The sequence below is a fragment of the Cannabis sativa genome, chromosome 9, assembly GCF_029168945.1.
Source record: "Cannabis sativa cultivar Pink pepper isolate KNU-18-1 chromosome 9, ASM2916894v1, whole genome shotgun sequence".
Taxonomy (NCBI): Eukaryota; Viridiplantae; Streptophyta; class Magnoliopsida; order Rosales; family Cannabaceae; genus Cannabis; species Cannabis sativa.
The window spans coordinates 25,911,411-25,983,499 of NC_083609.1; the positions used below are offsets into that span (position 1 = coordinate 25,911,411).

The 72,089-nt window shown below is 32.6% G+C and overlaps 4 protein-coding genes and 1 pseudogene across 5 annotated transcripts in view; 3 read left to right on the forward strand and 2 right to left on the reverse strand.

Annotated features, from left to right (window-relative positions):
• Nucleotides 1-2,466, forward strand: part of LOC115721777 (uncharacterized) — an 8,079-nt gene extending 5,613 nt beyond the window's left edge. Inside the window, exon 2 of the transcript XR_004012693.2 lies at nt 2,176-2,466. The gene's annotated coding sequence lies outside the window, so the exon portion shown is untranslated. The remainder of the gene's footprint in view (nt 1-2,175) is intronic.
• A 4,043-nt stretch (nt 2,467-6,509) lies between these two features.
• On the forward strand, nt 6,510-10,795 carry LOC115722756 (probable hydroxyacylglutathione hydrolase 2, chloroplastic). Its single transcript, XM_030652060.2, has 8 exons — nt 6,510-6,806; nt 7,567-7,749; nt 8,013-8,216; nt 8,824-8,947; nt 9,458-9,558; nt 9,839-9,913; nt 9,999-10,097; nt 10,382-10,795. Exons 1-8 carry the CDS (start codon nt 6,747-6,749, stop codon nt 10,526-10,528), a joined length of 993 nt encoding a protein of 330 aa, XP_030507920.2. The 5' UTR covers nt 6,510-6,746; the 3' UTR covers nt 10,529-10,795.
• Nucleotides 10,796-15,863: 5,068 nt separating this feature from the next.
• On the reverse strand, nt 15,864-26,146 carry LOC115722256 (flowering time control protein FPA). Its single transcript, XM_030651417.2, has 6 exons — nt 25,658-26,146; nt 22,566-22,811; nt 22,042-22,128; nt 20,831-21,813; nt 19,317-20,655; nt 15,864-16,172 (listed from the first exon to the last, which is right to left on the reverse strand). Exons 1-5 carry the CDS (start codon nt 25,925-25,927, stop codon nt 19,332-19,334), a joined length of 2,910 nt encoding a protein of 969 aa, XP_030507277.2. The 5' UTR covers nt 25,928-26,146; the 3' UTR covers nt 15,864-16,172; nt 19,317-19,331.
• A 287-nt stretch (nt 26,147-26,433) lies between these two features.
• Nucleotides 26,434-28,310, reverse strand: LOC115723896 (protein ALP1-like; annotated as a pseudogene).
• An 88-nt stretch (nt 28,311-28,398) lies between these two features.
• Nucleotides 28,399-29,877, forward strand: LOC115700146 (glutathione S-transferase T3). Of its 2 annotated transcripts, XM_030627705.2 has the most exons (3): nt 28,399-28,796; nt 28,885-29,095; nt 29,342-29,877. In XM_030627705.2, the coding sequence occupies exons 1-3, from the start codon at nt 28,506-28,508 to the stop codon at nt 29,656-29,658; spliced, it is 819 nt and encodes a 272-aa protein (XP_030483565.2). In that variant the 5' UTR covers nt 28,399-28,505; the 3' UTR covers nt 29,659-29,877. The 2 variants fall into 2 exon arrangements, with proteins under 2 accessions (XP_030483565.2, XP_060961102.1); XM_061105119.1 differs by having other exon boundaries at nt 28,885-29,877.
• The last annotated feature ends 42,212 nt before the right edge of the window (nt 29,878-72,089 follow it).

Genomic DNA, 72,089 nt, shown 5'->3' on the forward strand with positions numbered 1-72,089 from the left:
CAGTATCTGCGCCACATTAATTGTTAAATTATTTTGACAATTAATTAGGAAATCAAATCGGGTAATAAATATCAAAATCTAATCATATATAGGATATCACGTAATTAATTTTGTCCAGATTCAATGAATATAAAATATTCATTTATCTCAAAATAAATTACTTTTATTTTATTCCATAAGACTAAAACATTCAAATCCAACGTTCCTCATTATATAATAAACATATGAATCATAGCGATATGTCCTCATTATATGTCGAGTATTATCTTCGGTGTATTACAATATATTTACTATATAATAATGTACTTAAGCGAATAAACTCTAAATCTTATGTTTATTTAGGTCCTCTAAAATTTTTTCAAATGTAAAATTAAGATGCGCATAAATATGAGAAAATATAAAAATAAGAGTTTGATTAATAATAACTTTATTTGTACAAATTACATAAGGGAACCAAGTCCCATGTTTTCTATATGATCCTTGAATTAATGAGGTGGCAAGCCTTTTGTTATAGGATCGACAATCATCAATTCAATGTTGATGTGTTGAATGACCACTTGATTTTTTTAACACGTTCTCTAATAGTTAAGTACTTAATGTCGATGTGCTTGTTTTGACTTCCACATTTGTTGTTCTTAGCCATAAAAACAGTAGCTTGAATTGTCACAGAATATTTATAACGGCCTTGCTATAGAATCAACAACTCTAAGGCCTGAAATGAAATACTTTATCCATACACCATGAGATATAGCCTCAAAACAAGAAACGAACTCGACCTCCATAGTAGAAGTAGCAGTCAAAGTTTGTTTGTTACTCCTCCAAGACACATCTCCACCAGAAAACATAAACACTTAACTAGAGGTCGATTTACATGGATCAGTACAACCAATGAAATATGAATCTGAGTAGCCAACTACTTCTAGATTGTCAGTTCGTTTGAACATCAGTTTGTAATCCTTAGTATCCTGAAGATACCTCATTACCTTCTTTGCAGCTTTCCAGTGGTCTATCCTTAGACCTCGAGTTACTCTAAAATCAGGCCCGGCCCTGGGCATAGGCGGGCTAGGCCTGTGCCTAGGGCCCACCCAGTCCAGGGGCCCAAATTTTTTTTTCCTCTTTTAAAATTATATATATATATTTTTTTTTACTGATTTTGAAAAATACCACATTTTTTCTAACATAATGGCCCAAATATTTTTTTCCCTGTGGCCCAGTTTGTTTCAGGGCCGCCCCTGTCTAAAATCTTCCTACCACTCCGACAGAATAAGCAATGTTGGGTCTTGTGCACCTGAACATACATTAAGCTTCCGATAATAGAAGCATAAGGAATGTTCTTCGTTTCTTCTCTTTCTATATTATTCTTTGGACACTAGCTCAAATTCAATTTATCACCCTTCACAATTGGAGCAACGCTCGGTGAACAATCTTTCATCCAAAATCTTTCTAAAACTCTGTTGATATAGGCTTCTTGAGATAAACCTAAGATACATCGGTATCTATCTCTATGAATCTTAATGCCTATGACATAGGATGCTTCACCCATGTCTTTCATCTCAAAGTTCTTTTAACGAAATTATTTTACTTCACGTAGCAATCCTTTATCATTAGATGCAAGAAGAATATCGTCCACATATAAAACAAGAAAAAAAATCTTACTCCCACTTTTCTTTAGGTATATGCATTTATCCTTAATTTAATTAAATAAATCAAAACATATAAACCTAATGAATCAGCCTAGAAAATCCATATAAGACAAAAATCTAAAACTCTATAGAATGACTATTTTACCCTTCTCTTCAATACTTAAACTAAATGTAACCTAGGGGTATTTTAGTCATTTCTAACTACTCTAACTAAACTAACAACTCGACTTTCTAAATTAGTTTGGTATATTTCTAATACAACTCATCATTTAACGTCGTGACATCTTTGACCAATCCATCGAGTTTCTACGATATTGAACCCGAAAATATTTTATTTTAAAAATGGTATACATAATACCCACATGTTGCGATAAAATCACCGTAATAAATAAATTACGCTTAATTAATCATTTACTCCACATTTACTAATTAACTCATAATTAGCTTAAATAAGATTATAATCTTACTCTAATATTCATATAATTACATATTTAATGAAATATGTTCAATTTAACATAATTATAATTTTTAGGATATTACAGTGGGGCTCTATGTCTGAAGGGTTCTGAGTCAGTTGAGGTCTGGACTGCATTGGATTGACTCTTCAATTACTCGCTTCCATATTACTTCTTGGAGAATGGTCTTGAGAGACTCTTTGTTTCTGGTCTAAATGACCTCTTTCGAATCAGGATGAGTCGGCCTTGGCAGTCCTAGCAAATTGTAGCTTATGCCTAGACTGAAGTTTTGTTTGACTTAGTTGTTGGGCCCAAGTTTGGGCCTTCCTTGATCGATACTGGACTTTAAAATTGTACACATCACGAGTTTGAAATAGGAATGGCAAATGGGGCGGGTCTGCCCCGCCCCGCTTCTGCCCCGCCCCGCCCCGACAAGCTATTGCCCCGCCCCGCCCCGCCCCGATTACCTTAAAAAATTAATTGGGTCTGACCCGACCCGACCCAACTGGGTCGGGTTTGACCCGACTTTTTTTTTTTTTTTTTTTTTTTTTTTTTTTTGGGGCAAATTTACTTCTTCAAATTTTATTTTATAAGAGACTTTATAAGTTAAGAGAAAAATATTTTCCTAAAATTTGATAAGAAGTTTTATTGAATCAATTAAAGTATTTAATTATATTTTATAATTATTTTAAAATTTATCAAATTTAACATTAGGAGTTTTTTTAATAAAAGTATCAAAAGTGTATAATTTAAATATTTTTATATATATATATATATATATTATGTACATGGTATTTGTCATACTTTACTGAATATTCAATTGAAGTACGCAAAGAATCCATTTATAAAAATAAATTAACAATAAATGTTAATATAATACTTATTGATTATTTAAAGGTAGTTGGAGTGATTTAATTATATATTTATATATAGAATACTAACGAGTATTATATACATAAGTTACTTTAAAAAATAATTAAAAAACATATCATTTTAAAAATATTAAACAATTACAGAATAAAATAAGTATTGGTTTTGTTTTTTTTTTTTTTTTTTTACTTTTTATGTGTTGTTAAAGTATATGTAATAATGTATCACTTGAATATTATATATACCATGTACATAATATTATATATTTTCTTCTATCATTAATATTTTTATTAATATTTTTTAAGAAGCCTTGGCCATGGATTAATTAACATTTGTGGGGAATCTAATCTCTAATAAAGCCATGATAGAAGAGAACAATATATACATATAAATATATACACACACTGTTAAGTAAATAATGATCCCCTAATTCAATATATATGTACATAATCTGCTAATTAATTAATATTTGCGTTTGGGTTGGGAACCAATGGATGAATGCAGAGTAGTAAATATTTTTTTATTTTTTTTTTAAGTTATTGCATTAGCGGATCGGGTCATCCCCGACCCGAAAAAAACCTAACCGGGGCGGGGCGGGGCGGGGCAAAGACCCGAATATCGATTCGATTCTACCGGGGCGGGACTGCCCCATCGGGTCGGGGCCCCGATCCGATCCGCGAAAAAACCCCAATTTGCCATTCCTGGTTTGAAAATCCAAATAACAGAAGTTACAAAAAATAATATAATAGTTAGTTATATTTATTTATGGTATTTTGTTGGAGATCTTAGTTTTTTAATTTTCTTTCTTACAATTAGCATATTTTACAGCATACGATTTATGTTTATGTAAATTCACTTATTTTTTTTCTGAAAATTTACGCAAACTATTATTTTTGATAATTTTTTTACACAGTTATGTTTAATTTTTTTTTCATATATATTTTTATGGTGTTTTTCAAAAGAACACCAAACACAACAAGAAAATCACATGCAAATAATAGTAAAACAACATTCAAATAACATAGAAAGATAATATACAGATAACAAGAAACCAACAACAAAATAACAAGAGTGCAACATAATAATACATTAAAAGACCATATTTTATGTAAATAAAATTTTAAAAACTGTAAAAATATTTAAAATTCTGAACAACCTTATTTTTATAATTAAACTTGGTTGTTTTTTGTGTTTTTCTATTTTTTTAAAATAATCCTTTTTTTTCTTCATAATCTATATAGGTCTAATGTTTAAGTTTTATTTTTTTACTAATTAATATTATCTTATTTTAGTCTTAATTATTAAATATTTTTAATCAAATGATGTAAAATTAGTATGAAAAATTGTGTAAAAATGTATGTTCATATAATCTATAGTATATATATTTATATAATAAAGATGAGTAAGTGTAGAATAATTTATAGTTTAGAGTGATGAAAATAATGGCTAAATAATTTTACTATAAAAATGAATGAAAGACAAACATTTTGAAACTACAATATAATTGTTGAGAAATTTTTTAAATGTGTAGTATGTCTAATATGTATATCATACAAAGAAAATTGAAATTTCTACTATAGTGCGCACAATAGCCCATTGAAATCTAGATACAATACAAATAAAGGCAATCTCACACTAACACTAGGTAAATACTAAATAGAATGTTTTTTTAATAATAAATTAACGATGTTTAGAAAATTAATAAGGTTTGAATTAGGGGTACACATGGATTGGGTTGGCTGGGATAAAGATATTTTAATAGGCCAACTCAATGATTGCGGTTTGAATAAGCTGTAAACTATTTAATTTTTTTTATTATACAACCCAACCCTACTTAGTACAATAATGTAGGGGTGGGTTGGGTTGGGTTCATTGGGTTGAGAGGAATATTTTAAACTTTAATATTTATGTTACAAACAGAATAAAATTATTCAACCTAGTGCATACAAAAAAAAAAAAAACGATGCATATTTATATGTGTGTGTAATATAGTGCTTTAAAAAAATTAAGATTGTAGTGGTATCATTGTGTGGGTAGCAAAGTTAATAATAGTAATTGATTCTCACACTAAGCTTGTTCGTAAAAGTAGTATGGTAACTATAGCCTACATGTTAATTATGTGTTTTGGTTAATTCACGTTCAAAGGTTATCACAATATAATTTATTTATGTATGAAAATGTAAAATTTATATTTGTATATATTTTGTGAATATAAAATATATTTTATGTATGTAAATTTAGAACATCTTTTAAGAAATGGGTTGGTTTGGGTTATATAGAGTTAAAATGTGTCTAACCCATAACCAACCCATAATTATATGACCTATCACTTTTCAACCCAATGAGTCATGACCTACTCTTAACATAATCCTTTACTACAAAAAATGAGTTGGGTTGGCTGGGTTGAATAGTTTGGTTCATATTTTGTGCACCCCTTTAAATTCGAGCGATATTTTCAATTGGGAAATTTGATTTTCTATACTTAGAAAATCAAAAAAAAATTTCCCTAAACCAAAAATTTAAAACCTAAAAAAACTATACCTTTTTTTTCAAAACCCCAAAAATACCCCCCTCACAATATTCTCTCTCTCTCTGCATCATCTCTCTCTCCCTCTATCTCACACCCGAACCCCAACCCCTCCGACCCCAACCCCAACCCGAAAGAGCAACCCCAGTCCGACCCCAACCCCTCCGACCCAACCCGAAACCCCACACCCACCGTCATCAACGCCGATCACCACCCATGCACGGCGTTCACCATGCACGCCGATCCACCACACACGGTGAACCACAAAAACCGGCCGAACACCACTGGAGATCCACGCCAAATCGAACCGCCCCCTCTCACTCTCTTCGTCTCTCTCTCTCGGACCGAACTGAAACCAAAAAAAAAAGAAAAAAGGCATATGGTCCGATGGTCGGACCACATGGTCCGATGCGGTCCGACCAATCGGACCCATCGGACCATGTGGTGCGACCATCGGACCATATGCCTTTTTTCTTTTTTTTTTTTTTTGTCTCTCTCAAATCATCGAATGAAGAAGGAAAAAAAAAAAAAAACCAGTTCGATGGTCGGACCATGGGGTCCGATGGGTCCGATTGGTCGGACCCCATCGGACCCCATGGTCCGACCATCGGACCTGGGGTGTGGGATTCGTGGACCGGCCGAGATAGAGAGAGAAAGAGAGATGTTGTGAGAGTTTGGGGGTATTTTTGGGGTTTTGAAAAAAAAAGTATAGTTTTTTTAGGGTTTAAATTATTGGTTTAGGAATCAAATTTTTTGATTTTCTAAGTATAGAAAATCAAATTTCCCTTTCAATTTTGATTTGACAAGAAAGAACCTTTTCTTTTAGGATAAAATTAAAATTAGTGTAACCACAAAATAAAAATGAGGTAGTAGTAATGTAGGTAAGCTAAACCACAACTAGAAAAGTGCACGTGTCCGTTGGTGGAGGGGACACTTTGGCGACCCGCAGGTGAGTCCTTGATGACCAAAATTAATGAAATTAATAAAGAAATGAAGGCGTTGATGTGTATATATGTGTGTCAGAGTAGAAAGTCTACCTTAATTAATAATTTCCAATTTTATTTTCTAAAAAGAAAAGAAAAAAAGGAAAGGAATCAAAATTAGGAAAGCTCAACTGCCAAAAGTGACAACCCACACACCATTTTTGTTTCTCTCTCTTTCTCTTCTTCTTCTTCTCTTCTCTGTTCCTCTGAGATTGTTGAAGAGGAAAAGAGAAAGCTGAGTCGAAGAAGCTGGTCCGAAGGGAAGGGGATGCAGATGATCTCCAGGGCATCCTCCTGTGCAATGGCCTCCTTACCTTGTTCTTCTAGGGTCTCTCTCTATTCCCATATCTTATATGATTTTCTCTGTTTGCAGAATTGTGGTTTACCCTAGTTTTCTTTTTCTTGGTTGAGAAATAATTGGATTTTGATTAAATGTAGGTTCAAATCTAAACTTTTATCGTTTAAAAGTAAAGTAGATTGCTTTCCTCAGCCATTTTGATCTTGTTTTTTCCTTACCCTGTGGATGTACCATATGATTTTCTGTCATATTCTGGTGTATAACATAATTTAATGGCTTTTCTCTTTCTTTATTATTATTATTATTTTAATGGGTTGAAAATTATTATAAGCGAGAGACATTGTGAAGGCTATCTAACTCTTATCACTTTGAAAAGGGTTTTTCTTTTGAAACCCTTTCTTGATATTTTTGTATTCTAGTATTAGTAGTCTAGTTTTTTAACTTTCACTGCTTTTTTCAAATTTTACTACTTTAGGTGAGGTGGATTGACTTTTGCTATGTAGTAAGTTAAGCTGGATTGATGCAGAAATAACGACTTTGTTATGACATCAATTGTGAATGTCAAAGTGTTGAAGTTGACTAGAGGGCTCATAATTTTTTCTATTTCTAAATCTTTTATATATCTTTGATACAAGATCTAATCTCATGCTAAGAATGTCTGCAATCTTGTCACCTTGTTGCTTGTTATGAAGTTGACTAGAGGGCTCATAATTTCTTCTATTTTTCAATTTTTCTTGCTATTGGAACCTAAATGATTTTGCCTGTTCTGTTTTTGAAAAACATGTTTTAGGTAAGGAGTGGGTTTTCTGTATGGCGAGGTATGAGACAACTTTGCCTCAGAAAGGGCTTGCTGTATGGGTTTATGAGGCTGTTCTCTTCTCCATTAAAGACCTTGCGTGGAGCTAGTAGAACCCTTCGGGTTGATCAGTTTTGTAGTGTTGTTAATATGTCATCCTCATTGCAAATTGAATTGGTGAGCTCTTCTTTTCAATTTCCCCAAAACTTTTTCATTTATTGATCATGATCTGCTCATTTAACTTAAGAAATATTTATTTTACCGATACATTTTTATTCCATGTTTGACATAACACAGACTTTTAATGACTTGAAATGCTTTGATACTAAGAATACAAGGGGAACAATGTATGACAAATATTTCACTTGGTACTCTTAGATGAGATCTGACATTGTGACTATAATTAATCCTATCACTTTTATGATACTTTTATCTTTCAGGTACCATGCCTTAGCGATAACTATGCGTATCTTCTGCATGATGTGGATACTGGCACAGTTGGTGTGGTTGATCCTTCTGAAGCTGTGCCTGTTATTGAAGCTTTGAGTAGGAAAAATAGAAATTTGACATACATTCTAAATACTCATCATCATCATGATCATACTGGTGGTAACGTGGAGTTGAAAGCAAGGTATGGTGCAAAGGTATGATGACATTAGCCTTTCAATAAGCTACTTTTCTTCTTATTTTATTTGTTAATAAGTTAATTTTCACACAAAATGAACACATTTGTATTACACGTTGATGCATAGGCACATGACGTTAGGATATAAGAAAAACTATCATTTATCGTTTGTGGTTGGACTTGGATTATTTTATCAGTTGATTTGACTCTCATCTTCATATCATCAACATGTTTAAACTTCAACAGCTTTTATTACAAGTGCAGTAGTGTGATTGTTGTCCCCAATTTTGCTTCTGTCTAATTTCGTCTTGCATAATTATTATTGGTACTGCTACTCCAAGAAAGTAGCATAAAAACTTGAATGAGTTATTGCATCCAGCAATAAATTGCTATATGGTACTGCTGTACTGGTATATTATTCAAATGGGAATGATTTATAATGATTATTGTGGAAAAGCGTGAAAGATGTAAAACTACGCTTACACTTGATAAAATAACCAATCTGTAAACTTGTTAGCATAAAACTGCAAACTCATTTTAGCAGCTTTTCTTTCCCATTCCAATCAGAATTCTCCAATTGTGCTGATAAGTTTTGTGGATCTATGTATCCTTTTTGTGTCCTTTAGGTGATTGGCTCAGCGATAGACAGGAACAGAATTCCAGGCATTGATATTGTTTTGGATGATGGGGATAAGTGGATGTTTGCAGGCCATGAGGTGCATGTTATGGAGACTCCTGGTCATACACGAGGTCATACTCCATAAATTGACTAGTCTGAATATCATTTGTAGCGTTTGGATTACTACTGAAGCCGAATCACCTTATTGCTATAACTGCATTGCTCATTAGCTGTTTTCTTGTTCCAGGGTGTGAATGGAATTCAATTTATTTTCATGAAGAACATATCCCCCATGCCCTTTGGTTCTATTTGGGCTCTTTTTCTTTAATCTTACCATTTTTTATCTTAGAACTTATTGTTTTGTTGTTTTGCTCTTCTAAACCTCTTAGGCATAATGTATGGAAAACTGTGTAAGCTGCTAAGTTGAAACTAATAACGGGGTTCTGGTTGTCATAAGTTGATTAGACCTCCTTTCTATTGTGGTTCAGGGCTTATTAGCAGTCATATACTTTAGTTATTTTTCTTTCCCCTGGGGTATTTCTAGTAAATGTTTTCAGCCATGTTCTCTTGTATCTCAAGTAGATTTATTGATATAGGAATATAGCCCCGGGTTTCTAATCTCTCTGTTGCTTTCTTACCAGGTCATATTAGCTTCTACTTTCCTGGATCTGGGGCAATTTTTACTGGAGATACATTGTTCAGTTTATCATGTGGCAAACTGTTTGAAGGAACCCCTGAACAGGTTGTTATTTCGTGGTTGTAGTTTATACGTTTATGTTGTCTAAGATGGTTTCTGATGAATTAGAGTGGGTCATTTCTCATATAGCTATGTAAATTAGTGTGAAATTGGTTTATAAGAAATATAGATTTTTAGTTCTGCAGTTATAACTTTTTCCTTTCTTATCAGGAAAAAAAAACTTGGCACTTTGTTATATACAAAATATGTGGATGTCCTAATAATCTGTTTTTTAAATTCTATTGTATTTCACTTGGAATTAAAATGGCTAGTGTCTTTGTTGCAGATGCTGTCATCCCTTAGAAAGATTACATCTTTGCCAGATGACACAAATGTATACTGTGGTCATGAATATACATTGGTAAGGGGTTTTGCTTTCCCTGATTCTTTCCGAAAAAACCCAAAAGAAATCACATTGTCCTGACTACAGATACTTGTTTTAACAGAGTAATTCAAAGTTTGCATTGTCTATAGAGCCTGAGAATGAGGCACTCCAATCCTATGCAGCACATGTAGCTCATCTTCGCAACAAGAGCTTGCCTACGGTACTTTCTTCCACTTGTACTCCAAAACCAACTTGCTTATGTTCCTCTTGAGCAAAAGGAAAAAACTTTATTGTGTTCCTGTTGAGGATGATATGATATATTTCTTAGTTCTTATCTGATTTTGTAATCTGCAAGTTTGTGCCTTGCAAGTTACATCAAGATAGTTAAATTAAAATGCACCTAACATTTTTTTCCTTGCAAGCAGAAATTTGTGTGTGTTTGCATGTTTTTCTTTTTTAAGTCATGTTCTTGCATTGAAAGTTTTATATTTGGTGATGTATTAGATTCCAACTACCCTCAAACTGGAGAAGGCATGTAATCCATTTCTTCGAACTTCGAGTAAAGAGATCAGGCAGATATTAAACATTCCTTCCACGGCAAATGATGCAGAAGCTTTGGGTGTCATACGCCAAGCAAAGGATAGTTTTTGAGAAGTTGTAGATAAATTCATCTGTTAAAGTCCCTAAGATCCTAATTGTTTATATATATTTCAAAGTCCTTTTTGGTTTTTGGATCTACTTCAAGCTGAGGCCTGAGATACAACATCTGTCTTTATAGGATAAAAGAATGATATTAGATTTATAATTTTGCTACCGACCCTTTGTTAAATTTTTGTTCCAATTTGGAAAGCCTTGAGATTCTATATGCAAGTATTTTTTTCATATGATATTTATAGTGAATAAATATATATTTATTTATATTGGTGTACGGTATGCAATTATTCATTGATGTGGTGCTTTTGGAGCTGTGCTCCCTTGTGGCTAAAGGAATATGGGAAACACGCAACTTTAATTTGGATAATTGTGCTTAGCTGGTTGGAAGGCAGTCGAAGGTGAAGATCTGGTTTTGTAATTAAACGTGTTCTGATGGGACTCTGTTGGGTTGGGACCCAAAGATTTGAACCCTGGTATCATCACTAATCTGGAAGTGGTGAATTTCTTGGCTGATAATGGGGTTTCTTGGGATGAGGCGTTGATCATGAGATCTTTTCGACCTGAGGCTGCTAAGAAGATATTGGCTTGTAATCTCGTAGAATGCCAAAGTGAAGACTCGCTGGTGTGGATGTCAAGTACGGATTGGGTGTTTTTCTCTTAAGGCTTCTTACCTCGATTTCCATAAGAGGACATTTATAACAGATGAGATATGTTCCTCTTTATGGAAGTCGCACATTCATGAAAGGTTGAAGTTGTTCTTGTGGAAACTATCTAAAGATTGTCTCCCTTTTGGCTCGAGGTTGTGGGGTATTTTTGGAAATTAAGTTGGCCAGTGCTTTTTCTGTGGCAATGCAGCTGGTGACACTGCTGCCCACTTCTTATGTTAATGTCCTATCACTATTAGTCTTTGGTTCTCAAGCAAATGGGGTATTCGAATTGAAGATTTCCCTCTATTCTCTGGTGCAGAGGTGGTTAAATCGATGTTCAAATCAATAGCCTTTTTTCAGCAACATGTCTCAGTTTGACGGAGCTGAATTCGTAACCTTTGCTGCTATTCATAACCTTTTTAAGCAAATGATCGGGGGCTGGGTCCGGGATCACGGCCAGGGTATGTTCGGGTTCCAAGGTTTAGGTTGGAGTTAGGTCCAAAATATTGATTAAGAAAAAAAAATATTTAAAAAAATATAAAAAATGATTTTTTATGTCTTCAAAATTTTTAAAATTTTGATTCTCAGTTAAAAAATTAAAGAGTGAAAATAGTTTTATAGAACATGATTTTAGAAAATATTTTCACTTTTTAAATTTTAAAAACAAAAAATTGATTAAAAAGTGTTACCAAATGCACCTTAAATGAACCTAAATTTTTCGAGAAAATGAAGGGAAACTTACAAAAATACTGGAATTTGGGTTAATTTTTACAAAAATACTGTCACATGAAAATCTTTTCAAAAATACTGTGTTTTTATAAAACACCAGTAGAACACAAAACAGAACAACTCAAAACAACAGTAGAACAACTAAAAAACACCAGTAGAACAATAGTGAAAACTTAACACAGTATACTGCAGTATGAAACTTATAAAAAAACACAGTAAAAAAGTAAAAAATACCGCTTGACAGTATTTTTGTAAAAAAAATAGCAAAAGTTAGTATACCATGTAAATTTCCCGAAATGAAAACCAGATTTTCCCACCAAATTGAATTTTTAATATATTTTTCTTATTTGCTTAATTTGTAAATAAAAAATACTTGATTTTTTTAAATCATTTAATTAAAAAAAAACGTTCAAAATAATAGATATATATATTAATATGTAAAATAATTTTTAAAATATTTTTTTTTAAAAGGATACAATTTTGTAGTAGTCAAATTTCAAGGGACAAAACAGGACAGTTTTTAAACATCCAAAAATAAATAAAACCAAATTTATTAAGAATTAAACGGTTTGTATATTTTAGGGGGTATTTGGTAGTGCCATAAGTTCGTAAAGGAAAAATACTAATTATTATTTTTTAAAAATAAAAAATGTATTTCAATTTTTATATAATTTAAAAGGTTTTATAGAATACAACCTAAATTATTAGATTTGTAACACTTAACTGCCTAAGGTTTTTTTTTTCTAGTATTTAAGTCTGTCTATATGGTTTAAAATCTACTTATACACTTGGTATTTTTGTTTAAAAAAAAAAATAAATAAAATAATAGCATGGGTACTTAAATGCTACATATGTAATAATTTAGGTACTTAGACAACTAAACAAAAAAAATTAAGTATTATACTATAGTGCTATAAACAAATTAAAATGTGTAGCTAGGAAAATAACTTAAGTAACTGCAAACGTAATAATTGGCCACGCTTTGCCAAAAATATCTCTAAGATTATCTCCAAGATATTTTTTTAGTCAAAATGTTAAAACAGATTTTTAAGGGAATTTTTATTTTAGGGTTTTTTTTTCGAACAATTATTCCGTGGGAAAAATTAAAGAAAAAAGTTAAAAATTTAGAGAAAATAGGTTAGGATAATCAATTACCCTTAAGGTAATCAGAGGGTAACTAGTAACCTCTTTAGGGTAACCAATTACCTTATAATATTTTTCTCATATTTTCTTTTTCTTTTTTTTTTTTTTTTGAATTTTTCCCGTAAAATAATTTATTTTTTTAAAAAAAAATCCATATTTTTACACAAATTGTATAAAAACCATAAAATGTGAAAATTCACTTGTTTTTTGATAATTGACTTTTTTTAATCTCAGGCTCCTTACTTTAGTTAGAATTGATTAGTTTAATAATATTTTAAAAATTTAAATTTATTAAATATAGATTGATTTAATGAAATGATAAAAACAAAAAAAGTAATATTCCTTTTTTATAAATAGTATTAAAAATGTTTTGGAAAAAAATGGGGGCTCTCTATCCATCTATTTGAGAGAGCTATTCTATGTTAGAGCTCATTTTTTTAGTGTGTTTAGTATGGTTAAAGGCACTCTAATAAAAATATTTTATTAGTTGAGTGCAACCTCGAAAAGGGGTGTGTAAATGCATTCTTTTCTTTTGTGTCTAAATAGTTATAATTCTAAGTTTTTATTGCAATTTTTTATTTGAATTTTTTTAAATAATTTACATAAAAAAAAAAAAAGAGTTTAAACAATTTATTTCACACACCATACACATCCAACAAATTGTTTGATTTTGCTACTATAAATCATTTTAAATATCTCAAAATTTTGCAAGATGTTATGAATATATAATGAATACTATTATAAAAACAATAATAGAATTATAACTACATGAATGCTGAAAATATAATAAAAGTGTATCAATACAACTATTTTTTAGAGGAATTACAAAATTTTCTTATTTTATTTGCTGTTAAATTTTTAAAATTGAAGAGAAAGATGGATTATTTCGACTCCGTTTAGCTAAATTTCTACTTTTTCTTATAGCTAGAAGTATAAGTATAAGCTTTGTTTTATTTTTACTGTTTCGATAACTATTATATGAAGATCTTTTTTAATAAAAATTGCTTTTCAAAGTGTTTGAATATTAAAAAAAAAAATCTTTTGTGAGTGAATTAAGAATTATGTAAGTTATTTTCATTTTTAAAATAGTTTCTCAAAAGTCCTTTTGAGAGAAGTTACAAATCTTAGCTTCTTCCAAAATGATTTTTAAATTAAAAAAGAACTTCTTATTTTTTATCTAAACACATATAGGACTATTTGAATTTTAAAAGCTAAAAAAAAGATTATAGAAGAACATGGATGCAATATCTTTTTTTTTTTTTTGATAACATGTAATATCATTTGGGAAATTTGAATATCTATACATTAATTGGGGGATAATTTTTTCCCTAATTGAATACATATGAAAATTGAAAATATGTGACAATTTTATCTAAAACCCAATACTACCCCTCCCATAACTCAACCCCATCTCTCTCTCTTCCCCATCTCTCTCTTCGTCTATCTCTCTCTCTCTCTCTCAACCAACCGAACCACAACCCCCAATCCCCCTCACCACCGCCCAAAGCGTCGGCCCCTCACCACCGCCCAAAACGCCAGCCCCTCACCACCGTCCACAACACCGTAAACACGCACCGACGGAGGCCTAAAGCACCATCCACCAACCGAACCCACGCCCACTCGACCGAACCCACGCACGCACGCACGCCATCTCGACCGAACCCACGCACGCACGCCGGGCGAACACCACCGGAGAAGAAGAAGGTCCGATGCCGCGCCAAAATTTCAATTTTTTTGGGTTTTTAAGGTCGGGTCCGATGGGCCCATCGGACCCCATCGGACGGGCATCGGGCCCATCGGACGGGGCATCAGGCCCATCGGGCCTCCGACTTCAAAAACCCAAAAAAACCCATCGGACCCCAAAAATTTGGCATCGGGGCCCATCAGACCCGACTTCAAAAATCCAAAAAAATTCCCATCGGACGGGCATCGGGCCCCATCGAACCCGATCCCTTAGAAGCCCAGAAAAATTGAAAAAAAAAAAAAAAAGAGTTTTTGAGAGGGGTATTTTTGGGATTTTGGAAAAGTGGTCATATATTTTTAATGTAGAAAAGTATTAGTTTAGGAAAAAAATATTAGGTATATGTAAGTATAGAAAATCAAATTTTCTTATCATTTTGAACAGTTATCTTCTAAAAAAATATACCTTTGAACTTAAAGAATTATGTTGAAATATCTTTATGTGTTTATATTAGTATTTTTAAATTATAATAATCCAGTTTAATTACCCGTTAATAAAAACTATTATCAACAATAACATACAGGATATAAAATGGAACAAATCAAACAAACCACCAAACACCAACTACTCTAAGGTGACACTGATATTCTCAATTCAGATTGAGGAACATGGGATAAGGTTAAAGTCACCACTGTGTTCTGCTAAGAATTGGCTGAGAGGATTCTAAAAACACCCCATTTGCACTCTTTTAAAACTCTATTTGCACACTCTAATTTAGAAAAGATGTAAATCTAGTCAATTACTTAATCAAAGGAGCTTTACTTAGTTGATCAAGGTTATAATAATTATATCTTGTGGCATTTTATATTATAGTTAGTATTTAATTAATTAAAATATTATTTTATTGTAATAAATTTGTAGATATGAATAAAATTATTCCCATTTAAATAAAAATGAATAAAATTATTTAGATTGCACCAACCCGTATGTAGTACTAAGTTATAGTTGGAGATGCAGTATCGAAATGGGTACAATCTGCAATAATTTAGTGCAAAAGTTGCCCCAACCCAACAAGTATTTACTATTTATGGTAGGAGATTGTGTTATTGAGCAGAGGTGCATATAGAGCAAATTTTGTGTAAAAACAAAAAATAAAAAATTAATTAATGGGAAAGAAAGATGTCGTTTCGAGAGGAAACAGAACAATATACACAAAACCAAAGATGATTAAAGCAAATGAACAAAAAAAAACGCCATTGTTACGTTGTCCTAAGAGAGAAGGTTATAATAAAAAAAAAACAAGCCCCAAAACTTTGAGACGTCCTGTGGTTGTGGTTACTGGTTGATTGGATTGGAATGTATTTAAAAACCTGCTGCGAACGTTGCGTAGAAAAACAATCCAGCTTTCGAGTAATTTAAAAGGGTCTCACACACCCCATACCTACACGTTGTCAAAGATTCAACACTCGTTAGCCAATCAATAGTTATCGGATCGCTTCAAGGCTTTCTTTTGTTCTTTTTTACTAATTACTACCGTAAGTATTTGAAAAGGAAAAGATACCTATATCACTAAAACATGTAAGAAAAGTAACAAAAATGAAATAAAAATCAAGACCTATGAGATCTCGTTTCTTCTGGGTTACAAATTTCAACAGAACATTGGTCAACTTTTCGTTTTGGTAAATCATTCTGTTAAGGAAAATTATTTGAGTTGCACTCTGCATACATTTTTGTATGTACCACATCAGGAGTATTTTGAAATCAATCGAAGGCAAACATTAAAAACATCCAGGAATACCAGCACATTGAGAATTAACCCTTTAATAGCAAGGAAGGACAGAAACCCAATATTTAGATATGACTAAAAATTTTGGTTGTTATTTTACGATCACATTATACTCCATAGAGGACGTGATTATATACGAGCAATTATTAGAAAACAAAAACAGTGAAAAGCGTTCCTAAATGAATCACAGTTCATTATACATTAATCAAACACGGTTGATATATCGTTACTTTTCAGTACCATTTGTTTAATTTAACCACCCATGTTGGCAAAGTTTACTTTTGGCAAAATATTGGGTTTTACTAACATTAAGGTGGCGTTTGGTTGGAGGTATTGAAATGGAATGGAATGGAAATGAAACAATTTTCATTCCATTCCTTTGTTTGGTTGCATTTTAAAGTATTGGAATGGCATTCCAATGGAATGCTCTTTCCACCATTTTGGTGGAATGGCTATTCCATTTTAAAAAGAAAGGAATGACCATTCCAATGTAACAAGAAATAATATTTAATTATTTTTTTATCAATTTTTTTATGCATTTTAAATTTTATTCCATTCCATTCCTATTCCTATTCCCATTCCAATTCCTATTCCTATTCCTATATTTTTATTCCTCCCAACCAAACGCCAAGAGATTCTTTTAAACTATATAGTATGTAGTGCAGCAGACGTGAAAAACAGATGAAAGTCATTAAATATGAAACGGTGGAGTTACGAGTACTTATATATAAGAAACTCAGGACAGTAGACTATAACAATCAATAAAAAATAAAACTTCTACTTCTACTTCCCATCGTTTTGCTGTGTTTGTATACCTCTGGAAAAGTAGGTTTATACTTCTAAGTGATAGTCAATTTTGTCAGCCAATTGTAGTTGCATAAAACATAAGCAATGAATAGTTCGAGTTGCCAAATATTAAAAAGAAAAATCTCAAATTCTTTAACATTTTTCTTATAATCCTACTCCTATCTTGTTCATGTACCAGTTGTTCATTTTGAGGAGGCGTTCATAATATGATAATAAGATATATCATTTTCAGTATAATTATTATTATTATTAAAATACTCCTACCTAAGGAAGCTATCTTAAGAATTCCACTAGTTAAAAGGATTACAGGATAAATCATTTAGAGAGTTTTAAACGAAACTTGTTAATTCCTGTTGAGAATCTAAACCCAGAACACTAAATAATTAAGGAGTACGTGTGTTTTTTTCCCGCAAAGTAAAGTTGCCAAGTCTTATCCTCTACTTTTGATAGTCTTAAAGTTCATTTAAGAGTCGAATATATGTTCCCTCGCCTCTCAAAGGGAGACACAAAATAATTGGGTATTATTCGAATTTAGTGTGTCCAAAGAAAAAGAAAAGAAAAAAACTACTGGATTAAAATTCTTAGTCACCTGAAATTAAAATTTGCCGGGCTAGTCGTGAACTATATTATGAACTCTACATATAAATTAATAACAAAAAATAACTTTACAGAAAAGAAATTATTATATATAATTCAATGACAAGTCAATGTACAACCTGACAAAGTCTAAACATAGTTGTCCTACGGTTGGGTTAATCATTTAAGACATACACCATATAAAGCAGGAGTATTATACAGAAATATAACATATATACTAAAACGACAGAAGTTTATTGAATAGACAATGGACAATGAGGTATAATATACATACCATACCAGAAGACAGTTTAATAAAACTAATTCAAGAGATGTGCAAGAAAAGTAAAATAAAATGAGTTCTAGAAAAATAGCATCAACTCTCGAAACAAATTAAACAAAATTGGGACTAAATAAAACAACTGAACAAGTAAAATTCTACATCAAGACAAGCAAAATGTAATGCATAGAAACAAGTTGGATTTTAAAAAAATTAAAATAGAAATGACAGTATCAAACCATTTAAAGGCAAAATTATACATTTAGCAATAAAAATGAAGCAGCTTTAGATTTTATCTTCGCCTAGGTTTTTGAATAACGCACAGAATAGTTCAGATCTAAAATCTTACTATATGAACTACTAAACCACTGTCTAAATATCTACTTTACAATCCAAATAAATACAATTAATCCAACCCATTTTCCAACACAGCAATAACTGGGCATTGAAGAGACAGATCAAATTGTCTTGAATCAATTTCAGGGACATACCTCAAACCATTGATCCATAGCGAATCTTTTGGCCACACATTTTGACAACTTAACTGAAATTCTAGCCTAGGGGCTTATTTATGGACTAATTAATCCTAGTCCAACCAAGGAGTCCTAAACCATTTTATACTTTTCAGCTAATCACTCTTAAAAAGTTATTCAGTTATATAACATACATTTGTAAGAGTAATACTCATTGCCCAATTTTATTTTATATATTTTTAGCTGAAATCAACTTTAATATCATTTCACTGTAAGAACTGTAATGACACATTATTCTTGCCCAAAAGGATGTTAATTCTTAATATCTTGTTCTTGTCCTAAGCTAATACATGTAAGTGGTAACTGTCCAGACATACACGAGAAAACTCTTCCCAAAACTCTAGCGTTCAAAGCATAATACAAATAGTCTAACACAGCACTAAACACAATTCTCACAGCAAGCTATACAGCCAGAAATATCCAAAATTCCAACTTTTCCCATCTAAAATTTCTAAGCTAGGCCTAAGTCTGACAGAAAAGAAACAACAACAACAAATCACCATAGCAAGTAAAAGCAGAGTCAATTTTAACTTAGTCAACTTGCAATGAATATGACACATATATATCTTCCCCAAAAGATAACCAATGAATAGGAGAAGTTACCTAGATGTAGCTATTTCATTGCTGACTTCCAGAACCCCGCCCTGCTTGAGCACCAACATGCTGCTGCTGCTGCCGCTGCTGAATCTGAAGAAGCAGGTTTGCTGCAAACTGCAATGTTGATTGATAACGCTGGTTTTTATCAACTTCACCCTCTGATGTGCTCTGACCCGCCCCAATGATTGACTGCAGCTGCTGCACCTGATTTGAAACTTCTGCATTTACCGTGTCAGAAGCTAACGGCACACTTTGTGATTGCACAGCATTACCACCATAAGACTGACTAGAAAAATTCACAGGATTGGAAAGTTGTTGGGAAACAGTAGGATGGTACAACCCAGAAGCATCTGTTCCATGTGCCTGATATTGGGTAACACGTGGGGATGCGCTGGTTTGTCCACCTTGAGAAGGTACTGGAAAGTTACTCAGAGGCCTAGACTGCAGTGACTGATTTAAACTAGAGTCTTGGAACTGAGTGCTACCATGGTGTTGTTGTGCAGAGTGGCTGTGTGTATTTGAAAGAGATGGATAAGACTGCAGTTGCGAGAGGTTCTGTCCCTGAGGATTAAACTGACTACCCAATTGTTGTAATCCATGCCCTGTATGGTCATAAGCTTGATGATGATCTTGTTTCCATCCAGGAGGAATTAATTTATTCAGTTGACCAGGAGGAAGTGAAGGCCGAATTGTTGGGCCCAATTGTTTTGCATTCTCTGGAGCAGAAGACTGAGCATTTGCAGGCATAAAGGATGCTAGAGTCGCAATCAGCTCAGGCGTCAATGCAACTCCAGCTTGTGATAATGCTCCAGTATTATTAGGCGCATAATCTTGTGATACTGATTGCAATCTGGGCGACTCACTTGTAGGTGGAAAAAATTGTTTTATGGGAAGCTTAGATTCCTCGTGCAAAACCCTTCCATAATCCATTGGCATAACTCGTTCCTCCTTTGATGAAACAACACCATACTCCATTTGAGAAGGATTCTGTTGTCTATCAGTATACTGTGAAGGAATAGGCAGGTGAGCCGGTTGCTGCCCCAAGGTGCTACTAGAAACTTGTGGAAATTTAAGAACAACGCCATATAGGCGTTCAGGACCAACAACTTTCAAAACCTTTGTTAAAAATTCTGAAGGAGGTACTAAAAATAAGGTGGTCCCGTCATCAAACTTGGCAACACCAGCCCTACTTTTGGCACCTAAATAACGAAGAAATTCAGTGTAAGAAGCAAAATCTTCCTCACTATCTGGCAAGAAAAACACAATTTCAAATCCAATGGCTTCAGCATAGTGTTTAGTTAACATATCCAATCCTGTTCTAGCAGAGCAATTGACAACTTCAGGACTGCAAGACAATAAACACCCATGTTATAACTTTATCGCAATGTACACGCATTGACAAGAAAAAGAGGCAGGAGCATCTAAGTCAGGGCAGCAGGCAGCTAGATAGAAGTTACTATAGCAGCTTGCAAAAACATCTAAAGGAAAACAATAACATATGCAAAATGGAAAATACTCACAGCTCAGATCCTATTCCTTTTCCAATTGGGACACAACGTGCATGACAAACAGGAGTCCCACCCTTGGCAATCATCCCACGCCAGACATAATCACCATCAGAATGACCTTGAGCTGCTCCTCCAGTTGAACCCCTTGTACCAACAGGACTAAGGAGACCCTTCCCTTGAACATTACCAAATGGACCAGAAGCACCTCCATCAACTGCTCCAACTACATAAGATTGATCCAACCCTAGCCCATGGTCATCAAGTTTTCTTAATGGAAAAGAAGTATCTTCAATAGACATTGGGCCATCTATCCTAGACCGTTTAGAGTCCCTCTGAAAATGGTTAACATCCAACACATCCCATGCACCAGATGCAGATCTTGTGTTTCCACGAATGCTTGACACAGGAGAAGACAGCACACCAGCTGAAGGAGGAGATGGCCTTCCCCAACTTGAACTCATTAAATTTTTGGAATTACCATCCTGATAATTAGGAAGATTTGCCAAATCATTAATCTTAGGGCCTGAAAGCAGCGGTTCAAATCTTCCTTGATGACCCAAAGGCCTCATGGCCATATTAGGTCCAAGAATTCCACTACCTGGAAGTGGTCCAGGAAAATTATTTGACATCATTGGATGATTTGGACCATACATATCCATCTGCAAAGGTCGAAAAGGGTCGTTGAATACCATATCTGGCCCAGGCCCTTTACCTGCTGGTGCCAACCCGCTACTTGAGTACATAATGCTAATTCGAGGATCATTGAAAAGTTTACCTTGCAAACCCTCCTTGGCACGCCTAGCTTCATCAACACTTCTGAATTCCACAAAAGAGTAATGTCTCTCAGGGAAACTTTTAATTCTTTCAATCTCTCCAAACAAAATCATTGCATTATGCAGCATTTGCTCATCAATCTGAAGAGAAGGAGGGTAACCTATCCACAAAACATTACTCGGCTGGCCATCTCCTTTTCGTCCCCCCGGAGCTTGAGAATACTACAGAAAATACAAGATTTCAAAATAAATTAAAATGATGAAAAAAATATTGACACACTGCTGTAATCTCAAATTCTGTAGACAGCTTTCTGACAAAATATATTGAAGTAGTCTGTCATGCCTAAGAAGACAATTTTAGACATATTTATAATATAATGATATCATTGTAGGAAAAAGGCCATAAGTATAAGTAGCAAAGAGATTGCTGCAACAAAATTTATGACTCACCAGCTGTCTTCTTTGAAAAGAATGAAAATCAGCCGGACCTATGCTCCTGCCCTGAAATTGTCCATCTCTGGAATCGGGCCACTGTTCCTGTTCCACAGAGCATGAGAAACATAAGCTCACTTGAAAAAAAGTAACTACATTTTACATATCTGAAATTTATTCAACAATAATAACAATCTAATTGAAGGTAATAAGAATTATGAACTAAATTATAGGAATAACAAAATGATTCAATATAACACCATAATGGCAAACCAACTATACTACCATTAATCATTTAATGTATTTAATTATAAATGTACTGAAAATCAATGAGACAACATAGCACATAATACATATACTTAAAATCATATGATAAAGCTTTGAATAATTTTAAATGTATTTACTTTAAAAACATAGCATTTAGCATTTGTCTCATCACCTTAACAAATTAACATTGCTCTCAAGATATCAACTAGTATAAAAACTTAATGACCATATTGCCTCCTATAGATAAAAACAATGAAGCTATAACAAGAACTTACCCTTCTTGAAGGTTGCGATCGAAGAAAATCTACACGTATCTGCTCACCTCCCAGACGCTTACCATTCATGTTTCTCATTGCTTGGGAAGCATCTTCAAGTCTGAAAAATTCAATGAAGGCAGTATTTCGATCTCTAAGAAACTTGAAGTCCTCAATTTTCCCAAACTTAAGAAATTCTTCTTCTAGTTCTTCCTTCGAAACAGAAGGGCTAATTCCACCCACCCATAGATGCTTACAAGGTTTAGCCTGAAAAAAGAAATTAGCAACAAAAACAAGTGTCACTACAAAGAATGTGGCGGAAAGATAACCAGTCAAAGTAATTAAGAATTAAACAAAAAATAGTGGCATATTTCAGGACCATATACCTTTCCCTTGACTAAAGATATACACAACATTTTTTGGCATAAAAGTATTATTGCAATTGCAGAAATTATGTTTTGTGAATGCAAAATCAAAGAACAAGTGGAACTTAGGTCATAAGGCCCTTGATGGAAGACAACAATTATATTGAAGTCATCCTTCTCTGATCTAATTCAGAAAACAGGAAAAAATTCACATGTATTCAATATTTTGAGAGTAAAACATTTGCCAAGGACATAATTAAATCTAGATTAAATCTTAGCAAGTTTGACTGTAAAGGAAAAGTGGTACTTGAGAACGTTAATATATCATCAGAATGGGGAGGAAAAATGTAAAGGATAGGATCAAAGAAAGATGTAAACATAGCGCACAAATGAACAAGCATCGATTTCATTGCACATTTCAAAGTGATTAATTCAGATATGATGTTCCATGAGGTCTGGCGAAAATTGGTGGTAAAGAAAGGTTGAATAATTAAACTTCTCAACCTATATTATCAACATAATATTCCTCTACTCCTTTTAAGTCAGATTTCTTTTAGTAAACAGGTTCCGTAAAAGTGTCCATGAGGAGCTTTTATGTATCACCAGTCACCAGACTCACCACAGGCTTCTGAAATAAGCTTCCCTCGAAAGACTTCTAGCATACTAAAAACAACTCCCCACCTATCCCTTTTATAATAGAAAAAAAAAAGTGCAATTATCTCCAATCAAATTTGACACAACCATCAATCAAGTTAACTGATCACTCAATAAACAAACTATACTAGACATAGCACAGATCTTTTATGAACATGCACATGAGTTCATAAGGAGCTTCTAAATATATCACCCATTGGCATCTCAAGGGAGCTATCATCAAAAGACTACCTAGCATACTAAAAGATTCCCCACCTAGCATACTAAAACGAGTTGATTATGATAAAAATGCTGCTAAATTTAATTTAATATTCAATATATATATATATAGAGAGAGAGAGAGAGAGATTACTGTGTCAACAAACGAATAAGTTCTCACACTTTTATTGAGCACAAAACTCAAATGACACTTGATCATTTATAATCATAGACCATAAAGACAAGTCACATTCTGAATGACTGGTTTATTTTAACATTCTTTCCTTAGTCAAATTAATCAATAATTATTAATCTACTTATCTAGCTATTATGTACCTTAAACTTAGTAAACTGCCGAAATTTTAAGAACATAGCTAATCAAGTTCTTCAAAGCCTTAATAATTATCTAGTTATTATGTATCTCAAACTTAGTCAACTGCAGGAATTTTAAGAACATAGCTAATCAAGTTCTTCAAAGCCTGATAATTTGAGAAGTGTCCTTCAGAATCATTGACCTTTAAGATAAGTCAAATTCTTAATTATTTACAAGTAATCACTCAATGTTAGTCTGAACTTCAAGATAGCAAGAGACTACATTAAATTCACAAATAACCTCAAAGTCCTGTATATTCACTCTATTATTTGTCGTATGATCAAATTCCTAGCTACCATTTGCAAACGAAGGTGAGTAAAATTCAGTAGTAACTTTAGGACTTGTTAGGTTGGTATAGATGGCAACATAGACATTGGTGATCTTCATACGACCAGTTGGCAATTTGCAAACAAAGTTCATATTTTTCAAAAAAATAGTAAGAAAAAAAGTCAATAAAATTCCCAAAAAGAATAATCCAATTTTTACTGCAATATCACAACCTAACTACACCCTTTAAACTAAATCTAATACAAAAATATTGCAGTCAAGGACCCGAAAACAGTTGTTTGATGCGATACTGACATTGCAATGTATTAATAAGAGCCATTTTGTTAAGCACATACGAGTTACAACTCATTGCAAGCACAAAGTGGCGAGGATGTCGTAGCTACAACGCAGCATCATTTGTGCCATTCATACCTAACCATGTCGTGCCGCAATTATAAAATTAAATGCAGTTTAATATAAGAGTTTGAGCCATGCTCTAAGCATATGCAAAGAGTTAAAAGCTGCTATCCATTGGCTAGATTAGAAATTTCATGTGTCTCGTGAAAAATCCTCATAGCTAGTGTTTATCTTTGCCTAAGCCTCACGAGATTCTTCAATATTATATATCTTATGTACCGGAGAAAAGTCCAAAGATATGTTTGGAGCTTCGATTTGGATGAATTAAGGGTAAAAATCTGTCTTTGGATTACAAAAAAAAAAATGATGGCGAAGGAAGAATTTTGGGGAAAGTGAAAAGAAAATTTCATGTAGTTCGGAGCATTTTAGAATTATCACAATGAGAAAATTAATTTGGAAAAAGTAACGCATCAAACATTGGTAAAAAAATTTGCTCATTTTCTTAAATTTATCCTCAATCGCAATTTCCTCATATCCAAACAAAAATAGCGTTACAGTATTTTTACTCATAAGCTCATAGTATTAGATTGTAAATGATTTTAATTTTAAATTTGAAATTCGGGCATGATTTTAAATAGCTATCTAGATCATGGAAAATTTCTAAATTACATCTATAACAACGCATAATTTGATACTGGACCATAATAATTTCGACGGGTTTTTGAGTTTGAAGTTTGAATTTTGACAGCAAATCCAATTGAAAATTTGAAATTGTGTAAATGCATATAAAAAAAAATAAACCCTGTTTCAAAATCTACAAAATTCAATAATTCAAACACATTATTATAATAACAACAAATACCAAATAAACCTAGCAAAACCCAAAGATCAGAACGAACCGGTCGCGCGAACTCGATCTTAATGGGATTCCCACGAAGAAGTGTCCCTTGCAGAGCGTCCTTGGCAGCCTTAGCGTCCTCCATGCGCTTAAAAAACAGAAACGCATAGCTCCGTGACGAGTATGATGTGACGCTGTCGAGCGCTCCGTACTGAGCAAAAAGGTCCATGAGATCGGAATCGGTGACATCGCTAGCCAAGTTCCCTACCCAAAGATTATTAGAGGGGTTCTCGGAATCATCCTGCTTACTCGATTTCATCGGAGGCGCCATTAGCAACCAAAACCTAGGTAATAAAAAGATGTGGCTAACAATTAGGGTTAGGGTTTTGGAGAATTAGGAGTATGAGACAGGCAAAATCATAATAAGGAAAGAGATGGGTCGAGGATATTGTGGGGTACTCAGTGTGAGAGAGAGAGAGAGAGAGAGGAGGAGGAGGAGAACGTCCGTTATTCGTGAATCTGTTTTTTTTTTTTTCTTTTCTTTTGAGCGGTTTAGAGCATCTACAAGGAGCTCATCAAATTTGGTTTCACACTATCACTAAATTTGATATTAAGAGCATCTCCAAAGAGACACCAAATTTGATGTTACACTATCACCAAATTTGGTATCAAAAATTATTTCTACTCCAACCACAACACCAAAAATTACACTAAAAAAAATATTTCTTATTATTATATTAATTTTTTAATAAATTAAAAATAATATCATATTAATTAACAAAAATTACCACAATTGTTATATTTAAATAAACTTACTAATGTGATTAAAGACAATAATACTGTAAAATCGGCGAAATTCGATAAATTAAAATATCATATTGCAATAACATAAATATTACATTACTAGAGAACAAACATTACATTCATGACAAAAAAATTACATTAAATTAAATTAAACTTGAAACACACACTTAAAATTAATTAAATTATATTAATTTTGTGAGTTACCATATTCGTCCCACAAGTGTTCGATTAATGCATTTCGAAGCTCAATGTGAGCATCTTTATCTTTAATTTTTCTATGTCTGGCAAGAAATTCTTGAAACCGAGCATTATCATCTTCTACCATCTCAACTTCTGGACTTGGCACTTCGACACGCTCTTCAATTGGTGCATTTAGATCACGTTCATCTTCTATTATCATATTATGCATAATAATACATGAAGTCATTATATCATGTAAAACCGTTTTATTCCAAAGACGTGTCGGTCCAGCAATAATTGCAAATCTAGATTGCAATACTCCAAATGCACGTTCAACATCTTTTCTACATGCTTCTTCTTTCATTGCAAATAGTTTCTTTTTTGGACCACGTGGATCATGGATAGTTTGAACAAGAGTGGACCATTTTGGATATATACCATCGGCTAAATAATAACCCATATTGTACTCTTTTCCTTTAATAACATAATTAGCGGGTGGAGCAATACCTTCAGCCAGATTAGCAAAAAGATGGGATGCCTCTAACACATTAATGTCATTATTAGATCCTGGTAAGCCAAAATATGCATGCCATATCCAGAGATCATAGTCAGCTACTGCTTCAAGAATAATAGTCGGGGACCCACTACGACCGGCATATTGTCCTCCCCAAGCAGTTGGACAATTTTTCCATTTCCAATGCATACAATCCAAACTTCCCAACATTCCTGGAAAACCTCGACGTTCACCAATGTGGAGTAGTCTTGCAACATCATGAGCGTTGGGTGATCGGAGATAGTGGGCTCCAAACACCTCAACAACAGCACGACAAAATCGCTTCAAGCTTTCTAAAGTTGTAGATTCTCCTATTTTGATGTATTCATCGGTAGCATCTGCCGGCATACCATATGCTAGCATACGAAATACGAGTTTGTAACTTTTTGCAAGCCTGATAACCCGAGTTTTCCCATTCTATCCCTTCGCTGGAGAAAGTAATTGTCATGTCTTTGTATAGCATCCAAAATACGAAGGAATAAAGGACGACCCATTCGAAATCTTCGGCGAAACATCAAATCGGTAAATCGAGGATTCTCTGCAAAATAGTCGTTGAAAAGATTACGATCAGCATTTTCCCGGTCACGGTTAATAACTATATGACCAGGAATCGAGCCTCGACGTGAGCTTTGATTTTGTTGGTGTTGAGCGATACAAAAATTATTGTTAGCAGTGATTTGACCTACCACTTGCATTTCTATATCATCATAATATTCATCATCTGAAGAAGACGATGATGATAAATACGATGAACTACCAGGATAAGAATTCATATTTTTTTCGAAGTTAAATTGTATATATTTTTGGTGTGCCTCATATCATGTATCATATCCATATTTTATAGTGTAAACATTCTTATCTTCTGATTCCAAAATTAAAAGATAAGAAATCTAGTGATTTAATCTTGGCCGCTGAAATTATTTCACCACGATCTCAACCGTTGCAGTGTGTTGTCACATCACAACCTTATCTTTTGATTCCAAAATTAAAAGATAAGAAATCTAGTGATTTAATCTTGGCCGCTGAAATTATTTCACCACGATCTCAACCGTTGCAGTGTGTTGTCACATCACATCCTTATCTTCTGATTCCAAAATTAAAAGATAAGAAATCTAGTGATTTAATCTTGGCCGCTGAAATTATTTCACCACGATCTCAACCGTTGCAGTGTGTTGTCACATCACATCCTTATCTTCTGATTCCAAAAGTAAAAGACAAGAAATCTCACAGTTTAATCTTGGCCGCTGAAATTATTTGACCACGATCTCAACCGTTGCAATGTATTTTCCTTTCCTATATAATCTCACACTTCTCATTCAATTTGATCACATCTCTTCAACATATTTCCTAAATAGCTATATTTTCTTCAAAAATGTCTTCCATTCGCGGTTCTTCTTACTCAGTAGAGGAAGATGTGCACTTGTGTCATGTCTATGTTGACATTTCTCAAGATCCAATCGTAGGAAGAAACCAATCAGGTAATAATTTTTGGGCAAGAGTTCAATCAGAGTACCACACAGATGGAAAATTTAGTAATAAACCTCGCCCAGTAAGATCTTTGCAAACTCGAATGTCTACTATTAATAGTGCAGTTGCAAAATTAAGGGGATGTATCAATCAAATTGAAAATAAAAATCCAAGTGGTGCTTCAGCAGAAGACATTGTAAGTGTTTGTTATTATAATTTATTTATTATTACTATCTTATTTTTCAATTTTCATTAACGTTATTACTTAATTTATATTGCAACAGTTAATTCAAGCGAAGATGTTATTAGCCCAAGATAAAAAGTACGATAAAGGCTTTAAATTTGATCATGTGTGGCACATCCTCAAAGGTATTCAAAAGTTTTCAAATGATGAAAACATCAATGCACCACGTAGATTCCAACACGAAGGTCCTAGTTTCACTTCATCGAAATCATCATCTCACAATTTTGAGTCTCCAACATCGGCATCCACTGGTATGAGTTCATTTGATCTAAACATGAATAATGAGGAAATGAATACTTATCCAACAGAAAGACCATGTGGTGTAAAAAAAGCAAAGGAAAAACAATTAGGTAATGATCAATTCAACAAACTAATGGAACAAAATAAAGAACTCATTAAAGTTATTGAAAAGAGTAACAAGGATAGAAATGAACGTCACAGAAGAAAGGCTGACGAAAAAATTTTATTCACGGATTTGAATTCTATATCCGATCCAGAGTTTCATAAGTACATTCAAAGTGAAAAAAGACGAATTTACAAAGAAAGGGCACAAACATCCGAAGTTGGAGAACAAGGAGAAGGATCTCAATATGAGGGATCTCAATATCAGGGATATCCAAATCAGGGATCTCAATATCAGGGATCACAATATGAGGGGTCACAATATCGAGCATCTCAAGATTCGGGACATGGCGTTGAAGATGAAGATCAACGATCTCAAGATCAAGGTGAAAGAGCTGAAAATGACTCACAAGTTTATAGTCCGTATTATGACTATCTTGGCGGATCAAGAAATAATCTTCCACATTATTAAATTGTTGTATCTCATTTTGTCTTTGAAGGTTCGTATCTGTGTTATTACTTTTCCGTTTAATGTTTGGTGTGTTGTATTTTAATTTTTAAATGTATGTTTAAGTTTGTAATGTTTTTATTATGTATTATTGAGTGTGCTTTAATTTTATAATGTTCTGTTGTGTAATATAAAATATGTGTACTATTGATTAATAAGAATATGATGTTTTAGTGTGTTTAATTTTAATTTTAATATGTGTTCAATTTTAAAAATTATTTTTATTGTTTAATATAAAAAAATATAATAAATTTTTACTTAAATTATAATTAAAAGAAAAAAATAATTTATGATATTCACATTTAAATTTACACAAAAATAAATATTATAAGGTGCTTTTACAATGTATTCTTCTAAATAAAAGAGTCACGCAACAGAAAGTTTGAATTTTATTTTCGGCATGTTAAATTTTTTTAAATTTTTTAAAATTTTGCAAGATGTTTTAAATAACTATAATGTACACGACCATAAAAAAAAAAGACTAAACAAGTCTCCCGAATGCCGAAACAGGTAGGAGTAAATCAGTGCACCACTTTTAAAGAAGTGCTTTATTTTCGGCTTATTAAATTTTTCTAAATTTTTTTAAATTTTACAGGATGTCTTAAATAATTATAATATACACTACTATATAAAAAAATAGACTAAAAAAGTTTGTCGGGTGCCGAAATAAATAGGTACATCACTTTTAAAAATGTGTATTAAAAAATTTCCCAAAAAATAATTCTTAATTTTACAAATATAATAATATAAATATATATAAATATTAATTAAAGTATTAAAAAAACTAAAAAAAAAAAAAAACAAACAATGCCGTCGCTACAGTGCACGGCATATAAGCCGTGCACTGTAGACAAATCATCATTTTGCAGTGATAGATGCTGCCTCCTTGGAGCATTAACTACTCCATTTTTCAATTTTTGCTGCCTCCTTTGAGGTGCTCTAAAAACAATTTTCACTCCAACTACAACACCAAAAATTACACTAAAAAATTATTCTTTATTATTATATTAATTTTTTAATAAAATAAAAAAATTAATATTATATTAATTAACTAAAACCACCACAAACTAAAATGCACAATTCTAAATAAAATAGTTACACGTGTAACAGATAGTTTGAACTTTATTTTCAACTTGTTAAATTTTTCTAAATTTTTTAAAATTTTACAAAATATCGTAAGTAATTATAATATACACAACCATAAAAAAAATACACTAAAAAAAGCTCTCAAATGCGAAAACAAGTAAAAGTACATTAATATACTACTTTTAAAAAAAATACATTATAATTTCATAAATACAATTAATAATATAAATATATATTAATTAAATATAATATAATATATATGGAAGAGGTTTCAATGGTTACATTTTTATTGTAACCATCATGGTTACATTTTTTTTAAGCCATTGGATTACTATTAAATGGTTGTGATTAATTTGAAAATTAAATAAAAATAAATAATAAATAACTTGTAACCTGAAAGTAACCTAATCATTTATTTCCTTATAAAACTTTAATTAAGATTAATTATATTTTAAAATTAAATTAATTATAATTATTAATTAATTTTTTGCAATTTATTACTATATAAGGATATTTTAGCAATTTATTTTTTTATACTTAAATTATTTAAAATTTTATAGCAAAACTTTTTATAATTTAAAATTATACACATATAATTTCATAATTTAAATTTTATTATACTTGTAATCTTAATTTAATTATTACACTTAATTATTTAATTTTTTTATTTAAATATTTAAAAAGTAAAAAATGAAATAAGTAGAAGAATTTTTTAGAAAAAAAATGGCTGCACTTGTTTTGAGGTCTCATACTTAGTTCATATAATTGTAACAAAATAATTAAATATCATTTAAAAATAATTAATTATTTGAAAATTTATTATAAGAAGAGAATTTTAATTTGTGTCAAAAGAAGTTTAATTTTTGTAAAAAAAATAAATTTTATTGTAAATATTATAATTAAATGGCTTAATTATTAAAATAATTCAAGTAAGGATTTAAATATAAATATTAATTGCTAAAAGAGGTCTTGTTAAATATTTAATTAATTATTTTAAGAAAATAATTAATTATAATTAAATAATTCTAAAAAAGGAATGTCTATTTAATTAATTATTTTAAGAAAATAGTTAATTATAATTAATTAAATCTAAAAAAGGAAAGTCTACCTATTAGTAACCTGCTATTACAGGTTAAAGAAAAATGTAACCATATAGTTACAATAAAAATGTAACCATTGAATAGTCACCCAATATATATATATAAAAAAAAAAAAAAGTGGATGCCGTGTGCTACAGTGCACGGCATATGTACTGTGGACTGTAGCTTCCACCCCAAATTCAACATATATATGCAGCCTCCTTGGATAAGAATTCATCACCAAATAAAAGATTTGGTGCATCCTTGGTGATGCTCTTATATTCGAACCTTTGCCGTAATCTTTTTTCTTTTCTTTTCTTCTTTTCCTTCTGACAAAAAAAAAAATCTTTAGCTAAAACCAATTTCGGAGATAATTCATTAAAATTTAAAATTATTAAACAAATATATATTTTAAAATTTTGCCACAAAACATATTTTTTAAATTTATTGGCTCGTTTGGTACCCCAAGATCGTGTTATATTAAATAACAAATAACATTATGTTTGAATAAATCAATGTATTATATTAACTATTACGACCAAAAATTTTAATATAATGTATGTTATATTATTTAATAAATAACAAATAGTTGTATTACCTTGTATTATAATATTTACAAAGGATTCAAGGTCAACAACAATCTCCAACCTGGACTCGAACCCGAATCCAAACCCAAACCTGGGACCCGGACCCAGACCTGGACCCTAGACCCGAACTCCCGACCCAGCTTGGACCTAGGATCCAAACCCGAATCCGAACCCAGAAATGGACCCAAACCTAAACCCAGACTCGGACTCAGACCCGAACCTGAACTCGAATCTGGACCCGCACCCCGAACACCAGACTCGAACCCAAACCCGAACTTGGACCCGGCCCCGAACTCGATCCCGAACCCCGAACCCCAAAGCTAAACTCGAATCCGGACCCAAACTTGGTGTTGGGTTTTATGCCCTAAATAAAACTCATTTAAATATAATCAGATTTACTATTAATATAGATCAGAAATAACATTTAATGTTGCATGGTTCACATGATTTATTTCATGATTATATGTACATAATGTATGAATTCATCTGAAACCCTTTTCACATACTTGATCCTGTTTATTGTGCTGTCAACACATTGGAAAGTAAACATGACTATGTGAATAAAGTTTCTTAGATTTATCAGACATAGGGTTTTACTGATATGATAATCTACAACAGAGTTTACTTGCATTTGGAGAAATGCTATGTTCTTTCCAGAGCATTGGTTAAAGTAAAGCTCAGGTGGGATGCATGGAGTATGCATCGGAAGGGACCGATATTGAACTTTGACTTAGATTTATTAAAATTACCGTAATATCTATTCAAGTCAATATCGCCTAGTTGATCCTAGATCAAATGATCTTAATCCTGTTATGATTAGGCTCAATCTCAAGAGGCTATTCGTGTTCTTTGATTTGTTAGTTAAGCCTACTTTTAGGTCAGGGTGATACGTACATTTTGGGAACACGGTAGTGTAATTGAGTGGGAGCGCTAAGATAAACATGGAATCTATAGCTTCTATCTGGCGAATAATAAGTAAATGATGATCTCCTTCGAGCTTGACCAAACGAAAATAAATGGTGGAGATCTCATTTCACATAAGCTGAAATATCATTTATATGGGGTTAAGTGTTTTAAGGATTAAATACATTGTAGGGTGTACCGGTAATCTAATCCCTTTACAGTGTAGATCATTCATATAGAGGATCATTGATCAAATTAGTATTATAACAATGGATAACTAATGATGTATCTATATGGTGGATCATATAGAGCATTCTATATACTGAGAGTGCAATTCTAAGTTCTATGCGTGGATTCAACGAAGAATTAATAAGTTAGTGAATTTTAGTAATAAATTCTTGATCTACTTATTGGAAGTTCGGTTATATAGACCCATGGTCCCCGCACTAGTTGAGATAATATTGCTTGTAAGACTCATATAATTGGTTTTGATTAATCAATTATAATTCTCAAATTAGACTATGTCTATTTGTGAAATTTTCACTAAGTAAGGGCGAAATTGTAAAGAAAGAATTTTTAGGGGTATATTTGTTAATTATGATACTTTGTATGGTTCAATTAATAAATATGATAAATAACAATATTATTTAATAATTATTTATAGTTATTAAATAGTTAGAATTGGCATTTAAATGGTTGAATTTGAAAATTGGCGTTTTTGAGAAAATCAGATGCAGAAAAAATAAAACTACAAAATTGCAAAAAGTGAGGCCCAAATCCACATGTATAGGGCCGGCCACTTTTGTAGGGTTTTCCCTCTGATATTTTCATTATTTTAATGTCAAATAATTCAAACCTAACCCTAGTGGAATGCTATAAATAGATAATGAAGGCTTCAGGAAATTTACACACTTTCTTCTGACTTTTCATTCAGAAAAAACTGAGCCTTTCTCTCTCCCTATCTTTAAGCCGCCACTTCTTCTTTCTCTTCCCTCTTCAATTTCGAAATTCTTAGTGTGAGAGTAGTGCCCACACACAGCAAGTGATACCTCAATCATAGTGAGGAAGATCGTGAAGAAAGACTTTCAGCAAGAAGGAGTTTCAGCACTAAAGAATCAGAGAAAGAGATCCAGGTTCAGATATTGATAATACTCTGCTACAGAAAGGAATCAAGGGCTAGATATCTGAACGGAAGGAGTCATATTATTCCGCTGCACCCAATGTAAGGTTTCCTAAACTTTATATGTGTTTATTTCATCGTTTTAGAAAGTTCATATTTAGGGTGTTAATCAACATACTTGTGAGTAGATCTAAGATCCTGGTAAAATAATTTCCAACAACTGGCCTTAGAGCCATGGTAATTGATTTGCTTGCAAGAAATTTGGACTTTAAAACGATTGTTTGATGTTTTGGATGGTATCATGTTGTATTGAGTGTTATTTGATGATTGATTGATGTTTGTGAATTTTCGTGAAAAATAATTGAATATCTGTTTCTGGAATTATTTTTATTGGATAGTATGGAAAAAAATTAAGCAATTTACTTTTTTACAGAACTCAATTTCGATTTAATTTGAATTAGTTATGATTTTTTGAAGTTTCGGAAAAATTTCGGGATTGAGCAACAAAGTTGCGCGCGCGGAAATCATGCAGATTTCCCCTGCGCCGAGTTTGCACGCCCAAATCACCCATGCACGCACGCGGACGGGTATGCACAGCATCCCGTCCCTACAGCTTACAATTTTTTCGTTTTTCTTCGTTTTTTCATGCTTTTTCATGGAATTAACTTCCGATTTTTTGTGTAGTTCTGTATTTATACATTTACTATTCCTAATTCAATTCTAATTATCATAATTAATTTATTTAATATTTTTTAAATTTAATTCATGATATTAGTGTAATTTGAAAAAGAAATAGTCAATATCTATCTTTTTTGCTTAATTATCTATCTTATTTTTAAATTTGATTATATCTTATCTTATTTTTAAATTTAAGGTCAGATTTAAAATTTTTAAATTAAATCTTTTTTTTAAATAATTTGACCTTATTTAAATTTAAAATAAGATAACTATAATCATGTAATTTTAAATAGATGTAAGATATTTTGCTAACTTTTAAATTTTGTTATTTTATTTATTTAAATTACATTTAAAATCTGAAAAAGATATTCATTTATCTTTTTTAATTTTTTATTTATAAAATAACATTTAATTTTTAAAAGTAGTTATCAAATTTTGAAATGATATTTAGGTTGGTTGAAACCTAAATTTTAAAAATTGTAGGTTTAATTTTAAATTTTTTTAAATATTTCGAATTTTTTTTAAATTTTTTAAATTTTTCGAAAATATTTTTTTATTTAATTATTTTTTTTTTCGAAATTATTTATTTAAAATTAAATAAATCCTACATCCAACTATCCAACTAACCTTGATGCAGGAGTATGTGTTTTAGCTTGTTTGTAAGTTTTCAAAACCTATCATTGCTTGATTGCAAATAGCCATGGTTAACTTGTTGACAGATCCAATGATTTGATTTTAACTCATGGCTCCCTTGGTCAAGTAAATAATTTGTAACAGGTATATTTACAATCTTCTTTCATCTGTGTATGACCTAGCAACATGATAGGACCCATCCAAAGTGTGCATGTGTGAGCCTATGTGTTTAATTTTATTATAGATGCATATAGGTTGTTGTTGCTAAATAAAATATCATAGTTCTTGATAGATTTTATTTAGGCCCATTTAGTTTTTGGGCCTATTCAACAAATAACAGTTGTTCATTTTAAGGTTAAATTCATCTCTTTTGGGCCTTGTGTGAGAGTTGGGAGCCATAGTAGTGGGTACGACATACTGAACCCAGCACCCCCTCACATGAACTACCCCAATTGTGAAGGCCCATTTGCCTGATTTGAATAACTGTACTAGGTTAATTAAACTAGTTTAACCTAATAAAATTGATTAGCAACATAATTAATTTCATTTATTTTGAAATTAATTTAAGAAAATCATAGTTTAAAGAATTTTATTCTAAGCTAAACTATGTGTATTTTCCTGTATTTAATTAAATATAGAATTATAACCATCTAGATTCTTTCTGAAGCTTAATTTAAATTTTTCATTAAATATTCTTATTTAAGTTGATATTTAGTTATCTCTAACTAATCAACTTAAATCTGAATATCTTTTGGATTTAAAATTTCAAAATTAAGTTGAGGAATTTTAGGCATTGGTTATTAAGATTCTTTATATATTTTTTAAGTTAATATCTTTTCGAATATTAACTTAAAATGGAATATTTTAGATATTTTTTAAGTTGATATCTTTTCGAATATTAACTTAAAATGGAATATTTTCAAATTAAGTGATTACAACTTACTTTTTGATATTTACTTAAAATTAAATTTGAAAAATATTTAAGTTCTAGATTTTTTCTAATACAACTTAAATTAGATATTTTTTCAAATTTTGTGAAAAAGATACTTAGTCAAATAAGATATTTTCTAGATAGTTATTTCTAGACTACTTATTATTTCTAATATTAAATAGGAAAATATTATACATTGTGAAATTAATTATTTATATAATTAATTTTGGTACAATTTATCTTAAGTATATTGTTTTTCCTAGTATTAAACTAGAGATTGATAATTAAGCCTTCTCTACACTTAATTATTTATTTCTTGAATTTAATACATTTAATTAAATTGAAAATTAAATATCTAAGTTGATTTTCATCATGATACTTAAATATTTCTTTTTCATGACACTTAATTAAATAGAAAATTATTTTTAGTTGAAATTTATTTTTTCAACAAAATTTAAATAATTTTCAAAATATTTTTTTTTCTTATTTTATTAATCAAATTTCGAAATTGCATTTCTTAAATGCTGAAATTTTGAATTTTATTTGAAAAATAGATTAAAGTTGTAAATTATTTATTTTAATTTTGGACCAACTTAAATCAATGATTTTTTCATTTAATGATTAATTAAAATAAATGAAGAAAAATATATTTTATTAGAAATTTAATTAATTAGTCAAAGGAAAAATCTAGATAGGTGATATTTTTGCTTGAAGTATTTTTCTAGTGTATTTAATTATATAGAAAATTAATATTTAAGTTGATTTTCATCATCATACTTAAATATTTGAAATTTTTCTTATATATATTTAATTAAATAGGAAAATTATATTTTTTGTTGTAAATTAATTTTATTAATTAATTTTGGGCCAACATTAAATTAGAATAATTTTTCCAGGATTTATTTTTTATTTTAACATGCATTTTCGAAAATTGTATCCTTGAATACTTTAATTTTTCGAAATGCAATATATATTTATAGAAAATTAAATTTGAGTTGAAAATTAATTTAAATTAATTTTGTAACAACTTAAATTGAATATTTTTCTAAATATTCATTGGAAATTATTACTAAGATGGAAATAATTCAAGTTATTTTCATATCCATCTAAGTAAAATTTATATTTACAATTTTTCATTCTAAATTTGGAAATTTTAATTAAATAAATATATATTTAAAATAAATAGATTAAATAAAGAGAATCAAAGAAAATACAACTCTCTTTAAATAATGAGCTTTATTATTAAGATATTCGATCTCCATTGTTGGTTTTACATCGCGTTTGTTTTAGTGAGTAATCCTCCCTAATGGAGGAATGTTCATTAGCAATTTCGCACCGTTTAATCTCGAAAGATAAGTAGTTTGTAAGTGTTTTATATGGTATGGATCACCCTAATGGTGGCGACCATATTTGACTTGTAAATTATGAAACAATGGTGGAAGCTCATAAGATAGAATTGCCTTGACTCTCGCCTAAACGGGACAACGCTGAATTCCAATCTTGATTGAATAAAAGGTTGCTAGAATGTTTAACATTTTAGATGAGCTGACAACTCTATTCAATGGATGGTAGCTTTGACTCTCGCCTAAACGGGACACTGATATTAGTTTGTTGAAAACCTTAGAAATTATTTAGGATTGTATGTTTTAGTATTTTCACTTGTCATTCCTACTTGATATATGTTTATAATTTCTGAATTGTGTATGAATTTATATTGAACCATGTTATTTTCTGTTATTAAGTTGTAGTTTAATTTCGAATCTTCATTGTTGGTCTAACTTGGTTTGTTTATCTAATGAGATAAATCCCTAAGTGGATTTTCACCATTAGACATACATAATAGTGTTAGATCTCGAAAAATAAATATTGTATATGCAACATCTAGCTGTTCATCAATTGATGACACCTTAGACTAGTATTTTTACGATATGAAACAAGAAGATTGTATAAATAAGATTACTTTGACTCTCGCTAATCGAAGCATCGTTGGATTCTTATTTAACAACGAAATTATTCTAATTCCTCTTAGCTTATTCATTTCGAATTAGCTCAATAATATATCATTGGATGAATGGTCTATAAATCATTTCATGTCATTATATTTTCCCTTAAGAAATTAAATGACGCATATGATTATAATCCCGAAATTCTATTCCCAATTGATATAAATCCTCAATCTTAGAAATCTCCTACTTTATGGGCAAATCTGACTTAGAGTTAAATTAGTAGTGGTGGTCCAAGATAGAATTACTCATTATATTTGGTATAAATTTAAGTCTTTGACTTTAATTTTAGATTCCAAACAGAAATTTTCTTATATTTCTAATTCCAGGATACAATACAGTTACACTTTTACAAGTGTTTAATATCCATCTTCTATTAATGGATTCAAACTGTATGGAATATGAGTTTGGTATTCTGTGACCAGGATCTACTTGCACTATTCTAAGAACTCTTTGATGTAACTAAACCTAAATCATCAAAAGACACTACCACATTTTTTATTAATCTATGGCATTTGTATCTTGTTCATAGTGGTTTTGACAAGATCAATCTCTGCAAAGAGTTAATATGCCTATATCCACTGAAAGTAGTTCATCTCATTCGCAGATGGATGTACATTCAGGGGTGGATATGAGTTTTTCGTTGTATTCTTGAAACGATCACTTTAGATTATACCTTATGCAAAGAAATTTAAAATATTTCATTAATTTCTAGCAATGGTGGAAAACCATTAAGGTAAGTGGTTAAAGATCTTGCGAACTGATAGGGGTGGAGAAATAGTTAGTAGATATGCAGTTCAAAGATCATTAAATTGATTTTTGAATTATATCCAAACTTACCTCCCCAGAAATTTCGAGTTGCATGTTGATGATTAGTTACTAGTCGTTGCCTAAATCATTCTATGGTAATACAATTTCAGAATGATGTAATGGTTGTATACTTAATGTAAATCATTACTAGACTCATGGATGACCTAATCAAAATCTTAAGAAAAGCTAGAACTGTTAACCATGGTTTGTTAGCTATTCTAAGTGATTAGGGGTGGACCATCCCATAGTCAATAGATAAGAAAGTGTTTGTTCAAACAAATACTACTTTTCTAAGATAATGACTAAGTCTGAAAATAAAGTAGCGAATAAAGGAGATATTTATTTCTTGATTCCAAAAGTGTTCTATCATCTTATATGACATATGATGATCGCACTGGCTCTGTTGTCTTGTCACAACCGAAGAGGTCGATACTATTTAGTTTTCTTAGACATAATTCACGGTACCTTGTCGTAGTGGGAGAGTTTCTAGGAACTCACCTTCTTATGACTTGGAAGACACTAGTGATTAAAATCCATTGTGAGTTTAAACAAGTAATGGATTGTCAAAATAAGAAACTAAGAAGAAAAGCCAATAGAACTATGGTTTAATCCATTCACATGGAGTAACCTAAAGTTTTCTATTACAAGGACATAAAAGGAAATTTTCGTTTATAAGTCTATTCAATGGACATAACAAAACTTCCTGTTCCTATTATTATAGGTTTGAGTTTATCTAAACCTATGGCTTGTGGTATACCTGGTAATTACTTACTCTAATGCAAGCAACTTACTTTAGTAAGATGTTGAAGCATTTTTCTTTCTAATGGCAATCTATAGAAGCTTCTCGACTTCTAGGCATAGATTTTATTTATCTAAGGAAAAGTCTCAAGTATTCCAGAAAAGATAAAGCCATGAAAGAATTTCTTAAATCAACAGTGAGAGGTCTTAGATATGCTTTTGTATGCCTTAGACCAGATACCTGGTGTTGAGTGGGAGTAATGAGTAGGTATCAGATTAATCCAGGAGAAGAACATTGGAAGACAATCAAGAAAATCTTAAGATTAAGAAGAGGAACTATATGTTAGTCTATAAAGGAGTGTTTAAAACTCTTAGACTACACCACATCAGATTTTGAAATTTGCCTTTGTGCTAGAAAATCTTTCTGATAAGATGGTGATTACTCTGGGGGTGGAATAGTGATTTTGGAGAAGTGTAAAAACCTATATGAAGTCTCTAGGTCTACTAGAAAGGGACTGAATGTTAAAGTTGCAGGAAAGGTACTTATTCAGTCTAAGGAAAGTTCTATACATCTTTGGCACCATTCCAAATTGCCTTAACTACTAGTGTTACTTCCTGAATAACCAAGAAGTAGTTGCCAAAGGTATAGAATCCAATATCCCAAGAGAGTGGACATATAGAGAGGAATTTCACATTATCAATGATTTTGTGATTAAGGAAGAGTAATGGTGGAGAGGTTGTGTTTAATTCAACCTTTCAGATCCTATTACGAGGAGTGTACTACTACTACACTTGATTTGTATATCAAGGTGTTGAGATCATTTGAAACGCACTTTTTGTTTTATATTAGTGCAAGTGGGAGTTTGTTGGGTTTTATGCCCTAAATAAAACTCATTTCAATATAATCAGATTTACTATTAATATAGATCAGAAATAACATTTAATGTTGCATGGTTCACATGATTTATTTCATGATTATATGTACATAATGTATGAATTCATCTGAAACCCTTTTCACATACTTGATCATGTTTATTGTGTTGTCAACACATTGGAAAGTAAACATGACTATGTGAATAAAGTTTCCTAGATTTATCAGACATGGGGTTTTACTGATATGATAATCTACAACAGAGTTTACTTGCATTTGGAGAAATGCTATGTTCTTTCCAAAGCATTGGTTAAAGTAAAGCTCAGGTTGGATGCATGGAGTATGCATCAGAAGGGACCGATATTGAACTTTGACTTAGATTTATTAAACTTACTGTAATATCTATTCAAGTCAATATCGCCTAGTTGATCCTAGATCAAATGATCTTAATCCTGTTATAATTAGGCTCAATCTCAAGAGGCTATTCGTGTTCTTTGATTTTTTTAGTTAAGCCTACTTTTAGGTCAGGGTGATACGTACATTTTGGGAACACGGTAGTGCAATTGAGTGGGAGTGCTAAGATAAACATGGAATCTATAGCTTCTATCTAGCGAATAGTAAGTAAAGGATGATCTCCTTCGAGCTTGACCAAACGAAAATAAATGGTGGAGATCTCATTTCACATAAGCTGAAATATCATTTATACGGGGTTAAGTGTTTTAAGGATTAAATACATTGTAGGGTGTAACGGTAATCTAATCCCTTTACAGTGTAGATCATTCATATAGAGGATCATTGATCAAATTAGGATTATAACAATGGATAACTAATGATGTGTCTATATGGTGGAACATATAGAGCATTCTATATACTGAGAGTGCAATTCTAAGTTCTATGCTTGGATTCAACGAAGAATTAATAAGTTAGTGAATTTTAGTAATAAATTCTTGATCTACTTATTGGAAGCTCGGTTATATAGACCCATGGTCCCCGCACTAGTTGAGATAATATTGCTTGTAAGACTCATATAATTGGTTTTGATTAATCAATTATAATTCTCAAATTAGTCTATGTCTATTTGTGAAATTTTCACTAAGTAAGGGCGAAATTGTAAAGAAAGAGTTTTTAGGGGCATATTTGTTAATTATGATACTTTGTGTGGTTCAATTAATAAATATGATAAATGAAAATATTATTTAATAATTATTTATAGTTATTAAATAGTTAGAATTGGCATTTAATTGGTTGAATTTGAAAATTGACGTTTTTGAGAAAATCAGATGCAGAAAAGATAAAACTACAAAATTGCAAAAAGTGAGGCCCAAATCCACTAAGCATGGCCGGCCACTTTTGTAGGGAATTTAAACTGATATTTTTATTATTTTAATGTCAAATAATTCAAACCTAACCCTAGTGGAATGCTATAAAAAGATAGTGAAGGCTTCAGGAAAATAACACTTAAATTTTCTATTTTTCCTTCAGAGAAAAACCTGAGCCTTCTCTCTCCCTATCTGGCCGACCACTCCCTCTCTCTTTCTTCCCTCTTAAATTTCGAAATTCTTAGTGTGAGAGTAGTGCCCACACACAGCAAGTGATACCTCAACCATAGTGAGGAAGATCGTGAAGAAAGACTTTCAACAAGAAGGAGTTTCAGCACTAAAGAATCAGAGAAAGAGATCCAGGTTCAGATATTGATAATGCTCTGCTACAGAAAGGAATCAAGGGCTAGATATCTGAACGGAAGGAGTCATTTAATTCTGCTGCACCCAATGTAAGGTTTCCTAAACTTTATATGTGTTTATTTCATCGTTTTAGAAAGTTCATATTTAGGGTGTTACTCAACATACTTGTGAGTAGATCTAAGATCCTGGTAAAATAATTTCCAACAGATTATATGTTCAAAAGTTTAATTCCCTGATTTGTCAGTTCACTGGATTTAGACTGGCATGATAATCAGCGATAGGTATACTTACACCTTGGATAAGTGTTATGTCCTTTCCGAGGCATTTGCAAAGTTTACCAGTATCGGATGTATGGAGTATATATTGGAAGGGACCGATATTGAACTTGGATTAGATATGATAAATTTACCGTAATATCTATTCAATTCAATATCACCTAGTTGATCCTAAATCAAATGATCTTAATCCTGACATGATTAGGTTCGATCTCAAGATTTTTATTCGTGTTCTTTAATTTTTTAGTTAAGCCTACTTTTTGGTTAGGGTGATACGTACATTTTAGGAACATGATAGTACAATTGAGTGGGAGTGCTAAACATAGATATGGAATCTATAGCTTCTATAAGTATTTAGAAGTGAAAGGATGATTTCCTTTGAGCTTGGCTGAATAGAGATAAATGATTGAGATCTCATTTTAGTGATTATATTAGTTCACTAAAATATCATTTATAGGTGGCCAAGTGTTTTAAGGATAAAATACATTGAAAGGGTGTAACGGTAATTTTATCCCTATGCATTGTAGATCATTTATAGAGGATCATTGATTATTGAGATTATAACAATGGATAATTAATAGCGTATCTATATTGTGGAACATATAAAGCGTTCTATGTAGCTGAGAGTGCAATTCCAAGTTCTATGGTGGATGCAATGAGGAATTAATAAGTTAGTGAATTTACTTGGTAAACTCTAGATCTGCTTATTGGAAGCTCGGTTATATAGGCCCATGGTCCCCATACTAGTTGAGATAAACTGCTTGTAAGACTCAGTTAATTGATTTTAGTTAATCAAATATAATTTTAAAATTAGACTATGTCTAGTTTATTAATTTTTCACTATGTTATGGCTTGATTGCGAAGAAATAGTGTTTTGGGGTTTATTTGTTAATTAAGAGAGTTTATGGAGTCTAATTAATAAATATTATAAATGACAATTTTATTTGATAGTTATTTTAATTATTAAATAAATAGTGTTGGCATTTATAGGGTTGAAAGTGCAAAAGTGGTATTTGTGAAAAATAGATAAAATAGTTGAGAAAAATGACAAAGCTCAAACTAATGTAGGGCCCACTATGTGGCCGGCCATTAGGGGTGAATTTTACTCTAATTTTATCAATTTTTCATTCCAAATAATTCAACCCTAACCCTATTGAAGATAGTATAAAAGGAAGGCTATGGTCTCTTCATCCAAACTAATGACTCCAAAGCTAAAAACCTAGCTTTCTGATGAGACATCTTCCTTCTTCTTCTTACTCTTGAATTTTCAAAAAACACTAAGCCTTTCTTCACAAATATTATTCAGCCATTAGTGATAGAGTGAGTGCCCACACACATCAAGTTGGTCCTCAATCATAGTATGTAAGACTATGAAGAATCCAAACACAAGGAAGGAGTTTCGGGCTCAAGTCTTGGTGATACTCTGCTACAGAAAGGATACAAGGGTTAGAGATCTGAGTGGAAGGAGTTATTTAATTCCGCTGCACCCACTGTAAGGTTTCTCATAACTTTTATGTCTTTATTTACATTGTTTTAGAAATTCATATTTAGGATGTTAAACAACATACATGGTAGTAAATCTAGATCCTGGTAAAATAATTCCAACACTTTATGTAGTGTAGGGCTTACAAAAGATCTAATTCAAATATGTAAAGATACCCCTTTAAAGTAGGGATATTTACATCGTTTTCATCTATTATTTAAATTATAAAATGATAACTAAATCCCTAGAAAATAGGACTAATATCTCAAGGAAACCTTCCTATTTTTATGGGTTGTTTGGAGTTATCCCTTGATATTCTTTTTCTGCCCACAAATCTTCATTTTACAATGCACCAGCTGAGTAGATTCACTTATGATATCTACATGCACATATTTATCTTGCAAAATTAGCAAGATTCTCCCAGAAATAACATCACTAGAATAAAAATTCCAATCAGGAAAGTTATTCATCATCATGTCTTGAATTTTTTCATGTTTAACCTTAGTTTCAATCAAAGCTTCAAATCCAATTTTATTCAATCTACAAACAACAAGAATCGCTTTTTGCATTTCTTTTTTATTCATGCCTCTCACATTCCACCCTTATCATATTATTTACTTTCATCAAGAATTAAATTTGAGTTGGGAAGCATTACCTCATCAATTGCTGCTGCTTGTAACACAACATACCTGTTGGAATTTATTTTACCAGGATCTTAGATCTACTCACAAGTATGTTGATTAACATCCTAAATATGAACTTTCTAAAACGATGAAATAAACACATATAAAGTTTAGGAAACCTTACATTGGGTGCAGCGGAACATAATGACTCCTTCCGTTCAGATATCTAGCCCTTGATTCCTTTCTGTAGCAGAGCATTATCAATATCTGAACCTGGATCTCTTTCTCTGAATCTTTGATGCTGAAACCTCCTTCTTGCTGAAAGTCTTTCTTCACGATCTTCCTCACTATGATTGAGGTATCACTTGCTGTGTGAGGGCACTACTCTCACACTAAGATTTTTTCGAAATATTGAAGAAGAAAAGAAGAGGGAAGTGGCGGCTAAAGATAGGGAGAGAGAGGGGCTCAGTTTTTCCTGAATCAGAAGTGTCAGAAGAAAAGTGTAATTTTCCTGAAGCCTTCACTATCAATTTATAGCATTCCACTAAGGTTAGGTTTGAATTATTTGGCATTAAAATAATTAAAATATGAGAGGGAAAAACAATACAAAAGTGGCCGGCCCTATACTAGTGGATTCGGGCCTCACTTTTTGCAATTTTGCAGTTTTATCTTTTCTGCATCTGATTTTCTCAAAAACGCAAATTTTCTAATTCAACCATTTAAATGCCAATTCTAACTATTTAATAACTATAAATAATTATTAAATAATATTGTCATTTATCATATTTATTAATTGAACCATACAAAGTATCATAATTAACAAATATGCCCCTATAAACTCTTTCTTTACAATTTCGCCCTTACTTAGTGAAAAATTCACAAATAGACATAGTCTAATTTGAGAATTATAATTGATTAATCAAAACCAATTATATGAGTCTTACAAGCAATATTATCTCAACTAGTGCAGGGACCATGGGTCTGTATAACCGAGCTTCCAATAAGTAGATCAAGAATTTAGCACTAAAATTCACTAACTTATTAATTCTTCGTTGAATCCACGCATAGAACTCAGAATTTCACTCTCAGTATATAGAATGCTCTATATGTTCCACCATATAGACACATCATTAGTTATCCATTGTTATAATCCTAATGTGATCAATGATCCTCTATATGAATGATCTACACTGTAAAGGGATTAGATTACCGTTACACCCTACAATGTATTTTATCCTTAAAACACTTGACCCCGTATAAATGATATTTCAGCTTATGTGAAATGAGTACTCCACCATTTATGTTCGTTTGGTCAAGCTCGAAGGAGATCATCCTTTGTTTACTATTCGCCAGATAGAAGCTATAGATTCCATGTTTATGCTAGCGCTCCCACTCAATTGCACTACCGTGTTCCCAAAATGTACGTATCACCCTGACCTAAAAGTAGGCTTAACTAACAAATCAAAGAACACGAATAGCCTTTCAAGATTGAGCCTAATCATAACAGGATTAAGATCATTTGATCTAGGATCAACTAGGCGATATTGACTTGAATAGATATTACGGTAAGTTTAATAAATCTAAGTCAAAGTTCAATATCGGTCCCTTCCGATGCATACTCCATGCATCCAACCTCAGCTTTACTTTAACCAATGCTCTGGAAAGAACAAAGCACTTCTCCAAATGCAGTAAACTCTGTTGTAGATTATCATATCAGTAAAACCCTATGTCTGATAAATCTAGGAAACTTTATTCACATAGTCATGTTTACTTTCCAATGTGTTGACAGCACAATAAACAGGATCAAGTATGTGAAAAGGGTTTCAGATGAATTTATACATTATGTACATATAATCATGAAATAAATCATGTGAACCATGCAACATTAAATGTTATTTCTGATCTATATTAATAAGTAAATCTGATTATATTGAAATGAGTTTTATTTAGGGCATAAAACCCAACAAACTCCCACTTGCACTAATATAAAACAAAAAAAGTGCGTTTCAAATAATCTCAACACCTTGATATACAAATCAAGTGTAGTAGTAGTAAACTCTCTTGGGATACTGGATTCTATACATACCTTTGGCAACTACTTTTGGTGAATCAGGAAATTAACACTAGTAGTTTAGGCAATTTGGAATGGTGCCTAAAATGTATAGAACTTTCCTTAGACTGAATAAGTACCTTTCCTGCAACTTTAACATTCAGTCCCTTTCTGGTAGACCTAGAGACTTCAGATAGGTTTTTACACTTCTCCAAAATCACTATTCCACCCCCAGAGTAATCACCATATTATCAGAAAGATTTACTAGCACAAAGGCAAATTTCGAAATCTGATATGGTGTAGTCTAAGAGTTTTAAACACACCCTTATAGACTAACATATAGTTCCTCTTCTTAATCTTAAGATTTACTTGATTGTCTTCCAATGTTCTTTTCCTGGATTAATCTGATACCTACTCATTACTCCCACTCAACAGCAGGTGTCTGGTCTAAGGCATACAAAAGCATATCTAAGACCTCTCACTGTTGATATAAGAAATTCTTTCATGGCTTTATCTTTTCTGGAATAGTTGAGACTTTTCCTTAGATAAATAAAATTTATGCCTAAGAAGTTGTGAAGCTTCTATAGATTGCCATTAGAAAGAAAATGCTTCAGCATCTTACTAAAGTAAGCTGCTTGCATTAGAGTAAGTAATTACCAGGTATACCACAAGCCATAGGTTTAGATAAACTCAAACCTATAATACTAGGAACAGGAAGTTTTGTTAAGTCCATTGAATAGACTTATAAACGAAAATTTCCTTTTATGTCATCGTATTAGAAAACTTTAGGTTATTCCATGTGAATGGATTAAACCATAGTTCTATTGGCTTTCTTCTTAGTTTCTTATCTTGACAATCCATTACTTGTTTAAACTCACAATGGATTTTAATCACTAGTGTCTCCCAAGTCATAAGAAGGTGAGTTCCTAGAAACTCTCTGACTACGACAAGGTACCGTGAATTATGTCTAAGAAAACTAAATGGTATTGATCTCTTCGGTTGTGACAATACAACAGAGGCAGTGGGATCATCATATGTTATATAAGATGATAGAACACTTTTGGAATCAAGAAAAATTTCTCCTTTATTTGCTACTTGTTTTCAGACTTAGTCATTATCTTAGAAAAGTAGTATTTGTTTGAACAAACACTTTCTTATCTATTGACAATGGGATGGTCCACCCCTAATCACTTAGCACAACTAACAAACCATGGTTGACAGTTCTAGCTTTTCTTAAGATTTTGATTAGGTCATCCATGAATCTAGTAATGATTTACATTAAGTATACAACCATTACATCATTCTGAAATTGTATTACCATAGAAGGAATTAGGCAACGACTAGTAACCTATCATCAACATGCAACTCGAAATTTCTCGGGAGGTAAGTTTGGATATATTCAAAAATCAGTTTAATGATCTTTGAACTGCATATCTACTAACTATTTCTCCACCCCTATCAGTTCACAAGATCTTTAACCACTTACCTTAATGGTTTTAACCATTGCTAGAAATTAATGAAATTTTTCAAACATTTCAAATTTCTTGCTAAAAGGTATAATCTAGAGTTATCGTTTTAAGAATAAAACGAAAAACTCATATCCACCCCTGAATGTACATCCATCTGCGAATGAGATAAACTACTTTCAGTGGATATAGGCATATTAACTCTTTGCAGAGATTGATCTTGTCAAATCTACTATGAACAAGATACAAATGCCATAGATTAAAAAAAAATGTGGTTGTGTCTTTTGATGACATAGGTTTAGTTACATCAAATAGTTCTTTGAATACTGCAAGTGGATCCTGGTCACAGAATACCTAACTCATATTCCATACAGTTTTAATCCATTAATAGAAGATGGATATTAAACACTTGAGAAAGTGTAACTGTATTGTATTCTGGAATTAGAAATATAAGAAAATTTCTATTTGGAATCTAAAATTAAAGTCAAAGACTTAAATTTATACCAAATATAATGAGTAATTCTATCTTGGACCACCACTACTAATACAAACTCTAAGTCAGATTTGCCCATACAAGTAGGAGATTTCTAAGATTGAGGATTTATATCAATTGGGCATAGAATTTCGGGATTATAATCATATGCGTCATTTAATTTCTTAAGAGAAAATATAGAATGACATGAAATGATTTATAGACCATTCATCCAATGATATGTTATTAAGCTAATTCGAAATGAATAAGCTAAGAGGAATTAGGATAATTTCGTTTAAAATAAGAATCCAACGATGCTTGGATTAGCGAAAGTCAAAGTAATCTTATTTATATAATCTTCTTGTTTCATATCGTAAAAATACTAGTCTAAGGTGTCATCAATTGATGAACAGCTAGATGTCGTATATACAATATTTATCTTTCGAGATCTAACATTATTATGTATGTCTAATGGTGAAAATCCATTAGGGATTTATCTCATTAGAAAAACAAACATGTTAGACCAACAATGAAGATTCGAAATTAAACTACAACTTAATAACAGAAAATAACATGGTTCAATATAAATTCATACACAATTCAGAAATTATAAACATATAGCAAGTAGGAATGACTAGTGAAAATACTAAAACATACAATCCTAAATAATTTCCAAGGTTTCCAACAAACTGATACAGTGTCCCGGTAGGCGAGAGTCAAAGTATCATTTATTGAATAGAGTTGTCAGCTCATCTAAAATAGAAACCATTCTAGCAACCTTTTATTCGATCAAAATAAGAATCCAACGTTGTCTCGGTAGGCGAGAGTCAAGGTTATTCTCATTTTATGAGCTTCCACCATTGTTTCATGTTTCATAAGTTTATCTCTAAGTAGTCACCGTAGGGGAGAGTCTAATAGAGACGAAAACTTACAAAACACTTATCAAATGAGATTTTACGGTGTTAAATGTGTTCAACGAATAACCATCCATAGGGGGACGAAGTCTAGCGTCTCGAGGTTATATTGAAAACATTTAACTTTTGTAAGACCAACAATGGAGATCGAATATCTTAATAATAATCAAGCTCATTATTTAAAGTGACTTGTATTTTCTTTGATTCTCTTTATTTAATCAATTTATTTTAAATATATATTTATTTAAAATTTCCAATTTAGAATGAAAAATTCTAAATATAAATTTTAATTTAATATTTATAAATTTTACTTAGATGGATATGAAAATAACATGAATTATTTCCATCTTAGTAATAATTTACAATAAATATTTAGAAAAATATTCAATTTAAGTTGTTACAAAATTAATTTAAATTAATTTACAACTCAAATTTAATTTTTCTATAAATATATATTGCATTTCGAAAAATTAAAGTATTCAAGGACACAATTTTCGAAAATGCATGTTAAAATAAAAAATTAATCCTGGAAAAATTATTCTAATTTAATGTTGGCCCAAAATTAATTAATAAAATTAATTTACAACAAAAAATATAATTTTCCTATTTAATTAAATATACAAGAAAAATTTCAAATATTTAAGTATGATGATGAAAATCAACTTAAATATTAATTTTCTATTTAATTAAATACACTAGAAAAATACTTCAAGCAAAAATATCATCTATCTAGATTTTCCTTTGACTAATTAATTCAATTTCTAATAATATACTTTAATTCAATTTATTTTAAATTAATCAATAAATGAAAAATTCATTGATTTAAGTTGATCCAAGAATTAATTAAAATAAATAATTAATTTACAACTTAATTTATTTTTCAAGATAAAATTCGAAATTCGAGCATTTAAGAAATGCAATTTCGAAAATTGATTAATAAAATAAAGAAAAATATATTTTACTTCATTTATTTTAATTTAATCAATAAATGAAAAAATCATTGATTTAAGTTGGTCCAAAATTAAATTAAATAATTTACAACTTTAATCTATTTTTCAAATAAAATTCAAAATTCCAGCATTTAAGAAATGCAATTTCGAAATTTGATTAATAAAATAAAGAAAAAATATATTTTGAAAATTATTTAAATTTAGTTGAAAAAATAAATTTCAACTAAAAATAATTTTCTATTTAATTAAGTGTCATGAAAAAGAAATATTTAAGTATGATGATGAAAATCAACTTAGAGATTTAATTTTCAAATTAATTAAATGTATTAAATTCAAGAAATAAATATTTAAGTGTAGAGAAGGTTTAATTATTAGTCTCTAGTTTAATACTAGGAAAAATATACTTAAAATAAATTGTACCAAAATTAATTATATAAATAATTAATTTCACAATGTATAATATTTTCCTATTTAATATTAGAAATAATAAGCAGTCTAGAAATAACTATCTAGAAAATATCTTATTTGACTAAGTATCTTTTCCACAAAATTTGAAAAAATATCTAATTTAAGTTGTATTAGAAAAAATTTAGAACTTAAATATCAAAAATTAAGTTGTAACCACTTAATTCAAAAATATTCCATTTTAAGTTAATATTCGAAAAGATATTAACCTAAAAAATATCTAAAATATTCCATTTTAAGTTAATATTCGAAAAGATATTAACTTAAAAAATATCTAAAGAATCTTAATAACCAATGCCTAAAATTCCTCAACTTAATTTTGAAATTTTAAATCCAAAAGATATTCAGATTTAAGTTGGTTAGTTGTAGATAACTAAATATCAATTTAAATAGGAATATTTAATGAAAAATTTAAATTAAGCTTCAGAAAGAATCTAGATGGTTATAATTCTATATTTAATTAAATACAAGAAAATACATATAGTTTAGCTTAGAATAAAGAATTCTTTAAACTATAATTTTCTTAAATTAATTTCAAAATAAATGAAATTAATTATGTTGCTAATCAATTTTATTAGGTTAAACTAGTTTAATTAACCTAGTACAGTTATTCAAATCAGGCAAATGGGCATTCACAATTGGGGTGGTTCATGTGAGGGGGTGCTGGGTTCAGTATGTCGTACCCACTACTATGGCTCCCAACTCTCACACAAGGCCCAAAAGAGAGGAATTTAACCTTAATAAGAACAACTCTTATTAATTGAATAGGCTCAAAAAACTAAATGGGCCTAAATAAAATCTATCAAGAACTATGATAATTTATTTTAGCAACAACAACCTATATGCATCTATAATAAAATTAAACACATAGGCTCACACATGCACACTTTGGATGGGTCCTATCATGTTGCTAGGTCATACACAGATGAAAGAAGATTGTAAATATACCTGTTACAAATTATTATCTTGACCAAGGGAGCCATCAGATCAATAGATCTGGCAAAAGGTAACCATGGCTATTTGCAATCAAGTAATAATAGGTTTTGAAAACTTACACACAAGCTAAAACACATACTCCTGCAACAAGGTTAGCTGGATAGTTGGATGTAGGATTTATTTAATTTTAAATTAAATTATTAATTTCGAAATAATTAATTAAATAAAAAAATAATTTTTCAAAAATTTAAAAAAAAAAATTGAATAATTCGAAATTTAAAAAAAAAATTAAATTTAAAATTAAACCTACAATTTTGAAAAATTAGGTTTCAACCAACCTAAATATCATTTCAAAAATTTGCTAACTACTTTTAAATGTTATTTTATAAATAAAAATTAAATAAAAAATTAAAAAAAAGATAAATGAATATCTTTTTGAAATTTTAAATGTAATTTAAATAAATAAAATAACAAAATTTAAAAGTTAGCAAAATATCTTACATCTTTTTAAAATTACATGATTATAGTTATCTTATTTTAAATTTAAATAAGGTCAAATTATTTAAAATAAATAAATAAATAAATAAATAAATTTAAAATACTTAAAATCTGACCTTAAATTTAAAAATAAGATAAGATATAATCAAATTTAAAAAATAAGATAGATTATTAAGCAAAAAAGATAGATACTAACTATTTTCAAATTCAAATTACACTAATATCTTGAATTAAATTTAAAAAATATTAAATTAATTCAAAATGATAATTAGAATTGAATTAGGAATAGTAATAGTATAAATAAAGAACTACACAAAAAATCGGAAGTTAATTCCATGAAAAAGCATGAAAAAACGAAGAAAACGAAAAAATTGTGAGCTGTACGGACAGTTTTCGCGATCGCAGGAAAATTTCAGCACAACTCCGATTTTTTTGAATCTTCAAAAAATCATAACTAATTCAAATTAAATCAAAATTGAGTTCTGTAAAAAAGTAACTTGCTTAATTTTTTCCATACTATCCAATAAAAATAATTCCAGAAACTGATATTCAATTATTTTTAACGAAAAATTCACAAACACCAATCAATCATCAAATAACACTCAATACAACATGATATGATACCATCCAAAAACAAACAAACAATCGTTTTAAAGTCCAAATTTCTTGCAAGTAAATCAATTACCATGGCTCTGAGGCCAGTTGTTGGAATTTATTTTACCAGGATCTTAGATCTACTCACAAGTATGTTGATTAACATCCTAAATATGAACTTTCTAAAACGATGAAATAAACTCATATAAAGTTTAGGAAACCTTACATTGGGTGCAGCGGAACATAATGACTCCTTCCGTTCAGATATCTAGCCCTTGATTCCTTTCTGTAGCAGAGCATTATCAATATCTGAACCTGGATCTCTTTCTCTGAATCTTTGATGCTGAAACCTCCTTCTTGCTGAAAGTCTTTCTTCACGATCTTCCTCACTATGATTGAGGTATCACTTGCTGTGTGTGGGCACTACTCTCACACTAAGATTTTTTCGAAATATTGAAGAAGAAAAGAAGAGGGAAGTGGCGGCTAAAGATAGGGAGAGAGAGAGGCTCAGTTTTTCCTGAATCAGAAGTGTCAGAAGAAAAGTGTAATTTTCCTGAAGCCTTCACTATCTATTTATAGCATTCCACTAGGGTTAGGTTTGAATTATTTGGCATTAAAATAATGAAAATATCAGGGGGGGAAAACCCTACAAAAGTGGCCGGCCCTATACTAGTGGATTCGGGCCTCACTTTTTGCAATTTTGCAGTTTTATCTTTTCTGCATCTGATTTTCTCAAAAACGCCAATTTTCTAATTCAACCATTTAAATGCCAATTCTAACTATTTAATAACTATAAATAATTATTAAATAATATTGTCATTTATCATATTTATTAATTGAACCACACAAAGTATCATAATTAACAAATATGCCTCTATAAACTCTTTCTTTACAATTTCGCCCTTACTTAGTGAAAATTTCACAAATAGGCATAGTCTAATTTGAGAATTATAATTGATTAATCAAAACTAATTATATGAGTCTTACAAGCAATATTATCTCAACTAATGCGGGGACCATGGGTCTGTATAACCGAACTTCCAATTAGTTATCCATTGTTATAATCCTAATGCGATCAATGATCCTCTATATGAATGATCTACACTGTAAAGGGATTAGATTACCGTTACACCCTACAATGTATTTTATCCTTAAAACACTTGATCCCGTATAAATGATATTTCAGCTTATGTGAAATGAGTACTCCACCATTTATGTTCGTTTGGTCAAGCTCGAAGGAGATCATCCTTTGCTTACTATTCGTCAGATAGAAGCTATAGATTCCATGTTTATGCTAGCGCTCCCACTCAATTGCACTACCGTGTTCCCAAAATGTACGTATCACCCTGACCTAAAAGTAGGCTTAACTAACAAATCAAAGAACACGAATAGCCTTTCAAGATTGAGCCTAATCATAACAGGATTAAGATCATTTGATCTAGGATCAACTAGGCGATATTGACTTGAATAGATATTACGGTAAGTTTAATAAATCTAAGTCAAAGTTCAATATCGGTCTCTTCCGATGCATACTCCATGCATCCAACCTAAGCTTTACTTTAACCAATGCTCTGGAAAGAACATAACACTTCTCCAAATGCAAGTAAACTCTGTTGTAGATTATCATATCAGTAAAACCCTATGTCTGATAAATCTAGGAAACTTTATTCACATAGTCATGTTTACTTTCCAATGTGTTGACAGCACAATAAACAGGATCAAGTATGTGAAAAGGGTTTCAGATGAATTTATACATTATGTACATATAATCATGAAATTAATCATGTGAACCATGCAACATTAAATGTTATTTCTGATCTATATTAATAAGTAAATCTGATTAGATTGAAATGAGTTTTATTTAGGGCATAAAACCCAACAATACCCATTACTTGATTTAACCTCATTTGGATCTTCTTTTGCAACTTGAACTTAGTCTGTCTCATAGCTTTTCTCTTGGGCATGATTCAAATAATTCCATTATCAGCATTGTCCATTCCCCTCACCCTTGAAACCTTCTCAGCGTCAGTCATCTCCTGATTAGTTGTTACATTCTCAGCGTCAGGATTTTTTTATCTGTCAAACCAGTAAGGTCCCATGTGTCTCGATGCTCTTTATCCTATTCCTTCTTTGCCACTTTATCAGCAACAGGTTTCTTTTTCCACACAAATTTCTTCACCTTATTACAATTAGCAACTGTATGCTCCAAGTTAGCACAAGCTGAACATTTAGTAGGCAGCCATTCATACTCTATCACTTGTTCCACCAATTATTTCTTTTCATTGATAAATGAAATTGTTTTTGGTGGATCATCTGAAATCTCTATATCCACAAGGACACGGGCAAATTTCACCATTGATCTTTCTTGAGTCACCTTGTCAATCATAATTGGTCTGCCAATTGTGCTAACCAAGGCACTAAGATTATTCTTACCCCAATATTGTAATCCCAGCCTGTAACACCCTAACTATCTTAGGCGTATTACGTGATTTTTAAACGTACTGTGCAGCTCGTTGCTAATCAACGAGGTTTATGGAAAAACGTGATTAATTAAAATTTTTCTTTTTAATTAAACTTATAAAACCATATTACAAAAGACTCGGGATCCCGATATAAAAATATTTACAAAAAGTTTAACTGTTACATCAAAATAAAGTCGTCTAACGACCAGTTACAAAAACTCAGCCTTGATGTCCCGAGGATCGTACGCTCCAGGCCTAACCGCCCCGACATGTACAATCTCATAAGCTCGCTCACGGTCCATCAGCTATAGCCTTGCCTTTACCTACACATGAACATACACTGTGAGTCGACGTACTCGCAAGAAAAGCATAATAATATCATACATAATACTAACTGCCGTGTCCAACACGATACTGAGTCCCGCTACTGCCATGTCCAACATGGTACTGAGCCACTACTGCCATGTCCAACATGGTACTGAGTTCTGAACGTTCATAGGGACGGTACTATTGACAAGTATCCTCCTGATCAGTCGAACCGGTCATACTCCGCCGTCGGTCATACTCCAGCTGTACCGACGGGATAGGTCAATAGCAGCGAACCACCAACCAAATGTCACTGATCGGTCGAGCCGGTCATACTCCCGCCGTCGGTCATACTCCAGCCTGTACCGACGTGACAGGGTTGGATGGTTCGAAGCCTAAATACATAACTAATGTAATCTAGCAGGCTTCCTACATGCACGCTAAACATGTAATCTACATATGCATACTGTTATACTAATCTTATCTGGATTCCGATTTCAGGTGTGCCGCCAACCCGACCGGAACCGAAGCCGAGCGCTGACATCGGCTCCTAAACCATAAAAAATCACAACGCTATAAGTGACACGCTAAATCACTTCCCGGGGACTAAAACTTGGAACTAAAAGTTTCCCTATCGATAAAAAGCATGGCAATACCCCTAAAAACATAAAAACGAGGAAAACTAGGGTCCCTGAATTTTCCCCAACCGGTAGACCGGTTGCCCAACCGGAATTCCGGTTCTGGAAAATTCAGAACCCTCATCCGGAATTCCGGATGCACAACCGGAATTCCGGTTCCTCGCAGGCAGCCAACCAAAATTCTCATATCTCGACCAATTCAACCCCAATTGGTTCCAAACTTTCCAGACCTGTTCTAAACACCCCAAAGAACAAATCTAAGGCCTCAAAACCACCCAGAAAACACATAATCAAAAATCACCATTGGAGCTCAAGCTTTGAGTTCTAAACTCAAACTTGAGCAAATCCACCTAACAAGCAATCAAACCAACTTAATTCTACATAATCAAGCTCAAAATAACCTCTGGAAACTCAAGCAAACATCCTCAACATCACAGCAACAAAATAGAACCTTTTCTCTCAAAAATCACATAATTGCATAGGAAATTCAAAGCTTTAAACAACACCACTAGCATGCATTAAAACCTATATAATCCATCCATATAAAACCTAATTAAGCTACTGGAAACAACAAATAAACACAGCAACAACAACAACTAAACTCATGCATGCAATCATCAATTTATCAAACTTTTCCTAAGAAAGTAAGAGAAGAAAGCTAGAAAACACCTACCACAATCAAGAATTCACTAGAGTTTTGCAAATCAAGCTTGAATCACCACAAAAATCCAGCTCCAAGCACCCCCAAGCACAGCCGAAAATAGAGAGCAAAAAGGAGAGGTTTTGAAATTTTCTTTCTTTTCTTACTTAGTGATTTTTTTGAAAAAAAGGAAGGAATACCCATAAAGCCACATATCACTTTCCATTTCAGCCAACAATTAAATAAAATAACATTTATTTTTCATTTCATAAAGCCACAAAAGACAAAACACTAATGGGGCAAAAAGACCATTTTGCCCCTCCACCATAAAATCACATGGAAAAATCACTAAAGGGGTATTTTTGGGAAATTCTAAATTCCCGGCCATTCCCGACATTCCCAATGTCTAAAACCCGTCCCCAAACTACTAACATACTAAGTTGTGATTTCTACTGAGCCAAACGCCGAGTTCCAAAATACCGGGCACCGGAAATGCAAAATATGCAACTACTGAATAACATAATCATGCATTCCTGAATTCCATAAATAACAGTAATAAATTATTTAAATAGCTATAAATAATTTCATAATTAAACATAAACAACTGCTAATTTCCAAATTAACTAAGCGGGCTTTACAACTATCCCCCCTTAAAAGGATTTCGTCCCCGAAATCTAACCTGAATAACTCTAGATATTGAGCTCTCATATCTGACTCTAGCTCCCAGGTGGCTTCTTCCACCTTACTGTTTCTCCAGAGAACCTTGACCAAAGCTATGGTCTTATTCCGAAGGACTTTATCCTTTCTATCCAGGATCTGCACTGGCTGTTCCTCATATGACATGTACGTGAAGCTGAAGACTCTCATAACTGAGTATATGAGAGGGGTCTGAAACGTATTTTCTCAACATTGAGACATGGAATACGTTGTGCACTGCTGATAAGGCTGGAGGCAATGCTAACCGATATGCCACTTGACCTATCTTCTCGAGAATCTCGAAAGGTCCTGTAAATCTAGGGCATAACTTGCCTCTTTTCCCGAAACGTTTAATCCCCTTCATCGGAGATACTCGTAAAAACACATGTTCCCCTACTTGGAACTCACCTTCTCTGCGTTTCGGATCTGCGTAACTCTTCTGTCTGCTCTGTGAGGCAAGCATTCTAGCTTTTATCTTTTCTATTGCCTCATTGGTCCGCTGAACTGACTCTGGACCTAGGTATTTCCTCTCCTTTGTCTCATCCCAGTGGATAGGGGATCTACACTTTCTACCGTACAACAGTTCATAGGGTGCCATCCCTATCGTACTCTGATAACTGTTGTTGTACGAAAATTCTATCAACGGTAGATATTTACTCCATGAACTATCAAAGTCCATAACACAGGCTCTCAACATATCCTCCAATATCTGAATTGTCCTTTCGGACTGACCATCTGTCTGAGGATGGAATGTTGTACTAAATTTTAGCTTCGTACCCATTGCCCGTTGCAAACTTTGCCAAAATTTGGAGGTGAATTTTGGATCCCTGTCCGAAACTATAGACTTCGGTACCCCGTGAAGTCTCACTATCTCCCTGACATATAACTCTGCCAACTGATCCACTGTAAACGTTGTTCTAACCGGCAGAAAATGAGCAGATTTCGTAAATCAGTCCACCACTACCCAGATGGAATCAAACAAACCCGTGGTCCTAGGTAACCCGACCACAAAATCCATCGTAATATCCTCCCATTTCCATTCTGGTAGGGTTAGAGGCTGCAACAACCCTGCTGGTCTCTGATGTTCAGCCTTGATCTGCTGACAAGTGAGGCATCTCGATACGAATTCTACCAAATTCTTCTTCATACCGTTCCACCAGAAGTACGGTTTCAAATCTTGGTACATCTTGGTGGTGCCGGGATGCAGAGAATATGGAGTAGAATGAGCCTCCTCAAAGATCTCATTTCTAAGTTCTGCCCTGTTCGGAACACAAACCCTGGCTTTATACAAAAGCATCCCACTATCTGACACTGAAAAGTCCTTGGCTTGACCAGCCAACACCTCATCTCGGATCTTCACTAACTCTGGATCTGTCATCTGAGCGACTTTTATTCTTTCTAACAGATCAGATTGCAGCGTCAAGTTGTGAAGCTGACCTACCACAAACTCAATGCTGGATCTAACCATATCCTCAGCTAGATGGGGTGAGATCTGAACCATGCTAGCTACTTGCCCGGGACCCTTTCTGCTCAGGGCATCGGCCACTACATTGGCTTTTCCGGGATGATAGAGGATCTCACAATCATAATCCCTCACTAATTCCAACCAACGCCTTTGTCTCATGTTCAAATCTTTCTGAGTAAAGAAATACTTGAGACTTTTATGGTCGGTATAGATCTCGCACTTCTCCCCATAAAGGTAATGCCGCCAAATCTTCAGTGCAAAAACCACTGCGGCCAATTCTAAATCATGAGTCGGGTATCGCTGTTCATAATCCTTTAACTGACGGGAGGCATAAGCGATAACCCGATCGGCTTGCATCAACACGCACCCCAAACCCTGTTTGGATGCGTCACAGTAGACTACGAACTTCTCCTTGTCCGAAGGCAAAGCTAGCACCGGAAAGCGGTAATCAATCTCGCCGGCTCCCGAAAGCTAGCTTCACATTTATCCGACCGGATAAATCGCCGATTCTTCTTTGTAAGCTCGGTTAGGGGCATTGAAATTTTGGAGAACCCCTCCACGAACCTACGGTAGTACCCGACTAAACCCAAGAAGCTTCGATCTCCGTCATCGTCTTCGGTCTCGGCCGCCCACGACGGATTCAATCTTCCCGGGATCCACCTTGATCCCATCTTTACTCACAATGTGCCCTAGGAAGGACACCTGAGATAACCAGAACTCACATTTCTTGAACTTGGCGTAGAGCTTATGTTATCGAAGTCGTTGCAGTACCATCTGAAGATGTAACTCATGCTCCTCTTCTGACTGAGAGTACACGAGGATGTCGTCGATAAACACAATCACACAAATATCGAGGAAATCCTTGAATACTCTATTCATCAGGTCCATGAATGCTGCAGGAGCATTGGTTAGTCCGAATGACATAACCAGAAACTCGTAATGTCCATACCCAGTGCGGAAAGCCGTCTTTGGAATGTCCTCCTCTCGGATTCTCAACTGATGATAACCCGAACGGAGATCAATCTTAGAAAAGACCGTCTTCCCCTGAAGCTGATCGAACAAGTCATCGATCCTAGGTAATGGATATTTATTCTTCACCGTCAGCTTGTTCAATTCTCTGTAGTCGATGCACATCCTCATAGATCCATCCTTCTTCTTGACGAACAAAACCGGGGCTCCCCAGGGTGACACACTGGGCCGAATGAACCCTATGTCAAGCAACCCTTGGAGCTGAATCTTTAATTCCTTAAGTTCAGCTGGAGCCATTCTATATGGGGCTTTGGAAACCGGATCCACCCCTGGTGCCAAGTCAATCACAAAATCAATCTCCCGCTGAGGTGGTAACCCTGGAAGTTCTTCGGGAAATACGTCCAAAAATTCCCGAACCACTCTGATGTCCTCTGGCCGAATGGTGTCTGGCCGAGTGGTGTCCACCACCACGGCCAGAAACCCTAAGCACCCGCCGTGCAACAATTCTCTCGCTGACATAGCCGAGATCACCGGGATCCGAGATCCCTGAACTGAACCCACAAATACAAACGGTTCTTCACTTTTCGGTTGGAAGACCACCATCTTCCTTTTACAGTCAATGCTCGCCGAATATTTAGATAGGAAATCCATTCCTAAAATAATATCGAATTCGACTAAGCTCATCTCTATCAGATCAGCGCTTAACTCTCTACCATCTATCCTGATTGGCATAGACCTAATCCACCTATTGAAGATAACCAATTCTCCGCCAGGTAACAGGGTTCCAAACCCTGATTCATATCTATCAAAGGGTCTACCCACTTTACTAAAGACTCTGGCCGCCACATAAGAATGTGTAGCCCCAGAATCAAACAGCACTGAATAAAGCGAGTTGTTAATAAAAAGCTGACCTGTGACAACTGATGGGCTGGCATCCGCATCGGCTGCGTGATAGCGAACACCCCGGGCCGGAGTGGGTATCGCCGGAGCTCTCGTGCCTCCGAGTCTGAGCCGGGGACATTCCCTCTTGAAGTGTCCGGGCATGCCACAATGAAAGCATCCCCGACCTTTGCACTCACCCCGATGGTGCCTCTTGCGGTAGGGCACTCGGGATAGGAGAATCGGGTCTCGCACCACCAGACGACTCCTCCGTTCGGTTCCCGAACCTCTTGTTCGACTCGAATCGCCGGAAGCGTGGGTGCCCTCTTCCTCTCGATCAATGGCCGAACCACTACTCCCCTGCTATAGCCCGATGCGGGAGGGGTAGGAGCTCCGCCACTCACCGAGTACCGGGCCGATTCTGACATACACCCCACTGCGCCCTCAGCTCGCAGTGCCTTCTCCACCATCTGAGCATAGGTGGTGCTGTCGTCGGTGGTGATCATCAGGTCATGTCTGATCTTGGGATTCAACCCGTCCAGATACTTCTCCTTCTTGCTGAAGTCGGTCGGCACAATTCCCGAGGCTAACCTCGCCAACCGATCAAACTGAGTAGTATACTCAGTGACGCTCATGTTCTCCCGCTGGGGTCGTGAACGAACTCTTTCCTCTTGGCGCTTCTGACCGCCTCATTGTAATACTTTGCGTTAAAGAGTTCCTGGAACCTTTCCCAGGTCATGGTGGTGACGTCATGGATCTGAGACACCATGTCCCACCATACCAGGGCGTCCTCCTGGAACTGAAACGTGGCGCACACCACTCGGTCGTTACCGATGACACCCATGAAATTCAGTATCTTGGTGATCACCGTCAGCCATTGCTCGGCTTTCATTACATCTGGACCTCCCAGGAATACCGGAGGTGCTTGCTTCCGGAACCGCTCATACAATGGTTCCAATCTATGGGCCGCCACCACTAACTCGGCACAGGCGGCGGGGGCGGGTGCCCTTTGGAACTACGGGCACAGAACCTGCAGGAGCACCCCGCCGTCTCAACCTCTGAATCTCGAGGTCTTGCTCTTCGATCCGGGCTTGCATCTCCGCAAACCGCAACTCCCAATTCGGGGCTCCCTGATCGGCTGGGGGAGCCTGGGCAGCCTGTGGCGGGTTCTCATCACCCCGGCCACGAGCCCTGCCTCGGGGACCTCTACCACGGCCCCTAGCAGGTGGGGGAAACTGGGCTCCCTGTCCTTGATTCGACCCTACGGAGTTGCCCTGACTCCTGGTAGTCCGCCTGGCGTCCATCTAGGTAGAACCGCCTGCGAAACCAAGAGTTGGCATATCAGGTCGTATTCAAGGCGAGCTTACTAATGCCGCTTAATTTGGAAATTAGAAATGAAACATGCGCCTATTCTACTATCAGGCTACTAACATGCTTCCTAACAGGCTTTTCTTTTTCATAACTGAATAAATAAACTACTAAAGCAATAAAGGCTTACTGAACCGTGAACCGAGCTAACTGCTGATGATGATTGTACATGTCGTGACGATCTTCGGAAGACAACCTGGCGGCTCTGATACCAAATTGTAACACCCTAACTATCTTAGGCGTATTACGTGATTTTTAAACGTACTGTGCAGCTCGTTGCTAATCAACGAGGTTTATGGAAAAACGTGATTAATTAAAAATTTTCTTTTTAATTAAACTTATAAAACCATATTACAAAAGACTCGGGATCCCGATATAAAAATATTTACAAAAAGTTTAACTGTTTAACTGTTACATCAAAATAAAGTCATCTAACGACCAGTTACAAAAACTCAGCCTTGCTGTCCCGAGGATCGTACGCTCCAGGCCTAACCGCCCCGACATGTATAATCTCATAAGCTCGCTCACGGTCCATCAGCTATAGCCTTGCCTTTACCTACACATGAACATACACTGTGAGTCGACAGACTCAGTAAGAAAAGCATAATAATATCATACATAATACTAACTGCCGTGTCCAACACGATACTGAGTCCCGCCATCGCCATGTCCAACATGGTACCGAGCCCTTCTTGCCATGTCCAACATGGTACCGAGTTACGAACGTTCATAGGGACGGTACTATTGACAAGTATCCTCCGATCGCCGAACCGGCCATACTCCGCCGTCGGTCATACTCCACCGTACCGACGGGATAGGTCAATAAGCCTTTGAACCACCAACCAAATGTCGACTGATCGGCCGAACCGGTCATACTCCGCCGTCGGTCATACTCCACTGTACCGACGTGACGGGGTTGGATGGTTCGAAGCCTAAATACATAACTAATGTAATCTAGCGGTGCTTCCTACATGCACGCTAAACATGTAATCTACATATGCATACCGTTATACTAATCTTACCCGGATTCCGATTTCGTGTGTGCCGGCCAACTCGACCGGAATCGAAGCTGAGCGGCGGATTACTGGCTCCTAAACCATAAAAAATCACAACGCTATAAGTGACACGCTAAATCACTTCTCGGGGACTAAAACTTGGAACTAAAAGTTTCCCTATCGATAAAAAGCATGGCAATACCCCTAAAAACATAAAAACGAGGAAAACTAGGGTCCCTGAATTTTCCCCAACCGGTAGACCGGTTGCCCAACCGAATTCGGTTCGGAAAATTCGAACCCTCATCCGAATTCGGATGCACAACCGAATTCCGGTTCCTCGCAGTGCCCAACCAAAATTCTCATATCTCGACCAATTCAACCCCAATTGGTTCCAAACTTTCCAGACCTGTTCTAAACACCCCAAAGAACAAATCTAAGGCCTCAAAACCACCCAGAAAACACATAATCAAAAATCACCATTGGAGCTCAAGCTTTGAGTTCTAAACTCAAACTTGAGCAAATCCACCTAACAAGCAATCAAACCAACTTAATTCTACATAATCAAGCTCAAAATAACCTCTGGAAACTCAAGCAAACATCCTCAACATCACAGCAACAAAATAGAACCTTTTCTCTCAAAAATCACATAATTGCATAGGAAATTCAAAGCTTTAAACAACACCACTAGCATGCATTAAAACCTATATAATCCATCCATATAAAACCTAATTAAGCTACTGGAAACAACAAATAAACACAGCAACAACAACAACTAAACTCATGCATGCAATCATCAATTTATCAAACTTTTCCTAAGAAAGTAAGAGAAGAAAGCTAGAAAACACCTACCACAATCAAGAATTCACTAGAGTTTTGCAAATCAAGCTTGAATCACCACAAAAATCCAGCTCCAAGCACCCCCAAGCACAGCCGAAAATAGAGAGCAAAAAGGAGAGGTTTTGAAATTTTCTTTCTTTTCTTACTTAGTGATTTTTTTGAAAAAAAGGAAGGAATACCCATAAAGCCACATATCACTTTCCATTTCAGCCAACAATTAAATAAAATAACATTTATTTTTCATTTCATAAAGCCACAAAAGACAAAACACTAATGGGGCAAAAAGACCATTTTGCCCCTCCACCATAAAATCACATGGAAAAATCACTAAAGGGGTATTTTTGGAAAATTCTAAATTCCCGGCCATTCCCGACATTCCCAATGTCTAAAACCCGTCCCCAAACTACTAACATACTAAGTTGTGATTTCTACTGAGCCAAACGCCGAGTTCCAAAATACCGGGCACCGGAAATGCAAAATATGCAACTACTGAATAACATAATCATGCATTCCTGAATTCCATAAATAACAGTAATAAATTATTTAAATAGCTATAAATAATTTCATAATTAAACATAAACAACTGCTAATTTCCAAATTAACTAAGCGGGCTTTACACAGCCCATTCAAACGAATCCAAACCAGAACTGAGTTAACCATTCTAACTGAGTCAAGATCAGTTGTCCACGGCCTTAGAGCCATCGATTTCTTATCGAAGTGAATGACTCCTGCTTCAAGGATGAGGTCACGAGTGGCTTCATCTCGAAAATTAACCAGTGTGCATCCTTAGTGCATTCGAACAACCTTTTCAATACCCAAGTTACCCCAAATCCTCTTAACAAATCCCTCAAACACCTTAAATGGGGGGTTAGCACCTAGCACAATACATACTATAACATTTTTCAAGTAAGAAGCCTCCACTTCAATCTCCTCTAGGTCTAGTTTGGCCACGAGTTGATCAACAACTCTAATAGGCTCAGTATATGTAAGTTTGGACGAGGGAGAAGGTACCTGATTCGACTTGAATTTACTCCATAAATCCCTAGCACTGGTTTGGAAATCCGCTTGCTCAACTTTCTCAGCCCAGCTGACTGGATTTGAGACCTCACGAACAAATTTCTCTGCTTCGCAACATTCAACTCCACTCTCAATCACAAGATTATCGCTTGAATCATGAAATTCTTCAGTTATCTCTGGTTTGGTTACCACATCTTGGATTAAAAGGGAATTCTCCTCATCTCCATTGCCCACTGTGATTGCACTGACTGGCTTTTGGCCAACCCTTTTCTTCTTCGCCATGGGAGAGGAAGGGGGAAGCACGCACGCCTTTTAATTGTTTATAAATTATAAGTTAGAAAAAAGATATTTTATATCATTTTACTTATCTGAAATTTATAAATAGTATTTTAAATATTTAAATAACCTAGATATTTTTGTAGAAATTTAAATAAGGGTTAATTTGAGATATTTTGACATATAATTAGGATAATTATTATTTATTTATTATTTTATTCTTAAAATAATAATTGCCTAACCATAACTGATTTAAAATTGGTTTATTTTATTATTTTAATTTTATTAAATTATAAGATTAGAAAATAATATTGAAAATATATATTTTGTTATTTTCAAATTATTTATCTTATTAGATATTTAATTTAATTTGATAAAATAATTCAAATAAAACCTAGATATTTTAAAATTATTTTAAATTTAAAATTTTTGAAAAGATATTTTAGGTTATTTTTAACAACCTTAAATTTTCAAAATTTAGCCGGTTAGTTAAATAATAATTTAATTTTATAATAAATATCTTATTTCACAATTTGTTACATAGATATTGTTTGTTTATTTAAATTGTTTATTCAAAAACTTTTTTAACAAACTTATTATTTATTTGATCTAAATTGTTATGATTAACTTGCTCACAGATCCAATGATCTTATTTTAATCATAGTCTAATTGTCAGTAGATCTTATAAATAATTTGTAACAAGTAAATTTTGTATTTCTTTTATCTGTGTTACCTAGAAACATAAGAGGGCCCATTTAAATCAATTTGACATGTGTGAGCATATATGTTTACTTCTGGGCTTAAATGCATATAGGAAACCCATTTATTTCTAGATATTTAAATGGACTAGGTTGCTAAAATAAAATATCACCTTATGATAGTTTATTTATGCCCAATTAGTATTGGGCTTATTCAATGAATAACAATTATTTAAAGATAGGTTAAATTCCTCTCCTTTGGGCCTTCTGTGAGAGTTAGGGGTCATTAGTAGTGGGTACGACATACTGAACCCAACCCTCCCTCACATGAACAACCCCAATTGTAAAGGCCCATTTGCCTTATTTAAATAATTGTATTAGGCTAATTATACTAGTTTAACCTAATTAAAATTGAAGTAGCAACATAATTAATTTTGAAATAAATGGAATTAATTTTTCATTGGATTATTTTAAAATTAATTTAGAAAAACACACTTAGTTTAAAGAAAAGATTCTAGATAGTCATTTCTAGTAACTAATTTATATTTTCTAATATTTAAGTTGAAAAACATATTTAAGTAGAAATTAATTTATTTATTAATTTTAGACCAACTTAAATTAAGATATTTTTCTTAAAACTTAAATAATAATTAATTTGATTTTATTCTAGATACTTAATTATTTGTTTCTATTTCATGAAATTTAATTAAATAAGCAAAATATATTTAAGTTGAAAATTAATTTATTAATTAATTTTAGACCAACTTAAATTAGAATATTTTCTTAGATATTAAATTAGAATTAATAATTAAGTTGATTTTATTCTAGATACTTAATTATTCTATTTTAATGAATTTAATTAAATAGAAAATTATATTTTAGTCAGAAATTTTCAATTTCAGATCAACTTAAATTAGAATAATTTTCAAAATATATTTTAATTTATTTTAATAATCATTTCTTACATAAATTTTGAAATACACTTATTTTAAATGTAGATATTTTGAAAATTTTTAATTTTAATAATTAGATTAAAGTTGAAAATTAATTTGTTAATTGAAATAGATCAACTTGAATTCAAATATTTTTCATTAATAATTTGATTAAAATAAATAAACTAAAATATATCATATTTTAATTAGAAAATTAATAATTAGTTTATGAATTATCTAGATAGATATTTTCTAGGTCCTTTTGGTATTTTTCTAGATATATTTAATTAAACAGAAAATTAATATTTTAGTTGATTTTATTCGAGATACTTAACTCTTTGATATTTTTCTTAAGAGATTTAATTAAATAGGAAAATTATATTTAAGTTGAAAATTGATTTATTTAATTTTAAAATTAGAATAATTTTTGTAGTTTTACTTTATTTTATTTTAGAGTGAATTTCAAAAATATATTGCTTCTAAATATATTGGATTTCGAATTCAATTATATATATTTATAGAAAATTAATTATTTGATTAATTTTGGACCAACTTAAATTAAGTAACTTTCATAATATTTATTAGAAATTTAATGCTAAGGATGGAAAATAAATTTTTTTATTTTTTCAGATCTTCCTAGGGCATAATTTTATAAATATTAAATTAAAATTTATATTTAGAGTTATCTAAATTAGTAATTTTAATTAAATAAATACATGTTAAAATAAATAGATTAAAATAAGTATCAAATGAAAATACAACCCTTTAAACTAATGAGTTTTAATTATAAGGATATTCGATCTCCATTGTTGGTTCTACACAGTTCTTATTTTAGTGAGTAATCATCCCTAATGGATGAACTTTCATTAGTAATTTAACGTCGTATTATCTCGAAAGAAAAGTATTATTTGTAAGTGTTTTATTCTTAGTAATGTCCACTCTAATAGTGGCTGCTAAAAGTAAGACTTACAAGGTATGAAACAATGGTGGAAGCTCATAAGATAGAATGGCCTTGACTCTCGCCTAAATGGGACAACGTCGGATTCTAGTCTTGATCGAATAAAAGGTTGCTAGAATAGTATCTATTTTAAATGAGTTGACTACTCTATTCAATGAATGATATCTTTGACTCTCGCCTAAACGGGACACTGTATCAGTTTATTGGAAACCTTGGAAATTATTTAGATATGTTTGTTTTGTATTTTCACATGTCTTTCTTACTTGTTAAATGTATGATAATTTCTGAAATGTGTATGAATTTATATTGAATCATGTTGTTTTCTGTTATTAATATTGTAATATAATTTCGAATCTTCATTGTTGGTCTAACTTAGCTTGTTCTTTTTAATGAGACAAATCCCAAAGGATTGTCATCCGTTAGACAAACATAATAGTGTTAGATCTCGACAGATAAGTACTTGTAATGCAACATCTAGTTGTACATCCAAAGATAACAACTTATACTAGTGTTTACAATATGAAACAATGAAGAAATTTATAAAATAAGAATAACTTTAACTCTCGCCTAAACGAGACATCGTTGGATTCTTATTTAATTTAAAATTATCCTTTAATTTTTTCTCTTAGTTTTTTCATTTAGAATTTACTTAAATAGTATGTCACTGGATAGATGGTTTATAAATCATCTGCTTATGATGTCATTCTATTTTCTTCTATGAAATTGAATGGCGCAAATGACTATATTCCTGACATTCTATCTCAAAATGATATAAATTCTCGCACTTAGAATTCTCCTACTTGTATATGCTTACTTACGACAACTTAGACTTAGAGTTAGATTAGTAGTGGTGGTCCAAGCTAGAATAATTACTCATGTATATTTAGTATAAATTTAAGTCTTTGACTTTAAATTTTAGATGCCAAATAGAAATTTTAAATTTCAATTTCCTAGAATACATTGGACAATATAGTATGACTTTCACAAGTTTTAGTATCTATTTTCTGTCAGTGGATTCTAACTATATGTTTATGTATGGATTATGAGTTTTGTATTCTGTGACCAGGACTCACTTAGACTATTCTAAGAACTCTTTATTGTAACTAGACCTAAGTCATCAAAAGACCACAACTATCAATTATATATCTATGGCATTTGCATCTTGTTCATAGTTGTTTTGACAAGATCATTCTCTGCAAAGAGAATGTGCCTATATCCACTTGAAAGTAGGATCATCTATATTCAAATATGAATGTGCATTCAGGGGTGGATATGAGTTATCGTTAAATTCTTAAGACAATCACTCTAGATTTTACCTTATGCAAAGAAATTTGAAATGTTTAAGAAATTTTAGGAATTTATAGCAATGTTGAAAAACCATTAAGGTAAGTGGTTAAAGATCTAGCGAACTGATAGGGGTAGAGAAATATTTTGTAGATATGCAGTTCAAAGATCATTAAGTTGAACTTTGGATTGTATTCAAACTTACCTCCCTAGAAATTCAGTTTGCATATTGATGAAAGTGAAAGGTTATGATTAGTTACTAGTAGTTGCCTAAGTCCTTCTAGGGAAATACCCTAGTGATAGGAAAATTTTAGAATGATGGAATGATTGTATACTTAGTGTAAACCATTACTAGATTCATGGATGACCTAATCGTGAACTTAAGAAAAGCTAGAACTGTTAACTAAGGTTTGCATGTTTGATAGCTATTCTAAGTGATTAGGAGTGGACCATCCTTTGGTCATTAAGATTAGGAAGTGTTTTTTTCAACAAATACTATTTTTCTAAGAAAATGACTAAATCTGAAAATAAAGTAGCAAAGTAGAGGAGATATTTTTATCTTGATTCCAAAGTGTTCTATCATCTTATTCTTTATAAGATGGTCCCACTGCCTCTGTTGTATTGAAACATTCGATGAAGACAATACCATTAGATTCTTAGACATAAAGTCACGGTACCTTGTCGTAGTGGGAGGATTTCAAGGAACTCACCCTGTTATGACTTGGAAGACACTTGTGATGAAAATCCATTGTTAGTTTAAACAAGTAATGGATAGTTAGAATAAGGAACTAAGAAGCAAAGCTAAGAGAATTATGTTTAAAATCATTCATATGGAGTAACCAAAAGTTTTCTATTATAAGGACAAGAAATGAAATTTTGAAAATAAGTCTATTCAATAAACTTAACAAAACTTCCTGATCCTAGTGTTGTAGGTTTGAGATTAACTAAACATGTGGCTTGTGGTATGCTTGGTAATTTACTTACTCTACTGCAACCAACTTACTTTAATAAGATGTTAGAGCATTTTTTTATGGCAATCTATAGAAGCTTCTCGACTTCTAGATATAAATTTTATTTATCTAAGGAAGAGTTTTAACTATTCTAGAAAAGGTACAAGCCATGAAAGATTTCTTTAGAATCAACAGTGAGAGGTCTCAGATATGCTTTAATATGCATTAAACTAGACACCTGCTGTTTTGTGGGAGTAATGAGTAGGTATCAGATTAATTCAGGAAGAGGAACATTGGAAGACAATCAAGAAAATCTTAAGATCAAGAAGATGAAATATATGTTAGTCGATAAGGGTAGTATTTTAATACTCTTAGACTACACTAAATAAGGTTTCTAGACTTGCTTGATGCAAAAAAGTCTACTGATAAGATGGTGATTACTCTGGGCTTGAGCAGTAATTTTGGAGAAGTGTAAAAACCGACACAGAGTCTCTAACTCTACCAGTGAGACTGAATGTCAAAGTTATTGGAAAGATACTTATTTAGCCTATGGAAAGTTCTATACAGTTTTTGGCGTTGTACCAACAATGAATTTGTTGGGTTTTGTGCCCTAAATAAAACTCTTTACAATCTGATTAGTTATCAATATAAGAAATTTGAAGTGATTTATGTTTGCATGAATTTTACATGCTAATGGTTTAATATGTTTATTGCATTTACACACAAAATCAGTTAAGTCCAGATCATATGTTTATTCACAATTACAGTATCCTCAACACAGTGGAATGTGATTGTGATCATATGAATCAAAAGACTAAGTCCCTGTTTCATCAGTGTTTTGGATTTACACTGATGTGATAATCAGCGATTATGTGTACTTACACTTGGAGTAAGTGTTATGTTCTTTCCAGGACATTGGTAAAGTACACTAGTTTCGAATGTATGGAGTATACATTGGACTGGACCGATATTGCAACTTAGTTAAGATATTATAAACTTACCGTCATATCTTTCCAAGTCAATATCAGTAGTTGATCTTAAGATTAAAAGAATCTAAATCCTGATATGCTTAGGCTCAACTCAGGAGTACTATTCATGTTCTTTGATTTATTAGTTAAGCCTACTTTTGGGTCAGGGTGATACGTATATTTTGGGAACATGATAGTATGATTGAGTAG

Coding starts and splice junctions, on each gene's coding strand:
- LOC115700146 (XM_061105119.1), top strand. CDS start 28,506: ATGTCTTCCATTCGCGGTTCTTCTTACTCAGTAGAGGAAGATGTGCAC. Junction 28,797..28,884: donor GTGCTTCAGCAGAAGACATT/GTAAGTGTTTGT, acceptor ATATTGCAACAG/TTAATTCAAGCGAAGATGTT.
- LOC115722756 (XM_030652060.2), top strand. CDS start 6,747: ATGCAGATGATCTCCAGGGCATCCTCCTGTGCAATGGCCTCCTTACCT. Junction 6,807..7,566: donor CCTTACCTTGTTCTTCTAGG/GTCTCTCTCTAT, acceptor AACATGTTTTAG/GTAAGGAGTGGGTTTTCTGT. Junction 8,217..8,823: donor AAGCAAGGTATGGTGCAAAG/GTATGATGACAT, acceptor TGTGTCCTTTAG/GTGATTGGCTCAGCGATAGA.
- LOC115722256 (XM_030651417.2), bottom strand. CDS start 25,927: ATGGCGCCTCCGATGAAATCGAGTAAGCAGGATGATTCCGAGAACCCC. Junction 22,812..25,657: donor AGATCGAGTTCGCGCGACCG/GTTCGTTCTGAT, acceptor TTCTTTTTTCAG/GCTAAACCTTGTAAGCATCT. Junction 20,656..20,830: donor AAAGGAATAGGATCTGAGCT/GTGAGTATTTTC, acceptor ATTGTCTTGCAG/TCCTGAAGTTGTCAATTGCT.